This window comes from Pleurodeles waltl, chromosome 9 (genome assembly GCF_031143425.1).
Source record: "Pleurodeles waltl isolate 20211129_DDA chromosome 9, aPleWal1.hap1.20221129, whole genome shotgun sequence".
Taxonomy (NCBI): Eukaryota; Metazoa; Chordata; class Amphibia; order Caudata; family Salamandridae; genus Pleurodeles; species Pleurodeles waltl.
Window position 1 is genome coordinate 631,108,264 of NC_090448.1, and position 72,089 is coordinate 631,180,352.

Consider the following 72,089-nt stretch of genomic DNA (forward strand, 5'->3'; position numbering starts at 1 on the left):
CAACTATATATTGAGACTGATATTTTGTTGAGAGCTGGTAAATGTGTTCCACCAAAACATTTGAGATCTAAAATAATTGGGTTAGTACATTCCGAGCATTTGGGAACCACTGCTCCAAAAAAAATGTTAAGGCGTTGTTTCTGGTGTCCTTATATGGATAAATATGTGGAGGATTGTGTCAACACCAGGGCAGTGCGCGCTCTATTGGCGACTAGAATGCAAAAACCCAGCACTCTCAAAACAACGTAATTTATGCATTGTGCTGATATTTTGTTGTTTAACCTTTTGCATTGCAGAGTTTAATCCTGAAGACTTATTTTTTATGTGTTTACAAATACTCTTCATTTGCAATGTATTGCTGCAGGCTTTCAGAGTGTGTTAGGGTGTGGTCCCTTTCCAGGGCCTTCCAGAGACTCTCCCTGCAGCATGCCTGGGTGTGGTTGTGGGCTGGGCCAAGACTCTATAAAAGGGAGCCAGCCCAGCTCCAAGTGCTCACTATTCAGAGGTCCCGGTGCAGAGCAGCAGCTACTTCCAGAGCTCCTGTCCCGGTGGCCTATTTGATCTTCCAGGCCTCTGCCCTTCATTCTTCATTGGTGATCCTTGTTCTGGGCGGTAAGACGGTGGTTGGGCTGACCTGCCAACGCTGTTATCGAGAACTTTCATATTCTTGGCCTAATTTTTTAATGATTAACAGATTACTTTGCGCGCTACCATTTCTTGACATTTGCATGGTGGCTTGCGAATCGGCAAGACGCGTGATTCGTTTCATGATGATTTGACTTTGCTATTCATTGCGTGCTACCATTTCTTGACATTTACATGGTGGCTTAAGAATCGGCCAAAGGCGCGCAATTCGTTTCATGGTGCTTTAATCTTGTTATTCATTGCGCGCTGTTATTTTTTGGCATTTACATTGTGGCTTACGAATCGGCAAGACGCGTGATTCGTTTAATGGTGATTTAACCTTGATATTCCTTGCGTGCTACCATTTCCTGACATTTTACATGGTGGCACTCGAATCGGCAAGATGCACAATTCTCTCTTCAAGCTTAATTCATGTTGTTCATTGTATGCCATTTATTCTAAGACATTTATTAGGTAATATTCGAGTTGACAAGTTGTGTGATTTGTTTCCTGAATCCATATTGTGATATTCATGGTGCACAATCCTTTTATGGTGTTTACTATATATATGAAAATCTGCAATGTGCGCAATTCGTGTTGAAATATTTCAAGAGAACACAGAAGACCAGAGTTTCTAGATGCAATATTGCAAGATCCTCATATGCATTCTCAAAAAAGGATTCATATGACTGGTTTAGAACTCATTCAGAATGTTTTTTCCTGATTCTCATGTAAAGGAAAGTACTTGAATTTGAAAGTTTCATTTAATCCATCTTGATTCCCTTACAGGTATCCGGCCATCTTGAAGCTTAGTTATTTTAAGCCTAATTCTTAGGTTGTTCATGTTTTCAGAATGACTAGGCTTAGAGTCATAGTCTAGTATTAATTTCATGAGATGTAATTTTCATATTGTGTGTTTTAACCTTTTTCTTACTAGAGGTCTCCTTCCCAGCTGTTCCCTTCCTAATCCCCTCTTGAACTCTCTTAGCCTCTTTGATTTATCTATCAGAGTCTTGGAGCTGTTCAGTGGTGGACGTGTTGGGAACGTGCGCAGACCCCGAGGATCTGGTGACTCTGACAGATTGTGTTGATAAATGTGAAAAGTGTTTGTTATCCAACAAACACTGGAAATTAACAGGAACACCTTTAGTACCTACCCCTTTAACTGATGGTCCTTGGAGTAAAATTGTGCTTGACTTTTCTGGACCCATTTCTATTTTACCTGAAAATTTAAGATACATGATAGTACTTACGGAATACTCTTCCAAGTGGGTCTATTATAGGTTTGTACAAGAAATAAGCACACACATTGCTATTGATTTTTTTGCTAAATATTTGTCCAAGAAGGCTGCCCTCTAGAGTTAGTAACGGATACTAGTGTTCAATTTGTTTCTGAAAAAATGAAATATTTTCTTAAGAACAAAGGGATTAAACATTATACTGTTGCATTGTACAGTCCAAGTTTGAATGGAGCTATTGGAAGATTAAATAGATTACTTAAGGAAGGGATTCAAAAGGCTTTGACTTGTGGTACGAATGTTGAAGAATTTGTGAGGAACAAAATATGGGCATATCATAATACCTCTCATAGTGTAACGGGGGTGGTATCACCTTTTTCAATGTTGAGGCGTAGAAGTGCTCATTCTGGTTTAATGCCCGACTGGTTAAGTGAAAAATCACCTTCCAGAAATGCGCAGGAACAGATGGATTTGATGAAATTTAAATCTTAAGTAGAAAATTCACAGGAGAAAATGAAGAAATATTATGATCTAACTCACTCTGTGAAAAACAAAGAAATTGCTATTGGGACCTGGGTTATGTTGAAGAACATGAGATTTTTGAAAACTAAAGTTGAGTTTCACAATAATGATCCATTTACGGTTATTAAAGTTGCTCATACAGCTGTGCAATTGGAAGTTTGACCTTGTGGTTCCAAAAGGAATTTAATTCCTCTACATGAGTTTCAAAACATTGTGATAAAGAAAAAATTACAGGTACGTGGAAATGAATGACTTTCCTTTATTGTTTCTCAACATTAGGATATTGTAATAGAATTGCAACAAGACACGCATAATGTAAACTCATTATCTCACAAGGAGGGTGGTTCTTCAGTGTCTGATGAAGGGAATGTTAATTCTAAAAATGAGGACATCATCACCACCAGGTGTGGCCCTGTGTCCAGAAAACCTGGGTACGTACTTTTGTTTGAAACATAAACAACTGGACTGTAGTAACATATTATTAGATATTGTAGGCGCATATTCTTTAGTAATGGTTGCAATGTATAGTTTATCTACTGTATATTGCATGGTAATATAGTATTTACATTTTCATTTATTATTTATATATTAATGTTTATAGTTTTTTATTGTTTAGGAAGGGAGGTGTATCCTGCAACATGGCAGGTTTGTATTCTTAAATATTCTAAGCATACTTTATTGAGTGTTGGAATGTTCTGTCAGTGGCGTTCTACTTCCAGGGGAATACGTACATTGTTATTTCAGATTGCAAAGAGAGGGCAGCTGACAGTTTGAGCCGGTCTGCTTGGAAGTCAAATAAATGGTGTGCTTGCTTCTTTATCCATGAAACTACAAAATAAATATGGATTCAGAACTTACCAGGCGCTGGAGAATTATTCTTTTACTACTACACTGTCACACTCTTCTAGTCACTCACCAACATTCCACAACATCACACACTGGCTGAGCAGGGCAGAGAACAATGACGGTGTGCACAGAATGCATCACAAGCATAGAAGACTGTTGAAGCAGATATGCTAAATAGAAATTATTAATGAATGTTTATAGTTTTGATTAACAAAAAGTTCATTGCGCAATTAATTATAGAGAAAATAATGTGCACGTTTCAAAATGTGCCCACAGGGTATGTCAGCCACTTATACGGATTTATACTAAAATGACTAAAAATGTGTGAAATAATGAAAATGGGTAATAATAATGTAGTAATGTGCCATAATGAGATGTATAACCTATGTTCTGCATAATATTGTAGAAGCTAACTTAGCTGAAGTCGTGGCCCACTTGCCAGGCCTCATGCAGAACCAGAATTAATAAATGTACGATGTAGAAGTTACTGACCATGAACCGTGTGCTTAGCTAGAATGTTCTGCAATGTACGGACAGTAGCTGACAAAGTCAATTTGATACAATTATGTGTACAGTAGGCTGAATGTACTTTCCTAGGACTTGAACAATGAGAGCACTGACTAAAGAGGAACATGCAACATTTTCGATACCTGAAGAGCCGGATGATGAAGACATCGTACAGTGGACCAATCTATGAACTGAGAAAGACGAGAATTGAGAACTCATAGATATGTATAATAAAATGTATTGGGTAACTTCACATATGGAGGACTAATTGGCCAATTAGGAATTAGGGGAATGGACTGAAAAACTCTAATAAAAAGTCATGACAGGAGCAAAAACTTTAGATACGAGGGGTGAATGCTGATGACGTCAGAAGGCGTGGTTCGAGATTCTGTCATTGGGCTCATGCTCTTGAGAGCCTGATGCGTTGCTGATTTCTTGATGACCTGAAGACGAAGAATGACTTTATTGCTGATCCTTTCCGTGCATAAGTAGCTATGACAATGTGACTGACTAACTTTGTGCCTTTTCTTCTAGGTACCAACTGCGCTGTTTTATAGTTTTTCTTCTAGCTAATCTGGGTTAGGTAGGGTTATTTTGGGTGAAGTTGACAGTGACAAATGATTGACGAACTGTTTGCTGAACTCTGCTATTAATGTTGACATATTTTTCTTTGTTGGCTTATGCTGAAGCGTTCCTGTATTAAACCAGCAGGTTTGTTTTTTGGTTATTGGTTTTAGTTAAGTGCTCTCAATAATTTTGCATTAATTCCGTGTGAATTGAAGTTTAGGAGGACAGGCCACAAGACTTTGTAAGCCGCAGTGTGTGAGTGTGATGTCAGAGTGAGCCGCGCTGGGATAGGTTAGTTAGTAAGAAGAGTTGCGAGCGGATTGGCAGCCGTCCGTAAGAGGCAATTGGTTGAGCAAGCGGGTGAAGGGAATCTTCGGAGTAAAAGTCATTTCCTTATTGAATCAAATACACAAATGATAACAAAGATGACGTTTTTCAAAGCGTTCAAAAGTGCCATGAAGGGTGATTCCTACATTAAGGTGACAGTTGGGGAGCTTATCCCACCAGAGTAGTGAGGTGTCACGCCATGTCTTTGGTTGAAGCAGTGGTGCAAACTGACAGAGAAACAGGGAGCTTTAGTGTTTTCAGAGCATGGAACTTTTAATTTTTAAAATTTTGGATCAATTACGAATGACATTCTATGAGACATTGGGGGTGATTCTAATTCTGGCGGGCGGCGGAGGCCGCCCGCCAGAATTCCGCCCCCATAATACCGCTCCGCGGTCAGAAGACCGCGGAGGGTATTATGAGTTTTTCCCTGGGCTGGCGGGCGGTCTCCAAAAGACCGCCCGCCAGCCCAGGGAAAAACTCCCTTCCCACGAGGATGCCGGCTCGTAATCGAGCCGGCGGAGTGGGAAGGTGCGACGGGTGCAGTAGCACCCGTCGCGTATTTCAGTGTCTGCAAGGCAGACACTGAAATACCTTGCGGGCCCTCTTACGGGGGCCCCTGCCGTGCCCATGCCGTTGGCATGGGCACGGCAGGGGCCCCCAGGGGCCCCGCGACCCCCCCTACCGCCATCCTGTTCATGGCGGCTTTCCCGCCATGAACAGGATGGCGGTAGGGGGGGTCAGAATCCCCCATGGCGGCGCAGCAAGCTGCGCCGCCATGGGGGATTCTGAGGGCAGCGGTAAACCGGCGGGAGACCGCCGGTTTACCCTTTCTGACCGCGGCCAAAGCGCCGCGGTCAGAATGCCCTGCGGGGCACCGCCGGCCTGTCGGCGGTGCTCCCGCCGACCCTCGCCCCGGCGGTCGAAGACCGCCGGGGTTAGAATCAGCCCCATAGTCACTTCCGAGACCAGCACAGTGAGGCATTAACGGTTTGGGAGCTTGTAGCCAGACAGCAGCAAGAGATGAAATTCCAGAGGAGAATAAGTAAGGTAGAGAAGTCCTTGGCAGAGGCAAGATGGGATTGGGAACAGAAAAAGTGGAGAACGGAGACGTTACAGGGTGTTAAGTCATTTCCTGCTATCACAGAGGAAGATGAGTCAGAAAAACAAGATGCTGACAAGAGTGATAAGACTTCAGGGAGTAAGAATAAGAAAAATACCTATTTAGAAGAAGAAGATTCAGACGTTGAGGATCTTATTACACAATTGTTGAGGGACCGACCTCCACCATATGCGGCACATATAGGGGGCCCAGGTACTAGTTCTGCTCCAACTGCCCCAGCTCAAGTGTCGGGGACAGTGGGACCAGTGCAGACAGATAATAGACAAGTACAAGGGGTAGTACAGAGTACTCCTAATGCAGTGACTACTTTGGTGGTCCAAGCGCAGATACACCCGCCATTGATACAGAGAATTTATCCAGATGTACCAATTCTTGAGACAACTTGGAACTTAGTGGAGTCGTCGGAGCAAGTGCTCCTGAGGCCAATGCTAGTTCAGACTGAGCCGACTCCAATGTTGTTGCCTCAGGCGCAACAACAGGATTTGTCGAAGTTCACGCCAATGACAGGGACACAGTCAGATGTGACACCAGTGATGAATCAGAGTCCACAAAATGCAGGTGTTAGGAAAGCACCAGATGCAATATTGTTGCCAATTACAGTTGATCCAGCGGTACCATTGTTTGCGCAAAAGAAATCAAATGCAGGAGAACAGGGTGAAATGTCACAAAGCCTCGTGAGGAGGGGAGTAAGTGATCATGTACAGGTGATATTGTCTATGGTACAGACCTTTGATGGATCTAGACCGTTAATGGATCTTAGTCCACTTGTTGCGCTTCCAGATGCGGTAAGGGCCTGAGTGCAAGTCAGAGCTTGAAGCTCTTGACACCGCAGACTCTAGGTGCTGTGGTAGAGCAGGTACCATTGACGAATGCAAGTAACATCTTGTTACAAGTATTGACAGCGCAGCAATTGAGTGAATGGCTGGATAGTTTGAACACTCCTCGAAATACAGCAAAGGGTGAAGAGCAGATAAATCATATGAGATTAGCTACAGAAATAACGAAGCTAGTTGAGGGAACGATGGGAGTGAACAGGTTAGAGTCTTATACAGAAGAAGAGCTGAGGTACTTGTGTCCAAGGATTACCAGGGGAGTGAGCAAGATACATCAGAAATTGGCAGATTTGGCAGACAAACATGACATAGAGATTGAGAGAACCAAACATTTGAAAAGGAGTTACAGGTTAGATTTTGAGGCGAAGGATTTCGAGCACATGAGGTCAGCAGGGATGAAGGCGCATCTAAAAGAATTACTGCAGAGTGCTCAGATTTGGGGAGCATTAGAAAAGTGGGAAGGCAGATGGGCAAAGAAGAAGGATAAACGGAAACGAGATTCACAAGAAGGGTCTGAAAGTGTTCAGAAAGAAAAGGATCCAGTAAAGATTTTACCGATGAGGGAAATTCCAGAAGGGCAGTTTTTCATGTCCCATGGCATAGGAGTGATATACTGTCATTCACAAATGATTACCCAAAATTGAGAAACTGGTTGAGTGGTACCAGCAGACAGATAGATTTGTGAAACTTTCTAAATGTCTGTGGAAAGACTTGAATACCTTGTTGGAAATAGAGGTTCCAGCTGATTTGTGGGTTGAGTGCAAGAGAGCAGTGGACTGGGCGGCGAGTGAACCGGAAAAGGATAGAGTTACAGGTGCACCATCACCTGAAGTGATGAAACATTATTATAAGGTGATTGAGTTCCTGAAGATGAGAATTTCTCCTCAAAATACTGACTGGCAGAAAAATTGACACGACAGTGCAAGAGGCGAAAGAGTCGATACATACCTTTTATGAGAGATTGCTGAAAGCACTCAAGAAGTACAGTGGCAAGGAAGCAATTGAGCCGAAAGACATGTTGCACTTTGTGTTCAAGTTCGTCGAAGGATTGAGACCTGAAATAGGGCAGATAATTAAGAGTCATTTGATTTGTTGGCAAGCGATGCCGATTGATGAGGTGTTGCAGTATGCAAAATAATGTAGTGAGGAGATTGAGTTAAAGCAGAAGAAGTTGAAGGAGAAAGCAATGGTGATGCAGATTAAGGCAGCTTAGACTGGAGTGCAAGGAGCTTTAGTGCAACAGATGCCGCAGCAGCAGGGAAACGTTATGTTCCAACCTCAGATGAGAGGTAGGGGTTGTGGAGTCAATATGACTCGTGGTCCGGATTTGAGTACTGTGGTGGTTCCGAATGATATGCAGGGAATGAAAAAGATGTTACCGTGTCATCTGTGCGGAAACGTGGGACAGTGGAAGCGGGAGTGTCCGTTGATGGTGCAGGATGGTGTTGTTCAGCAAGGTGGTGATGTCAATATATTTCAAACTGTGAAAGTCCCTAGAATGAGAGGAGTTAATCCGAATGTTCAGAAGCAAGTGCAGAATTTTCAGCCCATGCAGCAGGTGCAAGTGCTGCGTGCACGAGTGACACAGTTACAACCAATGCAGCAGCAGCTTCCCATGGTACCTAGACAGAAAATGCAGATACCTCAAGCACCGATGGAACAGCAAAAGATTATGCTTACTCAACAGGTCACAGGTCAGAGACAAGACAGAAGTAACGACACAGTGCACCAATTCCCATTACATAGTGAGAATGAAATAAACGATGAATGGATGATTATTAGTTCGAATGAAGAGCCATATATGCTTGCAGCGTCCTTAGAGGTAGATCAGAGAGGACTATTTGTGAAGGGAAAGGTGATGGGTCACAGAGTTTCATTTCTAGTGGACACAGGAGCTATACGCTCTACAGTGAGAAGTGCAGAAGTTCCAAATTTACCTCTTTCAGGCAGAACAGTTCAGGTTGTGGGAGTAGCAAACAGACAGCTGACAAATCCGATCACAGATCCAGTATAAGTTTAGTATAAGTTGAGATTGGCAACTTCCAGTGACTACATAAGTTTGCAACTCAAGTCCAGTATCACTACTGGGAAGGGACTTGTTGTGTAAGACCAAATGTTCCATTAGTTGTTCGACTGCAGGAATAGAGGTTCAGACAAATAGTGATGATGAGGAAGAAAAGACACCTGAAACTGCAATTGAAAATGTTAACGAAGAGTACCCATTGATTGAGTTTTTCCCGATGAATACTGTAAAAGAACTGCATGCGGATTTGCAGGGAACAGTACAGGAGAACGTGTAGGACCTGACAGGTGAAGAAGTGGGCTTGATCAAGGGAGTAGAACCGATAAAGATCACTTTGAAGCCAATTGTAGTGTTTCCGCAGTTTCCACAGTATAACATGACACAAGATGTTCTGATGAAAGTGGCGCAAATAATTTGAGATTTTCTGAAAGAAGGGGTCTTGAAAGAAGTTTTGAGCAGTCCATGTAATTCACCGATAATGGGCTTAAAGAAGCCGTGTGGTAAAGTACGTATTGTGCAAGACTTGCGAAAAGTGAATGACATGGTGGTCAAGTGTTGTCCTCCCCAAATCCAGCAGTGATACTGTTTCAGATTCCATGCGATGCAGAGTGGTTCACAGTGGTTGATTTGTCACAAGCTTTCTTTTCTGTTCCTCTTCATGAGGATAGTCAGTTTCTTTTTAGTTTCAAATTCCTAGACAGAGTCTACAGCTGGTGCAGACTTCCACAAGGGTGTACTGAGTCACCGTCTGTGTTCAATCAGATCCTGAAAAATAATTTGGAGTCCTTGGAGTTACCGTACCAATCGACTCTAGTGCAGTACATTGATGATTTGCTGATTGCATCCAGGCCAAGGGACGAGTGTAACTATGACTCAATTGCCCTGTTGAATCATTTGGGAAAGTTTGGGCATAAAGTGTCACCTTTGAAATTGCAGTATTGTCAGAAGTCAGGGAAATACTTGGGACACCACTTTGAGAAAGGGTCGAGGAGAATTTCCTTTGACGGTAATGGTTCCACACTCTGTTGAGATTTTACTGACAAGAACGAAAACACGGTATTTGACTGGTGCGAGACTGACAAGGTATGAGACACGCATATTAGGTGCTCCAAATGTAACATTGAAAACATCCAGCAACATTACTTCCAAGTGATACTGTTGAAATTGAAAAGGAGGAAGACATTGAGCATGATTGTCTTGAGGTAACTGAATTGTGTACAAAACCAAGGCCTGATATCAGAGATACCCGATTGGAAGAAAATGATCAAATTGTCTTTGTTGATGGCTCGTGTCTCAGTCTCGCAGAAACATGGCATGCTCTAGTAAGAGCTACCAATTCTGCCACTTGTGCAGGATATACACCTCGAAGCCAGGAAGCTGTATGTACAATCACAGGTACATTAGAAGCTTCCTGGCTTCGAGGTGTATATCCTGCACAAGTGGCAGAATTGGTAGCTCTTACTAGAGCATGCCATGTTTCTGCGAGACTGAGAATCACAATCTATACTGACAGCCAATATGGTTTTGGAATTGTTCATGATTTTGGTCAATTGTGGTCGCAAAGGGGTTTCTTGGCCTCTACTGGTACACCAGTAAGAAATGGCAACAAGATGAAGGAGTTGTTGTATGCAATACAGTTACCTGAAGAAATTGCTGGGGTAAAATGTAGTGCACATCAAAAGGCCCAAGATTACATCTCACTGAGAAATGGATATGCAGATCAAGTCGCAAGATTTTGTGCATTGAACTGTATATCATTCAAAGACAAGTGGGAATTGATGACAGAAGAAGACAACACATGTACAAGTTTTGCACTGAAAGTGATCGATACTCTGGAAGAGTTGAAAACATTGCAAAGTAATGTTGACAAGGAAGAGAAACGTCTCTGGGCTAAGCTAAAATGTGTTCAATGTCCTGAAGAGATTTGGGTTTCTGAAGAGGGTCAGATGGTCCTGCCCAATAGTTTATTGTTGCAAATGACCCGTTATTATCATGGCCAGGCGCACATCGGAAGGGATACCATGGTTAGATTGTTCAAGATTGACTGGTTTAACCCTAAATTCAGACAGGCAGCAGAGGCAGTAGGTCATCGCTGTATAGTTTGTCAGCAACTAAATGTGGGAAAAGGGACAGTGGTAAATTTGAGCCACATTGGAAGAGCAGGAGGTCCATTCAGCAGAATGCAATTGGATTTCATTGAAATGCATGCGTGTGGAGGTTTGAAATACGTGTTGGTGATTGTGTGTGTTTTTAGTCACTGGATTGAAGCGTACCCTACAAGAAGAAATGACAGTCTCACAGTAGCAAAGCTGTTGCTTAGGGAGTTGATACCACGTTTCGGGTTTCCGATCTCTTTAGAATCAAATAGGGGAACTCACTTCAATAAAAAGGTGATTAAACTCTTATGTGCAGCATTGAACATCGAGCAGAAGTTGCATTGTAGCTATCGCCCTGAAGCATCAGGACTGATGGAACAGGTGAATGGTACCTTGAAATCAAGAATTGCAAAGATGTATGCAGCAACAAATCTGAAATGGCCAGATGCATTGCCTTTGGTGTTGATGTGGAGGAGAAACACACCTGACAGAAAGGCAGGGCTGTCACCCCATGAGATCCTCATGGGCAGAGCAATGAGGTTACCAGCAGTTCCAGCCAATGCACTTGTAAACATTACAGATGATATGGTGTTGGACTACTGCAAGGGTCTGGCTGATGTGGTTCACTCTTTCTCTCAGTAGGTGCAGGCCACCACCCTGCCACCCGTCCACGATCCAGGGCACAACTTAAGAGCCGGTGACTTGGTCGTTGTCAGAAAGCATGTTCGCAAGACTTGTTTGGAGCCGTGTTGGAGGGGCCCTTAACAGATGGTGTTAACAACTACAACAGCTGTGAAATGTGCAGGACTCCCGAAATGGATTCACGCAAGCCATACAAAGAGAGTGGTATGTCCACCAGATCGTGAAGAAGTGTTGTTGAAAGTACCAACAACAGCAAAACAGGTTACCGCACCTGAGTCAGAAAAAGAACCACTAGAGCCTGAAACTGAACCACAGCTTGTGGAAGATGGTTCCATTACCCCTGTAAGTGACAAGAGTGAAGAATTACAGGAGGGTGTGCAAGAACCAATCTCAATGGATACAGCAGGAGAGCCTAGCTCAGCAGAGGGTCTCCCAGAAGCAGACGGTGCTAAAAGAGTTAAGACGGATCAAAGTCAAAGTGATCAGACTCCTCCTGAGCCCCTTGCAGGTCCATCAAGAGAAAACACCATAGAGAAAGAGAAGGAGAAGAGTCCAATCCTGAGAAGAATATTGACAGAAGGAACAAGAAAATGAGATAATTGGCTTGAATCGCAGATTGGGAAGAAAAAGGAACTGGTCATAAATGAAACAATAGAGGACAAAGTGGACACTACGAGAAAGGAAGATTTAAGTGAAGGAGAACTAAGTGGTGATCGAAGGTTGAAAAGAAAGAGAATAGCAAGTCAGCGGTACGCAGGTCCTGAATGGGCGTATGTAACTACCAATGAATGGCAACATGAGTTTATGTCTTTTTGTTTTGATAGAGAAGTTCCGAGTCAGTATTTTGATGTAAACTGAAGGTGATCAAGAAGCTGAATTGTTGAGCTAATCTGGAAAACCTAGGAAAGAGACTGTTTTGAAAATAAAATTGAAAGAGACATTAATAACCTGATTTGACAATTGAAAAACCTGGATGTGACAAGCTGCTAATCAATTTTGACAAAAGAAAAGGGGTTCCTGGATGTGAAACTGAACTGTGAGAAAATAATGTTTCCTCATTTTTTATATTACTGCACTTTATCTAAGAGTTACTTCTGCTTTCTGATTCTTTACAGGTCATGGCTGAGCTAAATAATCAAAATAGAAATATTAGCCGTTGTAGATATATGAGTGTTGGATTGGCAATTATGTGTGGAATAATGTTTAAAGTGATGATTGTGGGAATGTCTGTTCATGATATGAAAAGAGCTAATATTACTTCTGCTCTTTAAACTACAACACTAACAGCTTTAGAGAGGTTTAAGTTAGATGAGAAATACTTGCATGACTATACTAATGCTCAAAGAGAGCTTTCTTCTAATGTTTTCTATTGATTGTTGAGTGAGTATGTTGAAACGGTGGATGCGAGAAATTGTCTTGTATGTACCCAAATTCCTTCATCAGTAGAAGAAGGGGTTACGTACCATAGTCTTCCGTTAACATAAGGAATAACCTGTAGCTTGCTACTAACAAAATTCTATAATCAAGAGTACATACAGTATTTTTATTCCAACTATGATGTTGTGTTTTCATTTGTTCCTATTATTAGATATTTGAGTAGAGTAGCTAAAGAACATGATATAGTGCTAGTTAGAGGATTCATTGAGCCAACACTAACATTTGGAACTGCATATGCGCATAAAAACAACATTACATGCTTACTTACACCTTTGGAAAAGAGCATTATAGGGCATACTGATGATAGGAGAAAGGCATTAAAAGAAAAATTAGAAAAAGGTTTTGAGAAGAGGACTTACAACAATGATTTTGCTAATACTGCTATTAAAACGCAAGGGAGATTAGCATTAGATGCATTGCATGTAGGAAAGCTTTGTATATATAGGCCAAAAGCATGCACTGACACTTTATTTATGGGAATGAGTGAATGTAGGCATGTGTTTTTGTTTCAGAGTAAATGAACTTTTATGCTGAATGGTCAGGACCCTGCAATTCCTGGAATTTATCATATCTGTGGGCTAAATGCTTATTACCGTCTACCAAGAGGATGATGTGGAACACGTTATTGGGGAATAGTTTTCCCTAAAATTTACTAGATAGATGACTTAAAGAAGTTTCCAAAATTGACTGAATTACATCATAAGCGACAGAGGAGGGAAACCTCTTCTGCAATTGTGGGAGATATCTTTGGTGCTGTGATTCCTTCAGTGGGAGTCATTCTGTATTCAATCAAGATACGAAAGTTGTCTACTATTGTGGATAACATGCTGACAAATGTTACAGGGGCAATACTCCTGTTAGATACTGAATTAGTTGCGGATAGAGCTATGAAGCTTCAAAATAGGTTTGCTTTAGACATTCTTTTAGCGAAAGACGGCAGAGTCTGTAGGATGATTAATGCTAGGCATTGTTGTTCGTATATTCCGAACACTGATAAGGAGATAAGAGACTTACTCACTAATCTGACTAACTCAAGTAAGGATTTGAAAGAATTGAAGGAACCAGGTGTTTTGGAAAAGGTTGGAAAAGGATCTGCTTCAGTGGAAAATTGGCTTAGTAACATTTGGAATGGGGTATTATTAAAAATCATACAGGGAATATTAATTGTGATTGCTTGCATATTAGGATTATGGGGATTATGTAAATTATGACAAAAGATAAAATTGAAAAGATCTAAAAATAATCAGAGGAGGGAAGAACGAAACAGGTAAAGAATTTATAGGGAAGATTTAAGAAGGAGGCAAAATACAGCTGAAACAGAATTATGAAATGTTGGAAAATGGAAGGTGTGATGACATATTTAGTCATCAGCGGAGGGTCTGTTGAAGCAGATATGCTAAATAGAAATTATTAAGGAATGTTTATGTGTTTTGATTAACAAAAAGTTAATTGAGAAATTAATTATAGAGAAAATAATGTGCACGTTTGAAAATGTGCCCACGGGGTATGTCAGACACTTATACGGATTTATACTAAAATGACAAAAAATGTGTGAAATAATGAAAATGTGTAATAATAATTTAGTAATGTGCCACAATGAGATGTATGACCTATGTTTTGCATTATATCGTAGAAGCTAACTTAGCTGAAGTTGTGGCCCACTTTCCAGGCCTCATGCACAAGCAGAATTAATAAACGTAAGATGTAGAAGTTACTGGTGCCTGCGAACTGACCATGAACCGTGTGCTTAGCTAGAATTTTCTGCAATGTACCGACGGACAGGAGATGATGAAGTCAATTTGATACAATTATGTGTAGAGTAGGCTGAATGTACTTTCCCAGGACTTGAACAATGAGAGCACTGACTGGAAAGGAACATGCAACATTTTTGATACCTGAAGAGCCGGATGATGAAGACATCGTACAGTGGGCCAATCCATTAACTGAGAAAGACGAGAATTGATAACTCATAGATATGTAGAATAAAATGTATTGGGTAACGTCACATATGGAGGACTAATTGACCAATTAGGAATTAGGGGATGGACTGAAAAACTCTAATAAAAAGTCAGGACAGGAGCTAAAACTTCAGATGGGAGGGGTGAATGCTGATGACGTCAGAAGACGAGATTCGAGATTCTGTCATTGGGCTCATGCTCTTGACAGCCTGATGCGTTGCTGATCTATTGATGACGTGAAGACGAATACTGACTGTTGCTGATCCATTCCGTGGATAGGTAGCTATGACAATGTGACTGACTAACTTTGTGCCTTTTCTTCTAGGTACCAACTGCGCAGTTTTATAGTTTTTCTTCTAGCTAGATGTTTTCCAAATTCATGTTTTCTAACTTGTTTTAGCATGAAGTCCCACATGCTAATGATAATCTGGGTTAGATAGGGTTATTTTGGGTGACGTGGACAGTGACAAATGATTGACGAACTGTTTGCTGAACTCTGCTATTAATGTCAACATATTTTTCTTTGTTGGCTTATGCTGAAGCATTAGAGCATATGTTTACTCAAGTTCTGATTAGATTGTATTATTGGTGGTTGCTAATAAACTAATTCTGAGCTGATTAAATAAGGTTTGAGTTAACCAAATGCATTAGAATTCTAATTAATAGGGAAATAAAAATTGTTAAACGCTTCATCGAGTTGTGGTTATTCATGAATTGTTGTTATATTTGTCTACTGACTAATGATTCTCTTAGTGGTTATTGATTGATTACATTGATTATTGATGTCACTGGTCATTACATTACTAGGATACTCCATGCGATCTAAAAGGTTCATTGGCCTATACGCGTCCCCTTGTAAGTTTACTTATTAAGGACCAGGCGCATTTGCAGTTTTGGTAGCAGCTTGATGGTTAGTTTCCTTGAAGAACTAGTTATGTGGAGATTAGTGGTTATGGTGGTAGTTTAAGTTAGGGTTAGTTGTTCATTTTTATAAGGTTTGAATTTAGTTTTTCTGAAATGGCAATTGTAGCAAAGATGATGTCCCCTTATGTCCAGAAATGACTTTCCCCGATCCTGGATCCAGCTAGTAAAGATGGGTATGTTCTCGGCGTTCTTGTGATAAGTATGAAAGTGGTAAATTGCGCTTGCAAAGGCTTAAGCAAATCGCAGGTGAATTGTGACATATGAGAGGTAAAGTGTTCACTGTAATTATTTCATGAATTACTATCTAGCTTCTACTCTACTTTAAAGACATTCCATAACTGCGGTTAGGAATTTAAGAATAAACACAATGCCCCCACATAAACACACACACAGGAGCGCCACATACAATGGTTTTATGTAGGGAAATAAATACTCATACCAAAAAGGTATTGCTACGCTGACTCAAAACTTTGTCATGGAAAATGAGATAACAATTTAACATTAAGATTTTGAAGTCATTGTCCACCACAGGTGCTCACTCCAGTCCCCTTTATTGGCGAGGCTGCTGCTTTTAGACACATCCCGCTATCCGCGCCTTCCTTTACTCGTAATGGCGTGGGCACTTCCCCATCCTTCCCGCCCAATTTGAGTCTAGGACAATTCCCCTCCCTTGACCACGCCTTCAATCCAGAGAGTTGTCCGGCTACCTCTAGTCAAGACTACCCCAGAGTTAGTATGTTCTCGATAGCGAGACTTGAAACGCTTCATTTGGCATTACTAATGGAGATTTTCTTAGCTTTAGTGAAGGAAAGTCTTGATTTTATTAAACACACGGAGGCGAGTATTATGCTAACTTCTCTTGCTTTAATTTGAACAGCAGGCAAGATAAACTACAAAGCCCAGCAAACCCAGCTGGGAAACTACAAAAAATATGTCATACAGTGTGTAACCAATCAGAGTCACAGATGAGTATAAACATATTGGCTGAGAGCAACAAGTCCTCTTTTCTTGCAGAGCAGTTAAGCCACTCTGAATAAAGGTACAATCAGGAGTAAAATAGCACATGCCAATAAAATTGAAAATAAAGCTTCAAAACGATATACAATATGAACAGTCTTTTGATCAAGATCCGGGGTGAAAAGATCTTGAAGTAGAGTCCTTCCCTGAATCCAGGAGGATGTGGCCATCGGAGTATCCTGGTAGGGTGAAGAAAGAGCCTTAGGATGTCTGGTTGGTAGCGGTAGCTGTACCTGCTGAGAATAAAGGGAGGGTTAAATAGAAGAACAATAGTGGTGGGATAATACTCGCCTCCGTGTGTTTAATAAAATCAAGACTTTCCTTCACTAAAGCTAAGAAAATCTCAATTTTATTACAAACACGGAGGCTCCTATTATGCTAGTTCAAAGCATAGAAATTACTGAATTAGCTACATGGGAAACAGGCTTGCAATAAAAGGTTCTAAAAGTTGAGACATTAGACCAATCAGCGGATTTGAGAATGTCCCCTAAACTCAATCCTGCCCAAAAGGCCTTGGAAGCCATAGCTCCTCTGGTGGAATGGGCCCCAAAAAGGGAGATATTGATACCGGCCAGGTCCATAATCCATTTTACCCAACGGGCTAGAGTAGTGGAAGTGACAGGATTATGAGGGGATCTGAATGAGACGAGGAGTTGAGTTTCAGAAGGCCTTCTCAAATCTCTAGTTCTTGAAATGTATTCTTTTAAACAAGTTCCTACACATATATTAGCATGATCAGGGAAATAAGGATAAAAAAACAGACATTAAGTTAGTTTTTGTTCTTCTTTGAACCTGAAAGAAAACACCTTGAGGAGTATACTGTACAGAAGTCACATCTAGTGCTCTAACGTCAGAAATACGTTTAAGGGAAACTAGACAGAGGAGAATGGTTAGTTTAGCAGAAAGAAATTTTAGGGATAAAAGGGAATTAGACGGTTGAGATAAGAGAAACTGTAAGATTACATTAACATCCCACATGGAATTGTACTTAGGTAAAGGGGGTTTGGTAAAACTAACTCCTTTTAACAGTCGACAAATCAGAGGATGTTCGCCAATGGGTTTATTATTTATTCTATCATGTTCCGCGGAAATTGCGGACCTGTACATGTTGACTGTTCTGTAGGCCTTGCCCTGGGCTGCCAGGGATGCTACAAAATTAACAACTAGGACTACATCTGCTGAAGTGGGATCGGCACCCCTGAGCAGACACCAATTATGCCAGACTGACCAGGCTGACTTGTAAGCTTTGGTTGTGCCGGGAGCCCAGCCTTGACGAATGAAGCTTGCAGCTTCCTGCGAAATTCCTGGGGTTCTCCAGGCAGACCCGAAACCATCCATGCGACTAACTGAAGAGATTGGTTGAGTATCAAGTCGTGAGGTTGTCCTTGGGGATTCAACAAAAGGGAGGGAAAGAGTGGAAGAAGAACAGGGAGGTCTATGAGTAATTCGAGAGCTGAAGGGAACCAAGGCTGACCCTGCCAGAGGGGGGTAATCAAAAGCACTTTGGTGGATTGACGACGGAGCTGCGCCAAAACTCTGGGAATCATTATGAAGGGAGGAATGGCATAGTTGGTTTGGTTGGACCAGTCCTGTTGAAAGGCGTTGGTGGCCAAAGCCTGGGGGTCTGGCCGCCAACTGTAGAATTGAGGGATTTGAGTGTTTAAACGAGAAGCAAAGAGAAGGGACCGAATTTGGAAGAGAGATTGTTGAAGATAGAAGGGTGAAGACGCCAATCGCTGGAGTCTTGGAGATATCCTGAGCACCAATCTGCGATTGTGTTAATATTTCCCGGAAGGTACTCTGCTCGTAGGGAAATCTGATTTTGAAGGCAAAATTCCCATACACTCTTTGCTAGTTCGGCGAGGGGTTTTGACCGAGTACCTCCGAGGTGATTTATATACCGTACTGCTGAAAGATTGTCCATCCGGAGGAGAATAGAACAGCTTACCCTGTCTTTGGCAATGGTTTGGATCGCAAAGGAACCTGCAAGAATCTCTAAACAGTTTATGTGCAGAGATGACTCCTCTCTTGACCATAAACCTCCAGTCGAGAACTGAGCGCATCTTGCGCCCCAACCAGTCCGACTTGCATCGGATTCTAAGACAAGATCTGGTGCTGTAGAGAATATTGCCCGGCCATTCCAAGCGTCTAGGTGATCGAGCCACCATTGGAGTTCGATCCGGGATTCGTGATCTAACAGGATTAGATCCTCGTAAGTAAAGCCTTTTCGGAGATGTCGAATTTTTAGTCGCTGAAGCGCTCGATAGTGAAGAGGACCTGGAAATATGGCTTGAATAGATGAGGCTAACAGACCGATTATATGGGCAAGACTTTTGATCATAAGTTGTGATTTGTTGAGAACCAAGTGTATTTCTTTTTTTATATGGGAAATCTTTTGAGCCGGAAGATGAAGTGTAGCTTCGGTAGAGTCTATGAGAAACCCCAAGAATTCTATGTGATGGGACGGAATGAGATTGGATTTGTCTTTGTTTATAAGAAACCCTAAATTCTGAAGGAGGGAAACAAACATGTCTAATTGTTGTATGAGTAAGGATCTGTCCTGGTGTAGAATTAGAAAATCGTCCAAATATACGATATTTCTGACCCCTTGTGCTCTTAAGTGAGTTATCACTGGCTTCAACACCTTGGTGAAGCACCAAGGAGCTGAAGAAAGGCCAAACGGAAGACACGTAAAGCGGTAAAATTGGTTCTTCCATTGGAATTGTAGAAATTTCCTGAAGGAGTGATGAACGGGAATGGAGAGATAAGCATCTTGTAAGTCTAAACGAACCATCCAATCGTTTGTCAATAACGAATCTCGAAGATGGAGAATAGTTTCCATCTTGAAGTGGTGATAAACCACAAATTTGTTGAAAAATTTGAGGTTTATGACAGGACGATATTTCCTGTTCTTTTTTTGAACCAAGAATAGCGTACTGATGAAGCCTGAAGGATGAGGGAAACATGGCTCTATCGCGTGCTTGAGAGTTAGAGAATGGATCTCTTGAGAAAGAAGAGTGTCTTGTTGTTTGGAAAAAATTAGGGGTTTTGGAACATGATGTTGAAAAGGAACTGAATAGAGTTCTATATGATAGCCTGAGACTGTCTGCAGGACCCATGGATCTGCGGTTAAAGACTGCCAGTTTGTCATGAATAGTGCCGTCCGGCCTCCCACCAACAATGAACCATAAGGAGGAGCGCTTACCTGAATTTTGGGAGCCTCTGGATCTGAAGCCACGTCTGAAGGAACGATACCTTTGTGGGTAAAACTGTGGCTTGTATTCCTGTTGATAGGAAGTGGAGCCTCTGGTCTGGTTGACCGCACCTCTCTGGGTGTATCGGCCGGCAAAGCGTCTCCTGCCTTTGCCGGCTCTTCCAAAAACACGAGAATGAAAAATCTTATGCATGGAAGATTGCGCCTTTTCCAAGGAAGTAAACGTTTGTACATATTTACTGAGTTCTTTAATGAAAGAATCTCCAAACAGCAAACCATTGGCTTCCGGACCCGTCTCCTTAGCTGCGAGAGTATTGAGTTTAGGATCGATTTTGAGTAGCAGGCTTTTGCGTCTTTCTTGCGCCATTGAGGCGTTTGTGTTGCCAAGTAGGCAAATCGCCCGTTGGGCCCAATTGGAAAGGATGACCGGGTCAACTTTCTTGCCTTCGATTCTGGCTTCTTCTGCCAGGTCCAAAATTCTGGTGAGGGGGCCAGAGAGGTCAAGCAACCTGTCCTGACAGTTGGTCCAGGCTCTGTCCACACCTTTTTTGGGATCTTTCCCAAATTTAGTAAAAAACATTATCATATTTGGGTCGATGACAGGGGTATTAGTGATGTTGTTGGGGAGGGAAGGTCTGGGGCACTCAGACTTAAGTCTATTGCGTACTAACTTATCTAACGGTTGACGCAGATTTTTTTAAACATATTCAGAGACATGGTCACAGGGAGTCCATTCAGTGGAATTAGGGTGACGGATAAGGGATGGATCAAACATCGGTTGACCCGCAAAATCTAATAAAGTACTTTTCGATTTAGTTTGAGATGACTCTCCCAATTTGTTTAGAGAAGTTTTACGCCTCTTCTCCACAGGCCCTGACCAGATCATTATGTCTGGATCATCCTTATCCGTGTCTTTATCCGTGTCGGAATCACCCATATCGTCATCTGTATCTCCTAGATTAGTGATTTGTATGGGAAAGGGAATACTAGAGGTGGAGGGTTGGTTGGGTACATTTTTTTACGGAGAGTCTGAATTAGCCTCAACATTGTCTGTCTTTCTCTTCTTGGCCTTGGAAGGGGAGGCAGTAGAAAGTAATCGTTTGATAGAGGCTTCAAATGTTTTAGAAAAACAGGAGATTGAGGAGGAAACCGCTTTCTGGACAGAGTCTTGAATAAAGGAATCTAAATCCTCTTTAAACTGCTGAGCGTCTTCGTCTTCAGAATAATTTTCCATAGCAACAGGGATAAATTGTAATGTTTTAGTCAATTATTTAAGGATTAAATTATGAGTGCCCCTCAAAATGGTTAATTAATTAATTAATTAGTTAATTCAGCCGTCTGAAAACAAACAAGAAAATATTTGTGGAGCGTCTGCTAGAAAAGCCTGAAAACGGCTTTGAAGTCTAATTAAAATGAGCCCCGGCAAAGAAACGGCTTAGGTAATAGTTATTGTTGAAGAAAGAGCTCACCAGGTTTGAAAGAGAGAGAGAGAGAGAGAGAGCAAGCGGTAGCGCTAATGAAGGTTAACCGCAATGCTGCGAGTTGAGAAGAAAACAGCTGATCTGACGCGCGTTGAATAAACACGCTGTCAGAAGCTGTGCCGGCTCACGTTCTGTAAACAAAACGCTGCCGAGCACAGCGCGCGCCCCAGGCGTTCAGTTTAGAACGTTGGGGACGCGATAAAGGAAAAACTATAAACAGCGCTAATACCAACAATAAAAACGAACCGAACAGAGAAAGGGTGTTAATAGGAAGCGCATAGCCATAGAAATGCTTAACTAAACTATATAAAGAAGAAAAAACACCAACTACACATACTAAGGAAATGTAAACACGAGTAGAAAGATAGTACTTATCTTGACTGCGAGCAGCAAGAAAAGAGGACTTGTTGCTCTCAGCCAATATGTTTATACTCATCTGTGACTCTGATTGGTTACACACTGTATGACATATTTTTGTAGTTTCCCAGCTGGGTTTGCTGGGATTTGTAGTTTATCTTGGCTGCTGTTCAAATTAAAGCAAGAGAAGTTAGCATAATAGGAGCCTCCATGTTTGTAATAAAATGCCAAGTTTAGCGACCATGGGCAGAAATAAAATAGAATTTCGCACAATGTTGAATTTTGTATATTTAAAACGACAAAACCCACAATCTAACTGAAATAATTAGTACTGGCCCAGGTCATATTTTAGAGCGACTTGAAAAAGCGGCCTCAATGTACTTTCGTGTTACAAGAGTATCGATACTTTCACCTCGTGATTCCCACGAGGAAACACTTGATCCAACATGCAGTGATGGACATGTGCGCTCGTTCGAAATATTCCAGCAGGACAAATACAACACGTGTCTCTTTTAGTACAAACGCCGCTAAAAAAAATAGTATACCATTTGCTGTCATGTCGCATATATAATTCTGTTATATAATTCAAAATATGTTAAAGCAAAAGAATAAAAACAAAAATAGTCTAAGATCAGGCGGTGCACGCTGTGCCCTTGTGTCTTCGCTCTAAGATGGCTGCTGTGGCTGAGCCACTCTCTCGGCGGTTTCAGGCTGCCCTCTCTTGCTCGGCTCAGGCTGCTGGGGGATGGCCGGGGCTGCTCGGAAGCCCGCCTGGAAGGGAGGAGAGGTTGTTTGAGCTTAAGATTCGCGTCCCTGCTCCCTCCACCACCCCGTCTACTATCAACTGTCATCTGCAGGAGGCGTGTCTGGGGGGACACCCTGCCTCTGCGCAGCCGCTGGCCACGTCCCTCCTCTAAGCCGGTCTTCAAGAGGCTTTAGCTGCCCAGGTGCGTTTCAGACTGCGAGGACAAGAGCTTCGAGGGTACAGATCCCGGAACCCTCAGAGCAGTGGAAGTCCAGGACACAGCACTACCGATCGCAAAGAAATGGCAGACACCATGAAGAGCGCCTCTAACGGGGATGTCGCTAACGGTGGTCCGGTGTCCCCTGTCCGCGAATCTCCCTCACCGGGCGGATGGCAGCGGATTCGCTGCTTTCTTGCGTCCAACGCCCTGGTGATTCTGACTGTCCTGGGTGTGCTCATTGGAGTAGCCTTGGGACTGGGGGTGCGCGCCGTGGGTCTGTCCCATGCCCAGCAGCTGGCATTTGGCTTCCCCGGGGAGCTGCTCCTGCGATTGCTCAAGATGATCATCCTGCCGCTGGTGGTATGCAGCTTGGTGGCGGGGGCAGCCTCACTAGACCCCGCCGCGCTGGGCAAGCTCGGGGGCTGGGCCATGCTCTTTTTCCTAATCACCACTCTGCTGGCATCAGCTCTGGGGGTTACTATGGCGTTCATCATCCAGCCAGGGGCCGGAGCCACCATCAGCAGCCCGTCCCTGGGGCTCAGCGACGATGGGATCCCGGACTCCAAGGATGTGGGAGATTCTTTCTTGGACCTGATCAGGTGAGTGTCAGAGGTTGGGGCACAGGTGGCATCATGTCATGTCCTAGGGGCTTGGTGACATTTGACTTACTGGGTATTTTAAGAGCACATATGGGGAGATGTTGCGGAATCTGAATCAACTCTAGCTGCACGATGTCAGCTACTTCTGAATAGCACAAACCGGCGTTGAGGCGATTGAATGCGGGCTTAGTAAAGGAAAGCTGGTTTATGATCTCGCCTGAAGGAACGTTAAAGTAGCCTACGGTTGTAGGTGGTTGCGGGGGAGGGCGAATGGCACCCAAGTAGCAGGGGAAGTATTGGTATCACAAGTTGTTTAAATGTCAAATGTGTGTTTTTATAATGTCCACACAACTCAAACTGTTCGAGAGTACCACATTATTTCGCCTACTGTGCCAGCTGTCGCTGCTTCCACTGATTGGAGCGGAATCCGTCTGCTATTCTGTGGGTCCTTTTGATATTTGCAAGGACACCTCATCTAAGCAGTGTCCTTCCTCTCGCTGGAGCGCAGCCAAAAATAAAGCTAACCTTTATTCTCCGCTCTGCGTGGCGCCCCTGACCTGGAATCCTGCGGCAGCTGTCAGATGGCGCTTATCTAGCCCGTACAAAGCCTACCCCGCTGCATTAGCATTGTGTGCATGTACTACTGCCAGCTGCCATGTGTCGCCCTCCCGGTTATGGCCCCTCCTATCTCCTGGTGTCTGATGCAATGCTAGCAGTCGATTGAGTGTCTGAAGAGCACATGGGTTTTCTTCGTCATCAGACTTGCGCGGGCGAGCCCAATCCGGTGCTTTGTGACACACACGCAGCCTGGCGTGGGCGGCGAGTTTGTTTGTGGTGTTCTGTAGTTAAGGGCACCACTTGGGGTGCTTTCAGTGCATACCGCAGCTTGTCATACAACCATCCCCTACCAGATGCACACACTTGATGTGACTTGCTGAGTCATGTTCAGATGGCACATTTTTGCCCTGCATCTAGCTCTGACACAGCAAATTTCTTAGCTTTCTTTGTAATTGAGAGATATCCTTTGTATGCTGAACAGCAATGGAGCTTTTGCCCTTCCTTCCTAGGATACACATTCCTTTTATTTATAGTTAGTCTGTTTGCCTTGTCTGAGGATACATTTTCTACAAAGTCATCATGATTTCAAATCCATCATTCACCCGAGGGAAATGTGTTAGTACTTGCTTGCCAGGCCAGTTCCTAATGCTCCTAAAGAGTCTCAGTAATGAAAAGTAACACGCCCAGGAAGGCAGTTTCAGTGCCAGATTTTCGACATAACTTCAGAATAAACGAGATGCACTTATATTCATTGAATGCAAATTAATTTTACCTGGATATTCTTAAATCTGGCATCCTGGACCTAAGCTGGATACACATGGATATCTCAAGATAGTAGACAACGTCCAATCCACCTCTTGTTACTGTAAAGTATCCTGTTGACAGGTTTATCCGTCTATCTCTTCTCTACTGAGACCATTGACACGATTGGAATTGTATTTATTTTTGGACTTTGTATCAGAGTTTTTGCACATTTTACACCAGAAGCTCATTTTATAGCTTTATCGTGTGGCTTGCAATTGCTTTGTGGGCTCCATTTGCACTGCAGTGTGTTTCATACCCCTTTATGCACAGTGTTTTAGCACCACCATGACTCCAGTGAAGTTTGAGGTCCCTTACTTCTTTGTGAAAGCAGCAGTACTCATCCATTTAGGGTCTTATCTTTTCAGTCTTTTGCATCTTACTGTGGAGATGTGTATGCTGGGTATTTGGTGCTGGTTATGTGCTGGCTCCAGACTGCTGAACGGTGTCCTGTTTGCTACAGAAGAGAACAATGACATATCACAACACCTGGATTAGTTTGATTCTTTACCTATTGGTAAGGAAAATTTGGTCAAGGTAGGCTGGAGTGCTTTGGACCCAATGGCATGATTCCATTCTTTGGCCTGATTGCGTCCTGCCTCTACTGCAAGGTTATCTGTGGGCCATTTTTCCCTGCGATAAAAGGAGGAGTTGGAAAGTGATTGTGTAACTGTTGGCACCTGAAGAGCTACTGGGTCTTATCTTAGGCGGCAGCTTTACACAGTGATAGGAGGGCCATATTTAGGAGGCTAGATATCATTGTCTGTTGCACTAATGATAAGAACAGTGATACCAGTGACCTGTTTGGAGTCTTGCCTTCCTGAGCCTTTGGCTTTTGTTCATTCGCTTCCTGCTTAATGTATGTAGATTAACAAACCTTCTGATTGTGAATTTAGCTTGGAACAATGCCGCATTAATATCACATGCCAATTGTCTCCTTACAACTTCGGTTTTAAGTTGTAAATATCTAGTTTGGAACCTAGAATAATTAATAGGGAGACACAAGTATTATTGATGTAAGTGCGAGGCTGCCAACCCCGTGCTTCAAGTAGTACATCATCTATTTTCACCATTAGATGATATGAAACTCTGTGTCCAAATCAGTGGACAGATGACCTCCATTAACCAGCAAAGGCCACCTCTGCATGTGTGGAGAGCTGCAAATGTGCTGTGACTTGACGACATGAGTGACCTCCAACAAATAGTCCCAGAACACAGAATCATCAGCAATAAGTCACCTCTTGCTCCATCACAGTTCACAAATGCACACTCTATAAAAATTTCAGGAACTCATTTTTGACGCACTACTATTGTTCCCAAAACCCATCCATAAATTTAAGGGACGAAGATTTGCAATCCCACAGCTCCTAAACAAATTGAGGCAAACTCTTCCCATGACTTGAGGTCCTCTGCCCAAACTCTTACTCTTTTCCAGCTAGAGTACTGAAACGCAGTAATCTAAGAACTCAATATGGTGACCTGAAGGCACTTCATTATGGTCAAATGTCAACGAGGCACACACGTTGTGCTTTAAACATTTTCACTTTATTACAGAGACGGTTTACCAGCTCCTCTGGATCAGCTTTAGTGTCAAATCAAAGTATCCTCGACGTACCCACATGAATCCATACATACTTTGCTTATTAGCTTGGATCACTCCGCAACTAGGGCCAAACCAGACCCTCAACTGCCATAGTAACCCAGCACAAAGGAACTTACTCTATTTTATGATCTTCATGGTGGCTGCCCTTACTCTGGAACACAGTTTGGAGCACATTTTTGATTCTTCAAAAATGTAGAGAGATTTCCAAGAGTTGTCTGGGAAATCAGTGACTTGTATACAATTCTTAAGTGCCTAATAATTGCCAAAATCAGAGGTGTGCAACGCCCCATACAGAAATAAAACACGTGCCGATTTACAGTAAACCTATGTTTCCGTTTGCTTCCTTGAAAAGAAATTGATGAATAGAAATAAACTTCCAAATTTGTGGGTGTTCACCAACTTTTTCGAGTTAAATATACCCATAAATATCCATATGTCCCCTTTCACTTGTCAATGTAGAAATTGCACCACCCCTTCAGAATTTCCATATCAGCAAGTCCTACTAGCAAAGAAGTCAATTTTAATTTGGCTTTAGCCTCATAATAATTTTTTTGTGCAAACGTAGATTGAAATGGGCGTGCTAAAACTTGAACAAAAAAACCTGTCTGTCGGAGGCATGAATGCGTACTCTTGGTGTATGTAAGCTGTGCCTTGCAGGGAAACCAGAAATTAACCTTTTTTTAAACTTATTTTTATGTTAGTGTTGCTGTTGTGATGGGGTGGATTTCGTTTTTTTGAGGCTTTGTATTTGTCAGTTTTTGAAAGTCTTGTTTTGTCTTGATTAGGAGGAGGGCGACAGGGTCAGACCTTGCTCTAGTCTGTAATGTCTGTGAAGAATTAGTTCTTGGTATGAGGGAGGAGTTGACGTCACTTGACGTCTTGACGGATTCCTGAAATTTTATTTTGGGAGCCTGGGCTGTGTCCACATGCTTTACTGGTTTGCTCAGCAGTGAATGGGATGTTTATTCGGTTGTAATTGAAACCAGTTTCCTAAATGTTTAGAACCAGTTTGAGCCGGAATGGTTGTGTGAAAGCCTGAGGCGCGTATGGTGGGTACTCTTTATTCAACAGTCTGGGCGGGTAGGGAGGTTGCGAGAGTAACGAGTTACTACTACCTCCACTATCACCCTACATCCGTTTTTTGCAAACTGGGGGTATTTTTGGTGGGTCACGAAAGTTCAAGCAGTAAACAAAAGTGCTTTTACATTCTGTATTTATCTGGTCACATGCTGCGCATCATAGACAGTGGTCAACGTCAGGCGATGTCTCCTGTGTTTTTTCCATGAGTACTGGTGTTTAAAAATTCTTTTAAGTATGTAGTCGAAATTTTTTTTTTTTTTTAAAGTTGTATTATCTGTCACATTCTTGCTCGGGTACATGAAGTGTGGAAGAAAAAGTTGTAGGATGTAATTTTTTCGTAACACAACAAAATGTAAATATCTGTGAATGAACTGCACGCATTCAGCAGTCAGGAATGCAAAACTAAAGCACTTTTTTTTTTTTTAAATAATCCTGAAATGTGATAGAAACAAAGATTGTAGGAACAAATCAAGACACTTTACGTGACGATACACAAATAATAACTATTCACTGAAACTATGGCCACACATTCTCATTTGTGTAACTATAGTGTTATGAGTAAAACTGTATGTCTTCTAATTTAGTGACTGTTGCAATGGAAAATGTGCTCTCTGTAAATGACAGTGCACTTCCACACGATGTTTTAGTTGCATTAGAAAATTGCCTGCCTCATCCATTAAAGCTAGATGAATTGGGAAAGTTTGTCCTACTAATGGTTGTAGATCAAAAAATGTTTAGGCAGCAATGCCCTCCAGTATTTTTTGACTCTAATAAGTTTGATGTATTGTTTTGGTTTTATTGGAAGGAGCTACTTAACAGATTCGTCTCGGCTTCTACTTCTAAATGAAACCGATGTATTGATTGGCACGCTCTGCCATACTCCTGACCAATCTGATTCGTTAGCTGATCTTTAAAGTTGCTTGTTCGCTAAAAAATTTGATACACCACTGTCACCTTCTTTCATTCCTCAGTTAAGGATACTAATATCTTAGCTTGAGCTGAGCTGTCAGGTGTATAACTTTCTTTTGTCTAAATCTCAAAGATTCAAAAGCCTAATTCTCCCCCCCCCCCCCCATTCGTTTCTAGATTTAGCATTGCTTTTCGATCTTGTTAAAATGCTACATTACTAATACCTTTTTTTTTTCTCTCTCCTCAGAAACATTTTCCCATCAAACCTTGTTTCTGCTGCGTTTCAGTCGGTGAGTTAGCCTTTCTTACAAACTGCTTCTAAGAGGGACACCATTTGTTCGAAATGGGGTCTCTAGTTGGCAGTCGGTGTACAACCTGTCCAAGTAGGGACCCTCACTCTAGTCAGGGTAAGGGAGATATACAGCTCAGATAACCCCTGCTCACTCCTTTGGTAGCTTGACACAAGGAGTCAGGCTTATCTCAGAGGCAATGTGTAAAGTATTTGTACAAACACACACAGTAACACAATGAAAACACCACAAGTGGACTCCACACTAGTTTATAAAAATAGCCAATATTTATCTAAATCAAACAAGACCAAAACGACAAAAATCCAACTTACACAAGCAAAAATATGAATTTTTAAAGTACGACAAATCTTAATCCATAGAAATCAATGGATGCATTGTTTTAGCACAGAGTACCTGGTATGCTTAAAAAAATAAAGCCGCCCGGGCAAGCGAGCATTGGAAAAGCAAGTGATGCATCGATTTTGTACTCAGAATTGAGGCCTTGTGTCAATTCTTTCCTACCAGGGAAGGGATGCGTCAATTTCAGGACAAGCAGCCTCAGGTCTGTGAGGTGCTGTTGAAGATGTTGACGCCCAGGGTTAATGTGTGGAAAATTCCGACTCTGTGCCAAGGGTCTGTGTTGAGTACAGGCGCTGTGTCGATGTTCTGACATGCACACAGCGGTGCATGGATTTTCCCTCGCAGGTTACCAGCTTCCACTTCTAAGGGCCCAGGGACTGGATTTGACACCACTTAGCAAGTCAGCCCAGAAGAAGAGCCCAGGCACTGGCAGATGAAGTCTCTGACACTTCAGAACGGGGCAAGCTTCGTCCAAGACCTTGGAGAAACTTCACAAGCAGGGTTTCAGAAAGAATCGTCCAGTCCTTTACCTCTTAAGGCAGAGGCAGCAGCAGGCCAGCACAGGAAAGCAATGGACAGAGTGGCATGTCCTCCTCAAGTATCAAGCTCTTCTCCTTGGCAGAGGTTCCTCTTGATCTAGAAGTAATCTAAAAGTGTGTTTTTTTTGCGTCCACTTGTTATACTCCTTTCTGCCTTTGAAGTAGGCAAACGTCAAAGAAAAGTCTCTGTTGTTGACAAGATCCTGCCTTGCCCAGGCTTGGCCCCAGACACACACTAGGGGGGCTTGAGTTTGCATTGTGTGAGGACAGGCACAGCCCTTTCAGGTGTGTCAGCTCCTCCCTCCCCCCTCTAGCCCAGGAGACTCAGCAGGATATGCAGGGCACTCATCAGCTCCCTTTGTGTCACTGACTAGAGGGAATTCACAAACATCCCAATTGTCAGTTTGACCCAGACATGGATTCCACAGGCAGGCAGAGGCACGGAATGGTTAAGCAAGAAAATGCCCACTTTCTAAAAGTGGCATTTTCAAACAGACAGTCTAAAAATCAACTCTACCAAAATATGTATTTTTAAATTGTGAGTACTGAGACCCCAAGCTCCATATCTCCATCTGCTCCCGATGGGAAACTGCACTTAAAAGAAATTTAACAGCAGTCCCCATGTTAATCTATGCAAAAGATAGGCCTTGCAATAGAGATAACCCAATTTGGAAGTGTTTCACTATTAGTACATGTAAAACACAACAGTACATGTCCCGCCTTTTAAATACACTGCACCCTGACTATGGGGCTAACTAGGGCCTACCTTACTGGTGAGTTACATGTAGTAAAAGGGAAGGTTTGGGCCTGGCAAGTGGGTATGTTTGCCAGGTCAACACTGCACACACTCATGTGGGTGGTACAATTTGTGCTGCAGGCCCACCAGTAGCTTTTGATTTACAGGCCCTGGGCACCTTTAGTGCACTTTACTAGGGACGTACCAGTAAATCAAATGAGCCAATCATGGTAAACTAATTACCAATATCTTTTAGACCAGGAGCACTTGTACTTTAGCACTGGTTAGCAGTGGTAAAGTGCCCAGAGGATCAAAACAGCAAAAACGAATTACAGCACAGGGTCTAAAAACAGGAGGTCAAAGCAAAAAGTACAGGAAAACCATGTCCAGAGCTGCCAGGTCTAACATGGTTCATGTTGAAATCAACACTGCCACCAGATCCTACCAATGCTCTGTGACGCTCTGTTGAACAGGCTTGGGGTGGCACTCATAGCAAATATGAGTGATAAAGCTTAAGATGAACAATTTTGTAGGTGGCAAGGTAGAATGGAATTAGTTTATTTCTTGGAGGAGGTTCTACACTAGTTTGTCAGGTACATGGAGCTGGGTTAGGGGACTTTATGCTGGTGTTCAGGTTTTTCAAAGTTTGTATGTGATTGGATTCATAATTGTACTGCCGTCTCCAATTTGAGCTGCGAGTAGAAGAAATTGTTACCTAGGGGGGTGCAGTAACCAAAAATATGTTTTCATGCTGATTGCCCCCATCTAGGCCTCATGGTTTTTCAGTTACGTTGTCGAAGAGGCAGTATATAGCCCTTAGCATCCCCAACCCCCTGGTTTCCTGTGAGTGAAAACAACAGAACAGAAGCCTGGTGGCAGCTACTGTCCAGCACAAGCCAGAGTGACATTGGAGGTAGATTTGGCGGGAAGAGTTGTGCACGCCCACCCACCCCCCACTTCACACTGACCTCATTTGTGGGTATTTCTTCTCCAAATTAGCTTTGGCTGGTGGGAATGGCTTCTGGGCAGCAGTATTTACGAAAACTTCTCAGCTCACCTTTACCTATTGAGGATTAGCACTTGTCATGGGGTGATTTGATTAGAGAGAAGGAGCCACATTCACAACAGTAGACGTTAAACATTGCTTGATCTAGTTATCCGAGTTAAATATTTGAGTGTGAAAACGATTGTGTTGTTTATCGTTCACCATAAGTATATTAATGCCGATTTTGCCATTTATCTTTTCAGTATAGCACCAGTTACAAATTCATCCGAATAAAGAAGAATATAACGGACGAGCTAGGTGGCCTTAACGAGACAATTACTGTTGAAAAGGTTTGTTTGCATCCGTGTTTGCCTGATGGATACTGGCTGCCTTAAGATAACCATATTGCATGTTTGTTTTGGCCTCGTTCAGTTTTGTTGTCCTCCTTCTCTCCCTGCATGTCTTTGTCACTCCAACCTCCCATAATTTGTTTTGCAATGATGCATAGGTTCTCAGTGCGGGCTTTGGGTGGTTCAGGTAATTACTATAGTATGTCACGTGTTTCTAAGACCAAGCAAAGATGGAAAGAAAATGGACCTTCTTGTTGGCTGGACAACCTGCAAACCATTATAAATAGAGAATATATATTGTTTGCTTCAAAAGGAAAGGTTCAGTCTGTTATCGCTTCATATTTATTCATGAATGAAGACTAGGGTGCAAGCCTCTAGTACCAATTTTTAGGATCTCAGTCCCTCCTTTGTGAAAAAATAGTAACGTCCTTGGATGTTGGCATCTTGGGCTCAAGCAGTAGCTCTCACACATGATTAAATTAGTAAACTGTAGTATTTTTTTTTTCCCAGGTTCCTTTTGGAATGGATGTCGATGGCATGAACATCTTGGGGCTTGTCGTGTTTGCCATTGTGTTTGGAATTGCTCTCCGAAAACTAGGGGAAGAGGGTGAAATCTTGATAAAGTTTTTCAACTCCTTTAATGAAGCGACTATGGTTCTCGTCTCCTGGATTATGTGGTACGTGTGCCACAGGCAAAATGTTTACTTGTTTGTTATACACATGTTTATGCATGCCTTGGTACTCAGCAGGCACATCCCTGTCCTTCGTGCATGCTGTCTAGTTTGTGTTTGTTAGTCTGCCTCCTAACTCTGGTATTTCATGTTTGCCTCTGTCTTTGTAGACAAAGCCTTATGATCAGCGCCATTGGAATTATGAGGCAGGGGAGCACCAAATTAGCGGCAGGGTTGACTAAATTATGTGGCAAAAATAGGAAAATAAGCATTTTTTTTGTAGTATTACTTAATTTGGCATTTTTGCACAATGGTATTACTGTCTGGGCAAAGAGATCACTCAGTACTAATATACCAACCATATACATAAATAAGCAACTTAAAGATGACTAGTTAACCTTTGCAAGGGGGTTTGCAATGCACTTAAACACATCACCACGTTTTTAGTAACTTTTGATCTGTTTGAGCTAGTAACCTTTTTTGGTTAAAATCTGCAGGTTATGCAGCAGATGATGGATTATGCAAAAAAGGCTGCGGTCGCCCAATCACATTTTTCCAGTGGCCCTGCTTATAATGCAGGACACTTAACTAAAAGCATTGCTTCTTAGTTCTGCAGAACAAACATTTCTCACAAAACTGCGGGAGATGCTACTTAATTTTGAATTATGTCCCTCTGATTGGAGGAAAGAGGCGTTTTTCACTGGAGCACAATTTTGAGAGACTGCTGCGTGAACATTAATTTTGAAATCCACTCTCGGTAGGCAATGCTGCCTGCTTAAAAAAAACACTGAGCACACAACCCAATCAACACAAGTTTGTCAGTGTTAGTTTCTTCCCCACTAACATCTAAAACAAGAATTTTGGATATCCAGTCGTTAAAACTTAAAATTAAGTCATGCCGCTTATCACCCCTCGGAAAATGCTGTGAGGCACAAAGGTATATCAAAATAGGCGACTTTGTTTTTCAGTACTCAGCTACTCATGTCTTTGACCTTCGTTCTATGCATCTGCCCCACACAGTGAAAGATGCGCGGAACGGCCTTGCTGGCTTGATCCCTCTGTGGTTCTAGACTTTTTGTTTATTAACATTTATATTCTGGTAGCTTAATATGATCATCAGGTGCTCAACTTGAAAAGGAGGGTAGCAATTGGGGGAAAGGGAACTGCGTATTCTGCCTGAAAATATTTTCAATTAAAAATAATCTGTGAAATGAGAGAATTGTTGCAAAACAAATAATAACATAACAGTACTGGAGTATGTTCACTTTATCTAGCCCTTTTGCTCTAGCTTTATTTGGGGACTGTATGTACTTTGTATTGTCTGCATTAAAGGTACGCCATCTGCCTTTTGTATGCACATTAGTGCTTTCTTTAACTTGGTGCCATTCTCGTACAGTTCTGCGGTATCGATTGATGGGTTGTGTATTGGTGTGGTTAGTAGAGATTAGTTTGTTAAGTATTTTAGATTACTAATGATTTGTGCTACATAATATGAATTCAGGAGATGTAAAGAAGGTAATCTGCAACAGGAAAGTGCAACAGAGATGTGAAATGACCGAGTCTCTGCCTCAAACACCCTATTCAGAGGACCCTCTCCACCATGAAAGACAAGTAACTATGTTAGTGCAAGAGGGGCAGTGGGAAGGAAAGAGTTGAGATTCCACTGGTCTCTGCTAAATTGATGCCCATAGCCACGTTTTCTAATAAAAGAATACGAATGATCCCAATTTGTTTGAAAAAGTACATATTTCTCCTCGAGAGGACAGTGTAACGAGACTATGCCTGTTAAGTGACCACCTTGAAAGCTGTGACCGGCTAAAGCGTAGCTCACTTCATTAGCTATTTATTGGTGAATGCTCACCTCATCAGTTGTTTGAGCTCATCTTGATTTTTGTCCTCCTCCGTGAGGCTGCTTGAATCTCCAGGTTTTGCTGTCATTGGTAGGGATGTTTTTTAAAAGTTGAGAGCTCAACTAGAAAGTTGAGTTTTGGTGCAAATCTCGTTTCTGCCTAGTCGAAGAGATGACCGTGGCTCCGGTGTCCTGACATACTGGGTCTTAGACCTCTACATGTGCTTTTTTTTATTGCTTTATCTTTATTTGTTGATCTAGATCATGGATACTCGCAAACATTTTCCCAGGGGCCAAAAAGTTTGGTCTGTGACGTGCCTGGGGGCCGCATTGATGCCAGGGTAGTGGCGGTCGGGTAGGGTGGCTAGGGGGATTGATGGCAAGGTAGGTGTAGGGGAAGCAAAGGATATACATCTAGTGGCTGAAATAAACAATAGGAAACCAGAAAACCTGGAATTAATCCCGGCTTACCCACTTTTCCAAATTGTGTGATCCTAGGCAATTGTTTAGTGTCACTTTCCCTCCTTTTACTGCATTATCACATTTAAGATGACCTCGAAATACATGATTCATGTATGATAGGAACCCAGGCCACCCATAAAGTGCACATACCAATTGACTTGCCTCTTTAATTTACTATTGGTGGTGTTCCCAGGGTAAGGGAAATAATTAATGTTTCCAAATTTGTTTCCAAATGTATGTTTGAAAACTATAACTTTTAAATGAATACATCTCAATGCACTGATAAAATAAATTGTACTAAGACGAAAAGGTTCTGCATGTTAACTAAATACACTTTTTAAATTTTGAAGCGACTGTCTTAGTTTTACACTTATGCTGCAAGATGTCTTTAAAAATGAAGGCGTTTCTAAAGTTAAGTGCAAGAGTCCCTAGTTACATCCTTTCTTTAACACCAATTAAGTTTGAAATAAATGATAAATAAATGATTGTGTGTGTATTTAATATTTTTGTTAATGTGGTCGAGCAAACAGCTGCCCAGTGCTCCTGTTGCCCCAGGGGCCGCATGTAAAGGTCAGAGGGGCCGCATGAGGCCCGCGGGCCGTACTTTGAGTATCCCTGATCTAGATGAAGCTAAAAATTAGGCAAATAAATTAAAAAAAGATACGGAAAAGCAGTTCCTTGTTTTCTTTAAAAGGCGCGAGCCATGCAGGAAAACGGCAGCTTGGTGACGCAGAAGACAGCAAGGAATGTGAAGATAGGTTCGGCAGACGCTGATTCCAGCTGTCGGCCAGGTGCATGCTGCTATTGACGTCTGAGAGGCTTTTCTTCTTAGAATTTTTATTTTCCTCTTGTTCGAATTTTAATGTTCCTTTAAGTCAGTTGGCGGCACTGAGCACAGTGCTTAATTTGTAAGTTAAAACGTGCCGGTGCCCAAAGCTCACGTCTGAGTCACGCGGCTGCTGCAATTAATTGTGAGAGGACTGAATATTGAGGCAGCGTTATCCTGAAGGCATCTAGGGCCTTTTTTAAATCCATTTACAGCCACTCCCTGCCCTTTCAGCTCACTCTTTTAGCTTTCTCCTCTTGTGACGTTTTTTTGTTTTGTAAGGGCGAGCGCAAATCGCTCCGTCCCTCTTCTAATCTCTCTTTAGAGGATTTTAATCATGTACCATGTTACGTCAGTCACATTTATTGGTTCGTGGGCTTACCTTTTAAAAATCCGCTTGTTTTCATTAGTGAGACATGCATACGTCATGCCTCTTCTGGTGTTTAGCCCTCCTCGAGAGCACCGGTAAACTACTGGAAACATACATGGCTCCATGTTTTCCGTATGGTTTCTGGACTACTTTTTCTCTTTGTTTCGCAGCGCAATCCTGCTCGTGTTTTTTTTTTTTTTTCCTTTTAATGTGGCAAGAAAAAGTCCTGTTAGGGGTTTACAACGCTAATAGCTCTAACTCAATGTAATGCAAGGCCCGTTGTATTGCAAATCCTTGTCTCTTCTTCCGACTTTCCCATATTGTCTTTTGCTCGCAGTAAAGGTTTGAGGCAGAAAAATAAGTGCCAGCCCTAAAAAATAAGTGTCAGTGTCCTGCACCAGAAACCACCGGCTCAAATTAAGCACGGGTAAAAACTTTGTTTTGACTACAGGAATCGTCTCTTGTCCCAACGTTGACCTGGGCTCAACTGAATGTTTACTTTGAGGCCTCCTCTTAAGGTGTCTGGTTTATTGTGTCTGGGTAATGTAATGATTTTATATATGTGTTGCCTACAGGTATGCCCCGGTGGGTATCATGTTCCTGGTTGCTGGGAAAATCGTGGAGATGGAAGATGTCGTAGCTCTCTTCTCCAGCCTTGGCAAGTACATCTGCTGTTGCATCGTGGGCCACGCCATCCATGGCTTTCTCGTCCTTCCGCTCATTTACTTCATCTTCACCCGAAGGAACCCGTACCGCTTCCTGTGGGGCATCTTCACTGCTCTGGCCACAGCATTCGGCACCTCTTCCAGGTAAGCGTCCAGAGTGTGGTGTGCTGCGTGTCCCAAGAGCGAATAATGCAGAACAGGTTCAGTGTGAGGTCTGCCAACAGCCTAATGGGGCTCTTTGCTACTGTTAGGTGAAATATTTTGGTACTATTGAGGGCCTTAGTAATTTATTTAAAAAAATAAATTAAAAAAAAAAAGCCCACTGTTTTGTTACCCATGTGCCCCAAAAAACAAACTGATACTTGTATAACTGCTCTGTCCTTTTGTGTCTAAGCATTCAAACACCATATCTCATTCACAACGCTGTCAACTACAAATGCCCAAAACCTGTGTGCGGTAAGGGATAACCGACAGAGTCAGATTGGCAGGGCTGGCAATCGGACACTGCCCGGGGGGCCAGTGGCGGAGGTCAGATGGTGGACTGTTTTTAGGGTCAAGCGTGCAACCGCTTTAGCCTGTTGAAATCTCTCTGTGGCTTTTTAACCACATCCCCTCTTGCTATTCATTCTTTGTTGTGCTCGTCTTAAATGCTTCATTTTTATCAGTGCATTTTGTGAAATAGCTCTCCTTTGTGTCCTGAGTTCCTTCCCCAGATGTTTTAACTAAGTGAACATTTTTGTTGGCCATCATACTACATCACGCTTTCTCCTATTACAGTGTCCTGGCCCATTCTCCGGTTTTGGTTTGCCTTTCATCCCAGCCAAGATCCTTTTTAAACATTCACGCAGGGAGCCAATAACTCACGCTCACGGTGGCGGTGGCGCTTTGAGTCAGCTTGTTTATTGATGTGCAGAGTGTTGGCAGATTTCAAAACTATTACATATAGCAATAAAGTGATGTGTACAGAAGCGTCGACATTTTTACGAACTAAGATTATAATTCGGGCCTCCGCGATCTCCAGCCAGTGACCCCTTCATTTGCATTTGCTTTCTTCTCTGAATGGAAAACGAATGCATTGATAGATAGGGACGGTCCGAAGTTGGAGTACAATGTCAATAGCTCTAACTCATGCAAACACTAGACCCACTGCATGGAAAATGCTTGCTTTTGTCTGTGTATAAAGCAGCACTTCATACCAGGGCTGATTTCTCTAACAAATAGACTGTTACAGCTAGAGGTGAGAGGTAGTTTGAGTAAGCTATATATTAGGCCCTTTAATTGTTATTTGCAGAATGACAATTGGGCAGCCGCAGGACGCACATCATGTGGTGCTTTCTTCCATTACCGGGATCTGAAGGTGACAGTGAGCTTTTGATTGGGGGGGGGGAGGGCATCTTTTGAGAAGCACAATTAACAGGTATTTGGTGTGGTGAGGAGGCTTCTAACGCTTCCCCCACAGAAGGTCATAACGATTGGCTAAACAAGCCACAGGTGCCTGCTGCTACTTTTCTCTGCTTGGGATTGGGAGGTTCATCCAAATAGTGTTCAATGGAATGAGAGAAAAAGCACACTGAGAACTGCAGATGTTTAAAATAACTTTGCAATTAAACAAAATCTGAATGGAAACAGATACAAATAAAACACAGTTTTGGCAGTGTTGCTGTTATAAAAAAACAAAAAAACGTATTCACCCTCCATCCTTAAGGGAAAGGGGCGAGATAAAAGAAAATGAGAGACAGGGAGCCAATCAGAGAGACAGAGTATGGAAGAGAAAAGATTGTGCGGAGGAATGCTATGAATGATGGGTTGGTATAGACAGAGAGTGAAGAATGGGAAACAAAAGTGAAGAGAAAAGGAGATGGCAAAGTGACAAAAAGAGTGAACAGTGAATGATGAAACAAAGGGTGGATGGAGACAGGGCATCCAGGTTTAGAGAGGCACACAAAGAGCTCACCTAATTATTATAATTATTATTTTTGTTATTTCCTTCGGCAGCTCCTGTTTATTTGCTATGTAAAACTTACCATTCTCTTCAGTTGTCTCCCTCCATTTCCTCCCCCCCCCCTTTCCTTTTCGCCCACTCCCAAAACTTCTCACCTTACATTTTGCATATAAACTGGTGACTCAGGCGAGAGTGGAGGATGGGAAGTGTGTGTTCAGAGGCTGGCCATGTGTGTTCAGAGGCTGGCCACTGCTAAGGTAATCAGCTAGGATTTGACTGACCAGTGAACACAAAAGCCCCATATTAGGATCATCTGCAGTAATAATGTTAAAGACAAGGCCAGGTGCTTTGAAGGTGGCAGGGCGTAGACTTTTCATCACTCACTAATGTTCCTTTTCCTACCCTTAGTCTTGGTCCAGAACATCCACTGCTAGGGATCTTTTGATAAAGGTAGTGTTAAATATACCACTAAGAAACAGTAGAAATTGAATTGTGAAGGGAGGGTGGAAATCGAGGAGGGAGGAATATAGGGGCCCCAAATTTGACTTCGTCCAGGGCGTGTTTTGAGCAAAGGCTGGTCTTGAAGAGCGACTGGTACTGGAATAACAGTGTTTCCAGTCTAGGATGATTCTACTGGCTTTTGGAACTTTAAAAAGAATAATTGATCACACATTTCTCCCCTAAATAATTCCCTGATGTTAATCACACACTGATTCGTGAAAGGTTGTGATCCACAAATTTGGGCAACTTTCTTTTGGGTGCTTGAGCCAGTTTTGAGTCCCAATCCAACCATGATAACCGAGGAGGAAATAATTTATGGTGGTACAAATAGAGGTGGACGAGACTGGAGAAAGTAGCCAGAAAAAGGGCTCCACACCAAACATCTGTGAAAGCCTAATATCACAGTAGGGGCAGGTTGGAGATGGGAGGGTGTGGCTCAGGCATGAAGACTCCATATCAAAAGTGTATTTTCTAGTGCTGTCAGAGTTGGAAAGTAAGAGGGGTAGATTTAGCCTAAAGATTCTGCACCCCAGGGACATATTTTTTACAGACCTTTCTTTACTTGTTTTATTGTATGTTGATATAGTGCATCTCTGCCAGTTGGTGCTAGGAGATATATATATATCTATGGGAGATATGATGTCTCATAGTCCCTCTCTTCAATCCTGTTGTCCCATGAATGTGCTTTTTCTTTAAACTTCTACCATGTCCGAGGACCCTACTAAAAAGTTGCTTTCTCTATACCAGATGGCTCGTAATTTTGTTTGTAACTGTCTTTTAATAATGCAGTGACGCTACTGCAGTGGCACTTGGTGCTATTACATTGCCATCCAAGTTTGAATGGAAAAGGTTTTGGTTGTTGTAACTCGGGGGTGTCCATAATTTGGCAACAAGGTCAGCATCTATGCCATATTTTACTCCTGCCCACTTTCCTGAAAATATGTAAGGGGTTAGCCATTGAGGTGTGTGGGGGGGTGCAAGGGGGGGGGGGGGGGGGGGCGGGGGGCTGGCTTGGGTGCTGTCTGAATGAAGTTGAGGAGGTCATGGCCACAGACTGAGCCCAGTGGGGGACATTTGTTTGGGAAGATGGCTAGAGGTGGGAACTCTGTAGGTGCTGTGCATGAGGGCCAGAACTGTGTAACATAGACGATGTAAGGCAGAACCAATTTTCCAAAGAGATCTCACTCTGCCCCTCATTGTGTTGTGTTTGTTTTTGTGACCGTCAAGACTAACGTTCTCCTTATGTGTAAAATATATTTTACGTCCATGGTCAGTTTTGATAGGTGAGAACTGACGCGTTGCCTTCTCTCTGCAGCTCAGCCACCCTGCCCCTGATGATGAAGTGCGTGGAGGAGAACAACGGTGTTTCGAAGCATATCAGCCGCTTCATCTTGCCCATCGGCGCCACAGTGAACATGGACGGCGCAGCTCTCTTCCAATGTGTCGCTGCAGTCTTTATAGCTCAGCTCAACAACATGTCGCTCAACTTCATCCAGGTCATCACTATTCTGTGAGTAATGGCACATCCTTTTCTACCCTCAAATGTTAATGGGTTACAGCAGAGGTCGAAGTGGGCGGGATCTGAAAGGCATTTAAGGAGTTTTATTTTACATGCTTACTCTAAAGGTGAAACACCAACAAAATACTTACAGAACATTGTGTTGTTTTTAGCCAGAGACTTTCTATTTGCTTGCTCTATTGTTGCTGTCCTCACCTTTGTGCCTGTTTGTCCATGGCATGCATGGTCATGCCTTTTCTTGAGTTTAGCAAAGACGCCCCCATAGAGGGTCAGCGCCATAACGACTGCCTTGAACCCGCAAGGACTGAATTGACAGGTTTAAAGAAAAGGCCGCTGCTGGGCCCCAGCAAACGGACCACATACACCCCCACCCCCAGGGTACGCTGGGGGCAAGATGTGAGGCGCTTAATGCCAGGGACCAATGGGAGCAAGGAGTTTTTCCAAACCCCTCCCAATAGGTTACGGGGGCACTTGGTGACTGTGGGAGGAAGAAAGGAAGATGTAAGGAGCGTGCTGTCCCCTTAACTGAAAATTAAACGAATGGAGTGATTATTTCACCATTAGGCTTAGTCCCCAAGAAAAAGGCGGGCCAATACAGGCTTATACACTTTTTTTTTTCCTTCCCAGAAGGATCATCAGTCAACGATGGGATCCGCACGGATGAGTGTTCCGTGGGCTACGCCACAGTAGAAAATGCTATTGACATGATTAAGCCAACAGGCAGGGGAGCATTGATGGCAAAGGCTGACATTGAGTCAGCTTTCCGACTCCTACCAGTAAATCCAGGGAGCTTCCGCTTGCTGGGTTTTCAGCACGAGGGAGGTGTATTTTGACAAGGCCTTGCCAGTGGGTTGCTCCATTTACTGTGCATATTTTGAGCAGTTTAGTACATTCCTAGAATGAGCATAGGAGACACCCTCAAGGGGGAAAGATGCACTATTTGGACGATTTCCCGTTTGTGGGGAAATTGGGGACAAGCGAATGCTCCAGCTCACAGAGGGCTTTCCAAGCACTAACAAAATAACTTGTGGTTCCACTAGCAGAAGGGAAGACAGTGGGTCCAGCAACTGCCCTCGTGTTCTTGGGCATTGAACTGGATTCAGTGGCGGAAATCAAGGCAATGTAGAGCAGAGAATAGGCAACCCTTAGGGAACTGCAGAGATTGGTTGGGAAATTAAAGTTTGCAGCCAGGGTAATACAAGCGGGGAGGGTGTTTGCCAGGCATTTGAGCAGATTGACCTCAGGCCTACGCAAGAAACATCACCATGTTAGGCTAGGGTCTGGGGTCAAGCATGACCTGGCCATGTAGGAGACCTTCCTGAGTAAGTTTAATGGACTCCTGATTTGGAGAGAAGGATGGGTAACGGCCAAATAGATAGCATTATTCACAGATACTACAGGTTTGGTGCTATCCTGGGCAAAGAATGGTGCACAGAGAAATGGCCAGGCAGGTGGCGGGAGCTAGGTATCACCACCAACATTTCTAGAGCTCTTCCCCATAGTGGTCGCCTTCACAGTCAAGGGGAATAAATTGTGCAATATGAAAATCACGCTGTGGTCAGATAACCAGAACGTGGCCATGGCCTTTAACAAAGGATCAGCCACGTGCCTAGATACATTGAGATTGATGAGGCGACTTTTGTAGCTACAGGGAAACCTTGACATTAGGGCAAGACATGTCCAAGGCATTAAAAACTCACTGGCTGACGCATTCTCTCATTCTCAGATGGACAAGTTCAGGAAGCTAGCCCTGGAGGCGCAACAGGCAATGACACCGTTCCCAAAAGAGCTCTGGGAACTTGTGGAGTGGACCTGTCGTTATTGAATGATAATGCACTCAAGCCGGAGACCCACAAGTGCTACAGGAAGTATGTAAGGTCTCTAATGCAGATGGGGGAGCTAGAGTCTCTGGGGGAACCTGAAGTCATGGCACAGGCAGTGGAACGCTTCATAAAACTTGCATACCAACAAAAAAAGTCCTGGGCACAGGGCCACTTGGCAGCATTAGCTCATTTCTAAAAAATACAGACCTGCTTGGACCCCACTGCGTCACACTACATCAGGGCGGCAATGAAAGGCTGGAAGCGACTGGAGGGGAAGAAACAAAACGAGGCGACCCATAGACTTTACAAAGTTAGCAGTGCTAATAGATGCGCTGAGGAAGGTAGCAACCAACCTATATGAGTATGTCCTATCCAAGGCAGCATTCATAACAGCGTTTTTTGGGGCATTTTGCATCAGCAAGCTAGTGGTACCAAAAAGAAGTGGGGCAGGGAGTTCCTGCCTTCAGGTGGAGGACACCAAGCTAGACCACAAATAAGTACGCCTGCTGCTGAAAAAATCAAAAACAGACCAAAAAGGCAGGGGCTCATGGGTCCAGTTCAACTGCATAGAAGTTAGAAAGCTCTGCCCAGTTTGCAGTTTGAGGGCCTGCATGGGAATCCTCCCTGATGTGAAGGGCCCTCTCTTAATGCACAGCAATGGTGAGTGGCTGAGCAAGTACCAGTTCAATGCGGTAATGCGCAGATCTTTGAGCCAGGGGATCTTTGCACTAGTGGAGTTTGGTGCACACTCTTTTAGAATAGGGGCAGCCACAACAGAGGCACAGCGTGGTTTGCAGGATGAAGCTATCAAAGCAGTAGGCAGGTAGCGCTCCAGCGCGTTCAAAAGTTACAACAAGGCCACAACTGTTATGAGCGGGACATGGGTGGATGCTGTCTGGTGACACTGTTGTAATTATTTTGTCAGGCATGCAAAACAGAGCAGTGTGGGTAGTGGGACACTCACTTATCTGGAGAATACAAGCATAGTGGAATCACAACGGCAGAACACAGAGGAGAGGTCCGGTGGCCACCAGCATCAGATGGTGGGGCTACCCCGGCATGAGATGGGGCCAACTGGCACAGACCCTCCGTGGGATTCAAGAAGCCCAGCAACAGCGGTCCTGAATAATCATTCATCTAAGGGGCAACAACCTAGCACAGCTAGGGCGGAAAGATCTCCTGAACAGCATCCGGTGGTCTTGGCAAGGGCTTTAGACAACGCCACTATCATTTGGTCAGAAATCATCCCCAAACTCACATGGTCCAGGGCCATGTCGGATAGCGTGGTGGACAATTCCAGGAGAAAACTGAACATCGCGGTCAGCAGATATTGCAAAGCAAATGGGCTGGAAAGCATCCACCATGGGCTGATGCACCCTAGGCGGCAGTAGTTATATGGCCCAGACGGCGTACACCCTTCCAGCTTAGGAATGGCGTACACCCTTCCAGCGTAGGGATGGAAGTGTTCTGGGCGAATTTATGGGCAGCAATGACACAAGTAGGTTGCTGGTAAATAAAAACAAAACAGTACCTTGGGATGTGGGGGAGCTGCCAGGAGACGTGAAGCTCGCAGGCAGCGTGGCGGACTATGAATGAGGTTTTATCTGGTAAGGTGGTGTGCTAATGAAAGGCCACTCATCTGGGGGATGCCTTACGGCAGGGTGTAAAGGGGCCTGCAAAGGGGAGTAGGTGGAACATGGCACTGGCAGCCCAGACCCGCCGTGAGGGATGTCAGGGCACAGAAACACGCAAGGTAGCGAGTTGAGCATAAAAAGAATATAAGAGGCTACCCCCCCCCCCCCCCCCCCCCCCCCACACAGAAAAACGTTGTGAAACAAACCGGACTTGAGAAATCCTCTCCAAAGCGGCATGTAGGATTGCCTACAAAAGAAAATGTTAGAAAGAAGTGACAAGCAGAGGCCTGGACTGAAAAGCATTGTAACAGCGTGGTGTGATGGCCAAAGGCTGGTCCATCACAATTGATTTATGACCAGTGTTTTATATTTGAGATCTGGATATGTGCTTAAATACTATGTTTATTGACAATCTTATCATGCATGTTATGTACAAAATAAAAGCGCCCAAAGTTAATCCACAAGAAGAAGTGTGGGTTGGTTTAATTATGAAAGGTTGTTGGTAAGCAAAGGTACGGGTGAAGCAAATGTATGGGTGTATTGGAAAGGGACTGGAGTGGGACAAGTGCGTGAGTTATAGCAAAGGCCGCCCCATAGGGGGCATAGAGAGCCGGCACCAAAACGGCTGCCTTGATCCCGCAAGCATCGGTTTGACCGTTTTAAAGAAAGGGCCCGCTGCTCGGCCCCAGCAAATGGACCACACACACATCATCCCCACCCCCAGGGTACGCTGGGGCGGGGTTCGCGCTCAAAGTGTGAGGCGCTTAACGCCAGGGACCGATGGGAGCAAGGAATTTTTCAAACCCCTCCAATAGGTTACGGGAGTAACTGGTGAGTGGGGGAAGAAGAAAGGGAGATTTAAAGAGCGCGCTGTCCCCTCAACGGAAAACTAAACGAATGGGGACATCACGTGTGAAGCAGCCGGCTACAGCGAAATCCCACTCACCCATACCGAGAGCTCCGCGTTTAGTCGCGACGCAAGGAGAAAGAGGGGCACGAGCGGACTGCGAATGAGATTTCACCAAATTTTGAAGGCAAACACACCTAGTAAGGTGGTGTGCTAAAGAAAGGCCACTCACGTGGGGATACCTTACGGCATGGTGTAAAGGGGCCGGCAAGGGGAGTAAGCGGAATACAGCACTCGCAGCCCAGACCCGCCGTGACTGATGGGAGGGCACAGAAACACACAAGGTAGCAAGTTGGGCCTATAAAGAAAATAAAAGGCTACCCCCTCAGAAAAACATGGTTGGACTTGGTAGGACTTGGTGAACCTCTGCCAAAGCGGCATGTAGGGTTGCCTACAAAAGAAAATGTCAGAAAGACTTGACCAGCAGAGGCCAGGACTGAAAAGAATTGTAACAGTGAGGTATGATGGCCAAAGGCTGGTCCATCACAATTAATTTATGACTGTGTGATTGATTTATGACCCGTGTTTTATAATTGAGACCTGTATATATGCTTAAGAAATACGATATTTATTGGCAATCTAATCATGCATGTTGTGTACAAAATAAAAGCAGCAAAGTTAATCCACAAGAAGAAGTGTGGGTTGGTTTAACTATGACAGGTTGCTGGTAAGCAAGGGTACAGGTGAAGCAAATGTATGGGTGTATTGGAAAGGGACTGGAGTGGCACAAGTGCAGGAGTTATTAGTCCTGCCCCAGAGATTGCTCCGTCATTGTGTCCTTCCAACTCTCCCAACTTAGCAGGTACTTTTTTCTTTGTGTTTGGGCACTCAACACAAGTGATCCTGTCTTTGCAAGCTCCCTCCGACTCACCCCCAGCTCCGTTCCTTCTTTTCCTTCATTCGATCTTATTAATCACCTCCTCATGGTGTTTCTGTTCCATTCTGTAACTTTCTTATGGCGTTTTATTAGAAAATAAATTTAAAAAAGCTAGAATAGATAACGACATTCTGCTTCAGGAGATTGATTTAGTTGCAGAGCTCTCTCCCTGCAGCTTTCCGGCTGCCTCTTGCGTCCTCCCAGTCCTTCCTCCTCTCCTTCACTTTTCGTCCCCCAGCAGCTTGTTATTTGATGCTGTGATAGTGCCCCTGCTCCTCCATCACCAGGGTCGGATTGGTATGGCGGGCATTGGGCGATGCCTCACGGTGGCCTGTGGGCCGTTTTTTTAGGGCCTCTGTTAACTAGCCCATGGCATGCTATTTGCTTTATTCCTCCCCTGCCAGGCGATCATCACCCTTCAAAATATGATGGGCGAGGGAGGGGTTAGGCAGAGATTGTCACGGTTGGGGCCAGGTGTTACTCTTGCCCTTGGCCCATTCTCACCTCGGCCCCCTGCAGGACAGCCATGCCCTTTTTTTTTTTTTTTTCCTCTGACCCCTCCATCCCCACTGGGCCATTACATTTAGAGCATCTCTATATGCAGGGCCTCCCTGGGGGGAGGGGTGGGCAGGTGATTTTGTCAGCATTGGGTCATTTTCACCTCAGCCCCGTAGAAAAGCAGCAATGGGTTTTTCTTAACCCCTCCCTTTTCCAGGTGATCGCCCTGTGATTATGGTGGGCTAAAAAGAGGTGACTGGGTGCGGTGATTTTGTGGCCTTTGGCCTCCACCTTTCCTTTGCTAGAGCAATAGCAGCAGTGTGCTTCACCTGACCCCTGCCCCTATCACATTTCTCTGTAAATTAGTGCTAACAGTATTTCATGAAAGGGCGCTGTCCAGGAATGTGGGCCACTTTTTTGGGACTGCCCGAGCCTAAATATGATCCCAATCCGACCCTGTCCTCCGGGTCTCTGGAAGTCCATCATCTTGCTGTCCTTCAGGGAGTATCTGGTCACCCTAGTGCATTCACATGATGTGTCAATTTTGTGTTAATGGTGAGTTTCATCTCACCAGCACATCACGCCACTCGTTTTCAAAAAGTCAAAGACCTGTTGACTTTGCTAATGCAGACAACACAAGCAAGCCTACAAAAGTGACTGGGTCATCATGCCTATTTTTTAGGGGTGAGCGCAGAGCTCTCCTAATCTCTCTTTAGGGGGATTTTAACCACGCCCCTGTTACATCAGTCACTTTCATTGGTTCGTGGGTTTGTCTTTTAAAATCTACTTGTTTTCATTTGTGAAAGGCATGCATACGTCATGCCTCTTCTGGTGTTTAGCCCTCCTCGAGAGCACGGGTAAACTACTGGAAACATACAAGGCTCCATGTTTTCCATATGGTTTCTAGACTACTTTTTCTCTTTATTTCACAGTGCGACCGCACTCGTTTTTTTTATTCAATGTCGCAGAAAAGTCCGGTTAGGAGTTTACAACGCTAATCGCTCTAACTCGACGTAATGCGAGACCGTTGCATTGGAAATGATTGTTTTATTTACCTATCCGAGTTAGATAGGTGTGTGTGTGTGTATCTATATATATATTATTATTATTTTTTTTTTTTTTTTTTTTTATTATTATTTTTTTAAGTTGCGCAAAAGCACAATGTAAAAAAAGCCACTGAAAAACGGGAAGGGTTTAAACAACAATAGAGGTTGTGTTTTATTGCACTTTTTATGTGGCGCGAACCTGACTTGAAGGAAATGAAGCGCTTTTCACGAGCACCAGTTACATTACACATTGATGTTTTTGGTAGATGGGGAAAATTAAGTGATTTGCCCAGAATCACAAGATGTTCGCCAGATGTCGAGACTCTGACTTCATTCCCCAGTTCTAAAGTCCGTAGCGCTGGCCGTTACATGACATCTGGAGGGCCGTTGACTTTTTTCCAGTCTCGATACCCATGTGCCCCTTACTTCCCGCCCAGCCTCCCATCTGTTATCTGTGTTTACACCACGAACCAGCGCTGTGACTCCGTCAGCAGTGGCCGCTTTATAGCGCTTTCATTCTCACACAATAGCCATGCTCTACAGCAGCCATGCTGTTGTACAACATGGCTAAAAGGCATTGGCAAAGTCAATATTTCTCCCTTAGGCGAGACCTATTGGGTTTGCCAGTGCTCGTTTTCTAATGCCCTCCGACTGCTGGTTTACAGCCGGCTAATCTGTACGGCGCTGTACTTGGCCCCTTACGAAGATAAATATAACCAGGGTTAGTATGCGTTTGTTTAAACATCTGATGATACCCAATGGAGTAGCCATTCATTACAATGAGCCAAACCGGCATAACCGATACAAATACAGGGCACAAAAAAGTAACACGTTTTGCAGCGTGACACTTTTGTAGACGCTCAGTCCTATTTTGCAACCTTCATTAAGCATGGTAACTACTCTTCCAGAATTATGCAGTGTTGTGTTTTTTTTTTTTTTTTTTATATGTACCTTGGCTATCATTGCGGGCAAGAACAAACCTATTCCTCTGATAAAACATTGTGTTCCCTGTGAGGGTATTTCTTCTATTCCACTTTAAAGCCTGGAGACCTTGCCAGCGTTCTGAGGAGAGTCGGATTAAGCAGCGCTTTTTACCGAGGAGTCTGCCCGGAGTTGCTGGCAGGGACGCGTACCTGTCATAATCGTTGCTTCAGGCAGACCTCTCTTATAGGCACTGCTGGAAGCCCGCCATTGGGGCTGGCCTAGTGTAGCCTCGATCATGCATGCTCGCTAAAGCACACGTGCTATGCATGTGAAATGCAGAGCGGTGGGCAGGGAACACAAAGATCTCCCTGTGAGCAGCATATGAAAGGGAACTCTGCTGGGAGCATCCGACATTGTCAGAGCCCCGATCCAAATTAGGAGCTATGCTTCTCTCCTTAACCGAATAAGGTGGCTGGGGCCCCATCTAATATGCTCACTGGAACTGGCATTGTTCCTGGCAGCCGAGGATTTCTCATTTTCCAGGCGAAGACTCGAAAACTGGGAGCATCAAGTGCGTGCCCCGCCTACTCCTTGGAGGCGAATTCTTTCATGTAAAACCGGTTCTGCTGGCTGCACGTAGATGTTACCACATGTTTGAGGCTGAAGTATGCCACGTGCTTCTATTGATGACCCTTGTATAACCCCCGCACTCCAAAATCGTAACATACCGATGACCAGAAATACTTAAACATTAGGCCTGGGTTGTGCGTTTGCGAATTCTTGTAAACAGTTTTATCATGTGTCAGTACTGCTTATACGTTGTTAACCAAGGCATAAATTCCTTTGATTGGTTTCATAAATCATTTTTGACAGGGTAATAAATCATTTTCTGATGGGTTCATAAATTACTTTTGACATGTCATAGCTCAAACCCCGTTGTCAATCAAACCCGTCCAGTCATAAACCTTGGCATAAATCATACGTTTCAATCATTACTCCTTTCTCATAGATGTCGGTTTTGTGAGGTAAGTAGAGTTTCTGTGTTGGACTTACTCTCTGAAGGAGAGGAGGGGGTAGGCTCTGGTTGGTGTAAGGCTCAAGTCGCTTCCCTTTTGTCCCTTTGTGCCCGCTGTCCGGTAGGTCTGGACTGCGAGTGCCATGCTCCGCGTACTTCCCCCTGTCAGCCCACTTACCCTGCTGTAAGGCATCTCCAGGTAAGTGACCTTCATCCAGTACACCGCATTGCCGGTGTGCCTCCTTGTTCCAACACTTGCTCCTAGTTTTTCCATCTTATGTGACATTGCTTTTCTTCAGGTGAGGGTGGATTTCAGTTTCTATAGCTGACTGCCCCTGTTCCACAAATAAAACCTACTCTGGATCATAGACTCGTATAACCCTCTTTGCCCCCTGGCCTGTGGTGGGTTGAGCCTCATAGGTAGGTTCAAACGATAACAGCCTTCTGATTGTCCAGACTTCACACCTCCTTGCTCCTTTTTTGGCACTCTTTCCGCCCCACCTTCTGTTTCCTGGAGGTGGGGGAGTAGGTCACAGCCTCACTTGGCATGTTACTGTGCCCAAAACTATCTTTTCCCTGGGGTGCTGGTGGTTGGTATTGCGCCGGCCCTCTATGCTGCCTTTGTGGTCAGAGGTGCAATGTGTTGTTCACAATATTTGTAAGAAACAAGGGAAACTCATGGGTAACAAGGAACCAGGGGTTTAACTTTTTTTGAAGTAACAAAGGTCCATTGAGAGTAAAAAAAAAAAAAATTGATACACAATGAAAACTAAAATTAAAAAAATCCAAATGGACAAATGTATACATTTATTGGATCAAGATAAAAAAAACATTGCAGTGGGGATATATTTACAAGGAAGATTATGAAAGAATTCCTTACTCAGGCATTTAACAAGTGACTTAAATGAGACAATGGTAAAGTCACTAACATGCTGTACCCATGCTCATGTAAACAGATATGACAGATTTAGTCAAGGTACTCTTTTTCTCTCCTCCAGGAGCCCTCTTCTTTCCGGGGCTGAAAAATTTCCCAAACCAAAAAGAGAGAAATAAGGCAGCACCGCCAGAAATGAGATTCAAATCCTTATATCTCCATTTATTGTAAAGTGCTCAGTGCTTGTAAAAATGGCAACGCGTTTCAGCCTTAGCCTTAGCCTACCAGAGGCTATATATTATATCCACTCTGTAAATAAGGTGGAAGTCTAAGTATACAAGTATTCGAATAGTATAAACGGCACGTGAAGAAGCACACACTGAGGGGAAAAAGGAGGGAAGTAACAGCCCTGTGTGAGATAGATATTGTGAAGAGGAGGGAATTCAGCCTCGGCGTTAAAGAATTTAAACATGTAATAAGCGGGGGGAAAAAAAAGATAAGGGCCACATACGTATTAATAATTAAATAGGAACTAACTAAGGGGACCAATGATAGTCCTACATATCGAGAGATGCGTCAAGCGCAGGGTGAGGTGCAGTAGCAATGAACTTTAAAGCGGACTCTGAAGGCACAATACTGTAATTAATATGAACAAAATAACCAAAAAAGCATGCGGTCCCCCAATGGAAAATCCGTGGCGGGAGCAAATAAGGAAGGTGGGGCGGGGGTAACCACAAACCTGGTGGTACAGTTTATATCAATGAAAAGGGGTAACCCTCAACTGTAAAGGTAGAGAACCTGGTATAAATACACTAAAGTGCGACCTGTAGGTGAAAAATATATATGGAATTACTGTTAGCAAGACATACCAGAAATCAGGGGAATACTGGGTCTGTAAACTCCCGCGTGCCGGAGTGTCAACGCGCGCGAGGACTGTCAGAAACCCGAATTGAAAGGGGTCTGTGTGCCTGCGCGTTGAAGAATGCTAGCGGCCATAGCGAGGAACTAGAAGTCCTAAGCGTGGGTGCAGTAGAGGTGCAGCCATATTGACGTGTCCATAGCTGAGAAAAATGAATGAAAAAAACAAAGTTAATAATTCATGCTTAAAACAGGAGGCTAGCCAGTGAAACACTAAATGTTTAGCAAATCGTGTAGTAGGTGTCCTAAGAAGAGGGAAATAATTAAATGGAAAACACACAGAGTGACGAAATAAGAGCAAGTAAATAGTATTAGGAATTATAAATATCTCAGGATAATGCAATAACACAATAAAAAAAAATTCCAAAGCACATAACATGTCACATAATGAATAGTAAAATCAGCACAATGTAAACGAAATGGTGACGGCCATACAGAACAGTGACTATTGCATAATAAACTATATATGAATACAGAAATAACTTAAAAACAAAAGCTTAGTGGAATTAAGCAAAATCGATAGCGGGGGAAGTTCATAAGAGCCTTCAGATATCCCCATACTGAGATGGGGAACAATATCTTACATTCGAGAGACACAGAGTGTGGTTCATTGAGTTAAACCCCGGTCACAAGAATTTGAACCTCAGAAAGGAAGGCTTTCCTTCCATTTTCTCAAGGTCAGCAAGTTGAGTACCATTCAAATGTCGAAATAATTTATTTTAAGCACTTTAAAAAAGTGCCTAGTATGAATTTGTATATACTTCTTTTTCTTGTTAATGCAGTGCGTAAGAGGTCAACCCCCTGTTCCTTGCTACACCTATAATAGAGTATTAATGAAAGTGTGGCGGCTGGTGACCTATGTGGGTCTTTTTTGCCTTGTGTCAGTATCCTGTTTGTGGGACAAGATCTTGACTGGCTCTGATTTTTCTACCTGACTGTGTTCTTGCAGTGTCACTGCCACGGCATCTAGTGTAGGGGCTGCTGGAATCCCTGCCGGAGGAGTCCTCACACTCGCCATTATCCTGGAAGCTGTTGGACTGCCCACTAATGACATCTCCCTCATACTCGCTGTCGATTGGCTTGTGTAAGTATAGCCGATTGCTTTCTGTTCTCTGTCTATACTGTTCTTACTTGTGAGATTGACTTGAAAATGTCTGACGACGTCACTGGTGTACCTTTGTCATTACTCCTTTCTTATTGCCGATTGGTTGGTGTGAGTGTAAGGCAAGACTGTCAGTCTAATTTTCTAGTGGCGACGAGAAGGGACAGCACTAAAACCAGCATCGTTTTGTAAGGCCTTGGCTGGGATTGGTGCCGGAGGAATTCCTGCTTCATTTGATACTGGTTGTGTTTGTGTTGTAACAGGGACCGAACTTGCACTGTCCTGAACGTTGAGGGTGATGCCTTTGGAGCTGGCCTTCTGCAAGTGTACACGGAGCGAACCGCTGGAAAAGGTGCCGCCGACGACGAACTCAAGGAAGTCAAGACCGAGACAACAGAGCCTAACAGAGCATTGCACGAAGAAGAGGTGTCTCCCCTCATGAAGAAGGAGCTGCAGGTCTCGCTGGAGGGAGCGAGTAACCTCGAGAAGGAGTCCATCATGTAATGCTGACAGTTCTCATGAACTTTGTCAAGCGCCACAAGAAGGAAAAAAAAACTCAAAAACTTGAAGTATCTCTGTAAATTTCCAGACTTGACCTAGCCCGACAAGAACCATGGCATTCGCGTACATGTGCTGGAGCCCATGCCCTGCTCTCCTGTATCTGGGGAGTGGGGAACAATCTGATTGGTTCCCTGCTGGGAAAGGGGTACGCAGATTGAACACTAGTTCTTCAACTTTTTTTAATTTTTTTAAGGAAAGTGGGTGATTGGGGACTAAAGTTTCCCCTGCTGTCTTTAACACGTGATTTCTTCTGAAGCTCTGACTGCTGCCAGGGTTAGTTGCACTTTGTCAGGAGTTGCAGCTCTCTTCTGCCAACCAACACAGCATGGAATTGAGGGTTGCTTGGTTGTCAGATAGTCTTGTCCGCTGTGGCCCACACATCACTTGCTAGACATTAGAAGCTCCAGTTATCATTATAGACTGGCAAGGGTGTGAGTTTCTTTGAGATCCTATGAGAAGCAAAGCCAAGTAACAAAGGATGAGGAAAGAAATACACATTTCTAACTCTAAATCCTACCTGGGGATGCAGGTCTATATGTGGTTTCCCTTCTGCTAGTTTCTGCCCAGATTTCAGCTGGCAGTTAGATATGTCTTAATTTGAAATTGTCTATTTATTTAAGTTTTAATTTATAGTGTCTTACCCCCTTCTGGGAAACTTTTATTCCAAAAATATGTAGAGTGGAGGGCATAGAGTGCTTTTAATCTATCCAAAGTTGTTACAAAATGTAATAGTCTGTTTGTCAAAGTAATTTTCTCAGTAAAACAGGCAGATTGTTGAACTTAAGTTTTCTTTGTCTGGTATAGCCGATAGTGGCTGTCAAATATGCCAACCTGTTATTTGGACAGGAGCACCCTGTGATTAATTTGTAGATAGTTTTGCATCTTCATCGGTGGTTTCTAGGTGCTCTAGGTTCATAAGACATTGATTTTTCTAATGAATGTAGAACTATTTGTTGGCTTTGAAGAATTTTGGATGAGGTGAGTGTTTCTAATTGAAACCTATTAATAAGCACATCCGTGCTCACAGCACCTCTCCACTGACTAATGATATGTATTTTCCTGTTAAAATCATATTTTTATAAGTCACAAAATGAGGTAGTCTGGGACAAAATCATACCGACTATGTAAATGTTTGTTTTTAATTATGATATGTCTACTTGCTATTAGTTGGTGCAAAAAAGTCTTTTGACATGTAACTATATCTTGTTGAGGTGGTCGTCTTATTCCCAGTGACTAGGAGCCCTATCACTGGTACTTCTGAGCCCAGGACCTGGGTCAGAAGAGGTGCTGTCCCCAGCATGGAGGGTGGGACTCTTTGACATGGTCTTACCTTTGCGGAGCGCGTCACGGACTCAGTGTAATGGTGATGTACAATCTTGTCAGGATTGGACGAAACTAGGCATTCCCCTTATGTTGAGCGGTCTACCTTAGCTATGCTGGATCAATAATGTACTCTGGTATTGTATTGAGTAGTGTCAACCACGTGTTTTAATGTCTGCCATAGTGTCTCCTTATGGGTGTTTATCATGTATTTACATGGACATAGGGAACATATCTGGGCTGCTTGCCGAGTTGTAGTCCTTTATTAATATTTTTTTTGTCGTGGATATCAAAGAAACGATCCGCCACTTTCATAGCTTTTTGTTCTGTTCTGGGTAAACTCTACAGCAAACTGATATGGTACCACCTTTTTCATTGTTCATCAAAGTTTTCCTTTTTAAGTTATGTAATTGTGCTAGACTGATATTTTCTCTGTAAAAAGTACAGACGTCACTCACTTCCATCTGTGTCCAAGATGCTGGAAATGGTTGCCCCACTCCTCTGATGTTTCATACTTGTACTCATCTGTGTGTGTGTGTGTGTGTGTGTGTGTGTGTGTGTGTGTGTGTGTGTGTGTGTGTGTGTGTGTGTGTGTGTGTGTGTGTGTGTGTGTGTGGCACGAGAGAGGCAAAGTAATAAAGGAGAAAGATTTGTCACAAAGACTGAAGTACTACAAGAATAAGTCGCATCTACCCCCAGCAAAAATATTTGTGAATCTTGCCCAAAGTGGATAATCCTGGTTTCCTTTGCCTGCATCTATTACATTCAACTTTTAGTAGGATTTCTATACAGAAGAGCTTCTCTCCCAACTGCCATGCGTACCTGAACCTCTCCTTTCGTTTGTGGTGTGTTCTTTGTTTGATACACCCTGTTCCTTATTTACGGATGTATGCTCGTCTGTTGGAGCTGAACACCGCAACCGCTGTACTCTTGGCATTTGACTAGTCAATGTTGCTCTTCCGATCATTCCCGTTTTTTAATAATTTTGTATCTGCTGCGGTCTCTGGCAGATCTGTTGGCTCTATATGTTTATTTAAGATCCAGGCTAGGGAGCTCTGAGAAAACTACTGTACACAAGCAGAGTGTGGCCGTTGCTTTACAGTTCTCCTACGAAAAGAGCTGTAAAGGAACATGTCCGCAGGGCAGTGAAAATGCAAAACCCTTAAAACCTTGTGCCAGACCTTCCCCAAACACCTGTTATAGTGAGGGTGCAGAACCGCCGGCCTGGTTGATGCTTTGCCAGTCACCTTAACATGTAGAGAAGCTGCTCATCCTGTCTCTCCCTTGACATTGTGCAGTCACTGTCAGTTCTAGTCACCCTGTGCCTGGTGTTGTTGCCAGCACATTGCCTGGTGTTTAGAATCTTGCACTGCTGGTTTTGAAGAGCTGAGTGGTTGGAATGGGACACAGTGTACTCTGTTCTCAGTATAAAGAGCTTTTTCTGCGAGGAAGGGAATATTCTGCCAAGCAGAACAAAAGCCCAATATTGTGTTTCCCTCCTTTTCAAAGAAACCAACTTACAAAATAAAAAGCTCGCATGTTCCCTTTGTAGCAGGTGCTGGCCTTGTACCCGGCACTCCTTGGGCCCCGTTGGAGAAAGAGAATCAAGAATGTGTGCGTGTGGGTGACGTCTCTTACTTTGTTTTTTGTGATTATTATTCCTATAGTACTTTCCCATTTAGGTGCCCAGACCCGGTGGAAACAACTCTGCTTCTGTTGGCGGTCGTGGTTGTTCCTGATGTAATTTAAACTGTACAGTATGAATCATTTTGTAAGATAATAAAGTAGAGTGAGTTCTCTCAGATTTTGTGTGTCTGCCTCTTCTCCTCAAAGTGCACTGCCTTATGGTAAAGCTCCCGAGTCAAGTGTCCTCGTTCTTTCTCTCTTGAGGTGGGCATGCAGTTATGTGGAAGTTTATAACGCAGTTGCGCCAGTAGCACCGAAAATGTCAGATTCATCAAATGTCTCTGAAAATATAGTTTATTATCAAGTTAAATCGAAAATAGTAAGCCCTATGTCATTTATTACAGAAGGTAAATTGCTGGTGCTTTCAATGCTGCACAGAGTTCTAAAACGCTCATATGTCCGGGGAAACGACTGCCTAGTTGTAGAGCCCCTCTCTGAAGAAAAGTAAACGCTTCTGATGTTTTGAGTAACCTTTGCAATGCTTAGCAAGAGGCTGTGATCTATGGTTAACTCGTGTGCCTGTTCAGTATTCATCCACTAGTGTAGTTGTGACCATCTTCACACATCTTTGAACTAAGTGTAGAGAAATGATTGAGTTTTGGGTGCTCTATCATTGCATATCCTCATTGTGGTCAGCGGCAAGGTCTGAATAATGACCACCGATGTGAATTTGTAGTATGGTACCTGCACAGCACTTAAGGGAGTGTCCATCACTATCTTGCAAATAAATTCTCCTGACTCGTCACCGTTTCGATCCTTTGAGTTGAAAGATATAAGTTTAGCAATGATTTGCCTGCCGTGCTTACACCTGGTTTGCTCTGAAGTGCTTAAAAACAAGTTTTCAATTTTTTTTTTTTTTTTAAGTGGATACTCTTGGACCATTTTGGGATTTACCCAGACCTTTCTGTATCATAAATAAAATCGCCATACTGAGACCCAGCTCTTCAGCACAAATATCTTACTTTCCACAAGATGGTTCAAAGACTGTGATGCCTAGATACACTGATTAGGATGTGGGATGGCTTAGGAAAAAACAAAACCTTGCCAGCTCTTCTTATTATTACTATAAACTGTTCTAGTTCTGCAGATGGTGTGGTGTATTTGCAAATGGCAGAGGACTTCTTGTTGATACACTGTTTTGACTAATGCCTGTGTGTCCCATCTAGTTACCCTTGTATAATTGGAATTGAGAACTATCCCACCGTTAAATTTACTGTGGTGGATTGTCACACATAAGCAGATTAAAAACATGGATCTGGAATAATGTGTAAACTCTGGCAGGCACAGAGTGAATAACAGTCGCATCCACGTACAATGATTGTTTCAATAACGAACCACAGTGGATTACAAAGGTATTTGCACCAGGGATGTCATGGATTTATTAAAAGTACTGAGTGCGTGAATTATTTAAATGTAGATCAGTTGTAAGTATACCTAGCAGATGTGGATAGTCTGAATTTTTTTATACAGTGACCATCCTGTATTAAGTTGGACATACCTGTACTATATACCGCCGATTTTTTTTTTATACAGTGACCATCCTGTATTAAGTTGGACATACCTGTACTATATACCACTGACCTGCAGATGTGCAGGTCAGAAGATAGTTTGCACATGAAACCTGGCCCTTTAGCTGCCTCTGGCTGCATAGTAGCGGTTCTTACACGTTTTCCCCCCACTTAGTAGCATCTAGCTGCCCATTAATTTTAATTTGCTTTTCTTGTAGACTGGTGCTAGCTTGCATTTGGATTTGCTTTTTTTCCCTTTTATTTCCTTGTGAGACTACATTGAATGGACGGTTGTCTGCTCTTAGATCGGCTTCAGTGGTATTCTGATTCTAGAAGACAAACCTGACCGGCATGCGTGCTGACTTTGAAGCAAGTTCATTCTGTGAGCGCGCCACTGGCGGCTCTGTCTGCACCAAGGTCCTAAGGTCGGCAGGCTAGTCGGCTCATCTCGATTCTCCTGCTTCACAGGCAAGGTGTCCTGTCGACTCTGAAGCCACTTGACAACAAAGTTTGCCATCGTCCCCTTTCAGACAGTTTTATTTCAGATTGTTGACACAGAGAAACCCTAGCCATATTTTAGTCACAAGAGACTAGATAGTGGATTTCATAGACTAGATGGATCAACTGAATCTACTTTAAGAATAATGTAATTTGAAATACATCATAGTTGTTAACGCGTCCCTTTATGATAATTTATCACCCATCAGGACTCGTTTTAGGCCAATTAATCTTTTCACCCAGTTGAGAGACACCTTAGGACGAGATAGCTAATCAATATATCAATCAATATATCAATAATGTCATCAATATTTATCACGACAATGCCTTTCACTTTAGTCAAAGTCATTAATCAATTCAAAGACGCTTCCATGACCTTTCAGCCATGAATGACCACACCTTGTTTAGTAGAATTTTCATGAGTTTTATTCCCTATTAATTACAGTCTAATAGCAAATGCGTTAATCTCAATACCAAGAAACATAATAACATAGTCACGATATGGCAACTTTGGTAAGCTTTCATTAAAGCGAAAATCACAAACATCAGAACATAACACGGCGTGAACATAGATCAATTTAGCAGACTGTCAATAACGCGTCAGTTCAACAAAGCATAATCTCGGTCATTTGTCTATTTGCGTCAGTTTGGTGAACACCTGCCCTCACCACTGATTAGCATTTGCATGTTGGGCTTCATGCAAAACAATTTAGAACACCAATTTGGAAAACATCTAGCTAAGGACTCTGTCAAAACCAGCAGTTGGTACCTAGAAAGGAAAAGCAAACCGACAAATTACAATTGCATTGTCATAATTACCCTCCAAAGTTTGGGTCAGCGCACAGGTTCAGTCTTCGTCCTCAGGACACCAGTCAAATCGCCATCAGTCAGGACTCCGCTCCGGGGCAAGAGGGCACTTCCCTCATAAGGAGGAAAAGTGTAAATGGGCAAAACTAAGGGTGAGGATGGTTTTAATAAAATATCAAGTCACCAAACAGAGTGACAGAGTTTCTGGATAAAATCAATAGCATTCCCTGCCTAATTCTAAATGACTCCCCGTGACATGGGTTTTTATCCCTTTTTCATTGTACATTCCCCCAAAATTCTTTTGGACGTTTGCTATACCCCACTATCTTTAACCTATCATAAAACACATTAGGTAATCTAACTCTTCACCCCATATTATTTTACAAGTTTTGATTGGTCTTTGTAATTGACGTCTTCAGAGGTGGTACGTCCGGTATGATTTCATCCTTCTGTAATTCTTTGGATATCTTTTTGGTCAGCAGTTCCATTGTCTTCAACGGTTTGAATGACCTTGTACATTACATTCATCTACATTGTTTCAATTCACTTTTAACATTTATTTTACAAACGTGAAGAAGCGGTGGGAAACGGATCTAACATGGTTACATTCATCTTCCAAGTTGAAGAAAAAGAATAAGCAGGGTCATGGCCCCTTGTGAGTCAGCACACCGGAAAACAGAAAAATGCATTTAATATGAGAGCCAGGGCAGCTTAGCTTCAGCTCATGCTAACTTAAGGCCTATGAGGATTTCAATACAGATTTAATAAGCGAATATTAGCATAAACTTATTTAAACATAATATAAAACATTTTGGTCATTGTTATTAGTCTATGTATACATTGGTGGCCACTCATCGGGGTCACTATTCAAACGCACGTCTAAGCAAATTTACTATTATTATAGTTTCTATGCGGCATCATCACACACTGATTCATAAATATTTAATGTTAATATAAATTATATAAGCTACGCTCTCTCAATCCCTCCTCTAATGACGTTCGTCATCACACCTTTCCTTTAAACTTTCACTTTAATTTTTGACTTTATGCATAATGCGCATTTCAACATCTTGTCCCTTGTGTGAGCTCTCCCAGATTTAATTAAACATTTTCTCCCTTTCACTTTCTGTGAGAAGGTAGCCTCTTTCTAGCCTTGTTACCCCCACTTTTGGCCTGTTTGTGAGTGTATGTCAGGGTGTTTGTCACTGTTTTCACTGTCTCACTGGGATCCTGATAGCCAGGCCTCAGTGCTCATAGTGAAAACACTATGTTTTCAGTATGTTTGTTATGTGTCACTGGGATCCTGCTTGTCAGGATCCCAGTGCTCATAGGTTTGTGGCCTATATGTATGTGTCACTGGGACCCTGTCACACAGGGCCCCAGTGCTCATAGGCGTGCATGTATATGTTCCCTGTGTGGTGCCTAACTGTCTCACTGAGGCTCTGCTAACCAGAACCTCAGTGGTTATGCTCTCTCATTACTTTCAAATTGTCACTAACAGGCTAGTGACCAATTTTACCAATTTACATTGGCTTACTGGAACACCCTTATAATTCCCTAGTATATGGTACTGAGGTACCCAGGGTATTGGGGTTCCAGGAGATCCCTATGGGCTGCAGCATTTCTTTTGCCACCCATAGGGAGCTCTGACAATTCTTACACAGGCCTGCCACTGCAGCCTGAGTGAAATAACGTCCACGTTATTTCACAGCCATTTTACACTGCACTTAAGTAACTTATAAGTCACCTATATGTCTAACCTTTACCTGGTAAAGGTTAGGTGCAAAGTTACTTAGTGTGTGGGCACCCTGGCACTAGCCAAGGTGCCCCCACATTGTTCAGAGCCAATTCACTGAACTTTGTGAGTGCGGGGACACCATTACACGCGTGCACTACATATAGGTCACTACCTATATGTAGCTTCACCATGGTAACTCCGAATATGGCCATGTAACATGTCTATGATCATGGAATTGCCCCCTCTATGCCATCCTGGCATTGTTGGTACAATTCCATGATCCCAGTGGTCTGTAGCACAGACCCTGGTACTGCCAGACTGCCCTTCCTGGGGTTTCTCTGCAGCTGCTGCTGCTGCCAACCCCTCAGACAGGCAGCTGCCCTCCTGGGGTCCAGCCAGGCCTGGCCCAGGATGGCAGAACAAAGAACTTCCTCTGAGAGAGGGTGTGACACCCTCTCCCTTTGGAAAATGGTGTGAAGGCAGGGGAGGAGTAGCCTCCCCCAGCCTCTGGAAATGCTTTGTTGGGCACAGATGTGCCCAATTCTGCATAAGCCAGTCTACACCGGTTCAGGGACCCCTTAGCCCCTGCTCTGGCGCGAAACTGGACAAAGGAAAGGGGAGTGACCACTCCCCTGACCTGCACCTCCCCTGGGAGGTGTCCAGAGCTCCTCCAGTGTGCTCCAGACCTCTGCCATCTTGGAAACAGAGGTGCTGCTGGCACACTGGACTGCTCTGAGTGGCCAGTGCCACCAGGTGACGTCAGAGACTCCTTGTGATAGGCTCCTTCAGGTGTTAGTAGCCTCTCCTCTCTCCTAGGTAGCCAAACCCTCTTTTCTGGCTATTTAGGGTCTCTGTCTCTGGGGAAACTTTAGATAACGAATGCATGAGCTCAGCCGAGTTCCTCTGCATCTCCCTCTTCACCTTCTGATAAGGAATCGACCGCTGACCGCGCTGGAAGCCTGCAAACCTGCAACATAGTAGCAAAGACGACTACTGCAACTCTGTAACGCTGATCCTGCCGCCTTCTCGACTGTTTTCCTGCTTGTGCATGCTGTGGGGGTAGTCTGCCTCCTCTCTGCACCAGAAGCTCCGAAGAAATCTCCCGTGGGTCGACGGAATCTTCCCCCTGCAACCGCAGGCACCAAAAAGCTGCATCTCCGGTCCCTTGGGTCTCCTCTCAGCACGACGAGCGAGGTCCCTCGAATCCAGCGACACCGTCCAAGTGACCCCCACAGTCCAGTGACTCTTCAGCCCAAGTTTGGTGGAGGTAAGTCCTTGCCTCACCTCGCTGGGCTGCATTGCTGGGAACCGCGACTTTGCAAGCTTCTCCGGCCCCGGTGCACTTCCGGCGGAAATCCTTCGTGCACAGCCAAGCCTGGGTCCACGGCACTCTAACCTGCATTGCACGACTTTCTAAGTTGGTCTCCGGCGACGTGGGACTCCTTTGTGCAACTTCGGCGAGCACCGTTTCACGCATCCTCGTAGTGCCTGTTTCTGGCACTTCTCCGGGTGCTACCTGCTTCAGTGAGGGCTCCTTGTCTTGCTCGACGTCCCCTCTCTCTGCAGGTCCAATTTGCGACCTCCTGGTCCCTTCTGGGCCCCAGCAGCGTCCAAAAACGCCAAACGCACGATTTGCGTGTAGCAAGGCTTGTTGGCGTCCATCCGGCGGGAAAACACTTCTGCACGACTCTCCAAGGCGTGGGGGATCCATCCTCCAAAGGGGAAGTCTCTAGCCCTTGTCGTTCCTGCAGTATTCACAGTTCTTCAGCCTAGTAAGAGCTTCTTTGCACCAACCGCTGGCATTTCTTGGGCATCTGCCCATCTCCGAGCTGCTTGTGACTTTTGGACTTGGTCCCCTTGTTCCACAGGTACCTTCAGACAGGAATCCATCGTTGTTGCATTGCTGATTTGTGTTTTCCTTGCATTCTCCCTCTAACACGACTATTTTGTCCTTAGGGGAACTTTGGTGCACTTTGCACTCACTTTTCAGGGTCTTGGGGAGGGTTATTTTTCTAACTCTCACTATTTTCTAATAGTCCCAGCGACCCTCTACAAGGTCACATAGGTTTGGGGTCCATTCGTGGTTCACATTCCACTTTTGGAGTATATGGTTTGTGTTGCCCCTATCCCTATGTTTCCCCATTGCATCCTATTGTAATTATACATTGTTTGCACTGTTTTCTAAGACTATACTGCATATTTTTGCTATTGTGTATATATATCTTGTGTATATTTCCTATCCTCTTACTGGGGGTACACTCTAAGATACTTTGGCATATTGTCATAAAAATAAAGTACCTTTATTTTTAGTATAACTGTGTATTGTGTTTTCTTATGATATTGTGCATATGACACTAAGTGGTACTGTAGTAGCTTCACACGTCTCCTAGTTCAGCCTGAGCTGCTTTGCTAAGCTACCATTATCTATCAGCCTAAGCTGCTAGACACCCTATACACTAATAAGGGATAACTGGGCCTGGTGCAAGGTGCAAGTACCCCTTGGTACTCACTACAAGCCAGTCCAGCCTCCTACATTGGTTGTGCAGTGGTGGGATAAGTGCTTGAGACTACTTACCACTCTTGTCATTGTACTTTTCATAAGAGAAAAATATACAAAACAAGGTCAGTGTATATACACATAGCCAAAAAGTTTTGCATTTCCTCTTTTCACTCTTTTCTAAGTGCTGAAAAGTACTTCTAAACTTTCAAAAAGTTCTTAAAAGTTTAAAAAGTTTTTTTCTGTCTTTCCAAAAAGTTCTGAAAACTTTTTTCTCTTTGTCTATCACTTTAACTCTCTCTAAAAAATGTCTGGCACAGGCCAAAAAGTTGAACTGTCCAAACTTGCATATGATCACCTTAGCTGGAAAGGAGCAAGGAGTCTCTGCATAGAGAGAGGTTTGAGTGTAGGGAAGAATCCTTCCTTAGAACTGTTAATTAATATGCTTAGAGTACAGGATAAGGCCATAAGTGCCCAATCTGTAGAAAAAGTAGCTAATGGTTCTCAATCTGATCCAGGGACTCCCCCAGGAAAAGGTTCAGGAAAGAAACTTCTCAGCCTGCCCATTACTAGACAGTCTAGCATAGTTGGTACAGAGGTTGAATCACATCATACTGATGATGTGCTCTCACATTATACTGGTAGCCAAGCTGTTAGGGTGCCCTCTGTAAGGGACAGGTCTCCTTCTGTTCATTCCCATCACACCTCTGTATCTAGAAATGTCCCTCCCACCCACCCTGATGACAGATTGTTGGAAAGGGAGCTCAATAGATTGAGAGTGGAGCAAACCAGACTGAAGCTCAAGAAGCAACAGCTGGATTTGGATAGACAGTCTTTAGAAATAGAGAGGGAAAGACAGAAAATGGGTTTAGATACCCATGGTGGCAGCAGCAGTATTCCCCATAGTCATCCTGCAAAAGAGCATGATTCCAGGAATCTGCATAAGATAGTTCCCCCTTACAAGGAGGGGGATGACATTAACAAGTGGTTTGCTGCACTTGAGAGGGCCTGTGCTGTACAGGATGTCCCTCAAAAGCAGTGGGCTGCTATCCTATGGCTATCATTTAGTGGAAAAGGTAGGGATAGGCTCCTTACAGTGAAAGAAAATGATGCCAATAATTTTACAGTTCTTAAGGATGCACTCCTGGATGGTTATGGCTTAACCACTGAACAGTACAGGATAAAGTTCAGAGAGACCAAAAAGGAGTCTTCACAAGACTGGGTTGATTTCATTGACCATTCAGTGAAGGCCTTGGAGGGGTGGTTACATGGCAGTAAAGTTACTGATTATGAAAGCCTGTATAACACAATCCTGAGAGAGCATATACTTAATAATTGTGTGTCTGATTTGTTGCACCAGTACCTGGTAGACTCTGATCTGACCTCTCCCCAAGAATTGGGAAAGAAGGCAGACAAATGGGTCAGAACAAGGGTGAACAGAAAAGTTCATACAGGGGGTGACAAAGATGGCAATAAGAAGAAAGATGGTGAAAAATCTCAAGATAAGCATGGGGATAAGGGTAAAACCAAAGATCCCACTTCAAATCTTAAACACTCTTCAGAGGGTGGGGATAAAACAAATTCTTCCTCTTCTTCCCAACCTGCACACATTAAAAAGCCTTGGTGCTTTGTGTGTAAAAACAGAGGCCATAGGCCAGGGGATAAGTCCTGTCCAGGTAAACCCCCTGAGCCTACCACCACTAATACATCAAGCTCTAGTGCCCCTAGCAGTAGTGGTACTAGTGGTGGGACTGCTGGCAACAGTCAAGCAAAGGGTGTAGTTGGGTTCACTTATGGGTCCATAGTGGAAACTGATGTAATCAGTCCCAAGACAGTTTCTGTCACACCTAGTGGCATTGGCCTTGCCACACTGGCTGCTTGTCCCCTTACAATGGATAAGTACAGGCAGACAGTTTCAATAAATGGTGTTGAGGCGTTGGCCTACAGGGACACAGGTGCCAGTTTCACTTTGGTGACTGAAAACCTAGTGCCTCCTGAACAACACATCATTGGACAACAGTATAAGATTATTGATGTCCATAACTCCACTAAGTTTCTTCCCTTAGCTATAATTCAGTTTAGTTGGGGTGGAGTTACTGGCCCAAAGCAGGTGGTGGTATCACCTAGCTTACCTGTAGACTGTCTCTTAGGTAATGACCTAGAGGCCTCAGGTTGGGCTGATGTAGAGTTTTATGCCCATGCAGCCATGCTGGGCATCCCTGAGGAATTGTTCCCTCTCATTTCAAGTGAAATGAAAAAGCAAAGGAGAGAAGGCCTGAAAACTCAGGATCCCTCTCCATCAACAGGTAAAAAGGGTATCACAGTATCCCCTAACCACCCTACCATTCAGGATACTATTCCTGTGGTGGGAGAAACCTCTCCTGGGGTGGCACCTGTTCCAAGGGAATCATCAGCTGGCATAGCTGGACTCCCTGAGGTAGAAGTACCTCTCTGTGGGATAACTAACATTGGTGACAAAAAGAGCACCATTTTAGTTAACATGGAGCATCCCTCCAACCCTCCCAGAGAAACTTTAGTGCAGAAACCCTGTACTGCCTCACAACACTTAGGACAGCATCCCTGCCCTAGTGTGGAGCTCATAGGACAGCATCCCTGCCCTGCTCCAACTCAAGAGAAACAGCATCCCTGTTCCCTCTTCCAGCCAAATGGACAAAGTTTTTGCCCAGCTATGGCTTTACTGAGACAGCATCCCTGTCTGGCATTTCCATCATTACAAATAGGTTCAGTGGATAATTCCCACTGCTCTAAACTAAAACTTACTGATAGAAACTCTGAAAATACATCTTCACATTGTTGGTTAGCTAAAAAACTTCAAACAGGGTGGTTTACATCCCCACAGGGAAGTAACCATATAGTGGATGATAAAGGGAGTAACCAGTCTATTGCAGAGCTACTCTCTACTTATCACCACTTAGACAATAAAGTCTCAACTGGCCAAGGTTAGCCTTATTGTCCTTCGTTTGGGGGGGGGTTGTGTGAGAAGGTAGCCTCTTTCTAGCCTTGTTACCCCCACTTTTGGCCTGTTTGTGAGTGTATGTCAGGGTGTTTGTCACTGTTTTCACTGTCTCACTGGGATCCTGATAGCCAGGCCTCAGTGCTCATAGTGAAAACACTATGTTTTCAGTATGTTTGTTATGTGTCACTGGGATCCTGCTTGTCAGGATCCCAGTGCTCATAGGTTTGTGGCCTATATGTATGTGTCACTGGGACCCTGTCACACAGGGCCCCAGTGCTCATAGGCGTGCATGTATATGTTCCCTGTGTGGTGCCTAACTGTCTCACTGAGGCTCTGCTAACCAGAACCTCAGTGGTTATGCTCTCTCATTACTTTCAAATTGTCACTAACAGGCTAGTGACCAATTTTACCAATTTACATTGGCTTACTGGAACACCCTTATAATTCCCTAGTATATGGTACTGAGGTACCCAGGGTATTGGGGTTCCAGGAGATCCCTATGGGCTGCAGCATTTCTTTTGCCACCCATAGGGAGCTCTGACAATTCTTACACAGGCCTGCCACTGCAGCCTGAGTGAAATAACGTCCACGTTATTTCACAGCCATTTTACACTGCACTTAAGTAACTTATAAGTCACCTATATGTCTAACCTTTACCTGGTAAAGGTTAGGTGCAAAGTTACTTAGTGTGTGGGCACCCTGGCACTAGCCAAGGTGCCCCCACATTGTTCAGAGCCAATTCACTGAACTTTGTGAGTGCGGGGACACCATTACACGCGTGCACTACATATAGGTCACTACCTATATGTAGCTTCACCATGGTAACTCCGAATATGGCCATGTAACATGTCTATGATCATGGAATTGCCCCCTCTATGCCATCCTGGCATTGTTGGTACAATTCCATGATCCCAGTGGTCTGTAGCACAGACCCTGGTACTGCCAGACTGCCCTTCCTGGGGTTTCTCTGCAGCTGCTGCTGCTGCCAACCCCTCAGACAGGCAGCTGCCCTCCTGGGGTCCAGCCAGGCCTGGCCCAGGATGGCAGAACAAAGAACTTCCTCTGAGAGAGGGTGTGACACCCTCTCCCTTTGGAAAATGGTGTGAAGGCAGGGGAGGAGTAGCCTCCCCCAGCCTCTGGAAATGCTTTGTTGGGCACAGATGTGCCCAATTCTGCATAAGCCAGTCTACACCGGTTCAGGGACCCCTTAGCCCCTGCTCTGGCGCGAAACTGGACAAAGGAAAGGGGAGTGACCACTCCCCTGACCTGCACCTCCCCTGGGAGGTGTCCAGAGCTCCTCCAGTGTGCTCCAGACCTCTGCCATCTTGGAAACAGAGGTGCTGCTGGCACACTGGACTGCTCTGAGTGGCCAGTGCCACCAGGTGACGTCAGAGACTCCTTGTGATAGGCTCCTTCAGGTGTTAGTAGCCTCTCCTCTCTCCTAGGTAGCCAAACCCTCTTTTCTGGCTATTTAGGGTCTCTGTCTCTGGGGAAACTTTAGATAACGAATGCATGAGCTCAGCCGAGTTCCTCTGCATCTCCCTCTTCACCTTCTGATAAGGAATCGACCGCTGACCGCGCTGGAAGCCTGCAAACCTGCAACATAGTAGCAAAGACGACTACTGCAACTCTGTAACGCTGATCCTGCCGCCTTCTCGACTGTTTTCCTGCTTGTGCATGCTGTGGGGGTAGTCTGCCTCCTCTCTGCACCAGAAGCTCCGAAGAAATCTCCCGTGGGTCGACGGAATCTTCCCCCTGCAACCGCAGGCACCAAAAAGCTGCATCTCCGGTCCCTTGGGTCTCCTCTCAGCACGACGAGCGAGGTCCCTCGAATCCAGCGACACCGTCCAAGTGACCCCCACAGTCCAGTGACTCTTCAGCCCAAGTTTGGTGGAGGTAAGTCCTTGCCTCACCTCGCTGGGCTGCATTGCTGGGAACCGCGACTTTGCAAGCTTCTCCGGCCCCGGTGCACTTCCGGCGGAAATCCTTCGTGCACAGCCAAGCCTGGGTCCACGGCACTCTAACCTGCATTGCACGACTTTCTAAGTTGGTCTCCGGCGACGTGGGACTCCTTTGTGCAACTTCGGCGAGCACCGTTTCACGCATCCTCGTAGTGCCTGTTTCTGGCACTTCTCCGGGTGCTACCTGCTTCAGTGAGGGCTCCTTGTCTTGCTCGACGTCCCCTCTCTCTGCAGGTCCAATTTGCGACCTCCTGGTCCCTTCTGGGCCCCAGCAGCGTCCAAAAACGCCAAACGCACGATTTGCGTGTAGCAAGGCTTGTTGGCGTCCATCCGGCGGGAAAACACTTCTGCACGACTCTCCAAGGCGTGGGGGATCCATCCTCCAAAGGGGAAGTCTCTAGCCCTTGTCGTTCCTGCAGTATTCACAGTTCTTCAGCCTAGTAAGAGCTTCTTTGCACCAACCGCTGGCATTTCTTGGGCATCTGCCCATCTCCGAGCTGCTTGTGACTTTTGGACTTGGTCCCCTTGTTCCACAGGTACCTTCAGACAGGAATCCATCGTTGTTGCATTGCTGATTTGTGTTTTCCTTGCATTCTCCCTCTAACACGACTATTTTGTCCTTAGGGGAACTTTGGTGCACTTTGCACTCACTTTTCAGGGTCTTGGGGAGGGTTATTTTTCTAACTCTCACTATTTTCTAATAGTCCCAGCGACCCTCTACAAGGTCACATAGGTTTGGGGTCCATTCGTGGTTCACATTCCACTTTTGGAGTATATGGTTTGTGTTGCCCCTATCCCTATGTTTCCCCATTGCATCCTATTGTAATTATACATTGTTTGCACTGTTTTCTAAGACTATACTGCATATTTTTGCTATTGTGTATATATATCTTGTGTATATTTCCTATCCTCTTACTGGGGGTACACTCTAAGATACTTTGGCATATTGTCATAAAAATAAAGTACCTTTATTTTTAGTATAACTGTGTATTGTGTTTTCTTATGATATTGTGCATATGACACTAAGTGGTACTGTAGTAGCTTCACACGTCTCCTAGTTCAGCCTGAGCTGCTTTGCTAAGCTACCATTATCTATCAGCCTAAGCTGCTAGACACCCTATACACTAATAAGGGATAACTGGGCCTGGTGCAAGGTGCAAGTACCCCTTGGTACTCACTACAAGCCAGTCCAGCCTCCTACACTTTCCTCATTCCTTTTGCTTCTCTTTGTCCAATTTCTTTTGATTTTATCATTTATTTTGCATGCTCCCCATAATCCTAATCGACAGGCCAGAACAATTAATAGACCCCCTAATATTTTTGCAAGTACCCCATTCCAAATATTGCTAAACCAGCTCCCTACTCTGGCAATTCCCTTTCCAAATTTCTCCCACACTCCAGGTTCCTCCAAATCCTTCAGATCTGCACTATCCTTAGTTAAGTTAGTAAGCATACCTCTAATCTTTTTACTATTATCTGCAACAATGACGTTCGTTGAGCATCTTGCAGACCCCCCACTCTTTGCTAAAAGAATGTCTAAAGCAAGCCGATTTTGAAGAGTCATAGCTCTTTCCGCAGCAAGTTCAGTATCCATCAGGAGTATAGCCCCTGTAAAATTTGTCAGCATGTTATCCACAATAGTAGACAACTTTTGAATCTTTATGGAGTTTAAGATAACCCCTACTGAAGGAATTATTGCTCCAAATATGTCTCCAACGACAGCAGCCGCTGTCTCTCGTTTTTGTCTAGCATGTTGTAATTCAGACGTTTTAGGTATTTGCCTTAAGTCATCAATCTGGTAGATCTTTGGGAAAACTATTCCCAAATAACATGTCCCATACCATCCCTTAGGGAGACGGTAATAAGCATCAAGTCCACAGATTTAATAAATCCCAGGGATCGCTGGATCCTGTCCATTTAACATGAATGTCCATTTACTCTGAAACAAAAACACATGTCTGCGTTCACTCGTTCCCACAAATAAAGTGTCATGCTCAGATTTTGGCCTATATATACAAAGCCTTCCTTCATGTAATGCATCTATAACTAGTTTGCCTTGCGTCTTTATTGCAGTGTAAGCCTAATCATTTGCATATGTGCGTTTTTCTAGCCCCTTTTCTAATCTTTCTTACAATGCTTTGCGTCTGTCATCAGTGTGATTTAAGAAGCATTTCTCTACAGGTGTCAATAAGCAGGTCAGATTGTTGTGGTGTGCATAAGCTGTCCCAAATGTAAGTGTTGGTTCAAAGAAACCTCTCACTAATTTTATACTATGCTCCTTAGCTAGTTTGTTCAGAAACTCAATCACAGGCACAAAAGAAAACACAACATCCAGATTTGAATAAAAATATTGCACATGCTCCTGATTATAGAATCTTGTTAATAGCAAGCTACAACTTATCCCGTAAGTTAGTGGAAGGCTATGGTAAGTGACCCCTTCTGGCACTGATGAAGGAATCTTTGTGCACACATGACATTTTTTCGCATCCATGGTCTCAACATACTCATTCAGCAAGCGATAGAAGACATTATTGGAAAGTTCCCCCTTTGAGTTAGTTCCCTCATGCAAGTGTTTTGCATCCTGCTCAAACCTTTCCCACGGTGTTAATGTTGTAGTTTCAGGTTTTGAAGCATGGTTAGTCACTTTCTTATCCAACCACGGCATTCCCACAATCACTCCCACAATTATTATTGCACACACAATACCTAATATAAGACTCAACCAACCACACACCTTACCCTTCTTGTTACTACCTCTATTATAAGCCATGTCTGTAAAGAATCAGATAGCAGAACAATAATCAACTTGAGGACTATATAAAACTCTTTTCTTTTCTCTTTTTTTTTTTTCTTTTTCTTTTCTTGATGCAAAAGTCTCTTTCTCTCTCTACGTGTACTTACAGCATTTCACTCACTCCAGGACCCCTTTGTCAAATCAGGTTAGCAGCTTGTCATAATCAAGTTCTCAAAGTCAAATCAGGTTATCAGTGTCGCATCCGGTAACTTATAAGTCTCTTTTCTTTAGTTTTTCAGTTTTCGATTTTTAACAAAGTATTTTCTTTGAGTTACTTCAGGTACCGTAGTATTGGCCTGGTACTTCTTGATCAAAACAGAATGCTAAGAATTCTTGTTGCCATTCAGATGTTGTTGCATATGCCCACTCAGGACCTGCGTACCTTCTATTTGCGATTCTTTTTCTTTTCAGTCTGTGTTCACCTTGCAATTCTCCTTCACTCAGATCCTCTATTCGGGATGTATCTGTTTCTTCTGTTATTGTTTCACCTGCTACGCTTCTTTCTTTTGCAGTCTGTTTCTCTGGCCAGTTATCTCCTTTATGCGTCTTCTTCCTGCTTGTCCTTTCAGGACGCCGAACAGCACCCTCCTCTTGTAGTATGGTGTTTTCTCTTGATGGACCTGCAACTGGCTCAGGGGATGCTGGTGTACTTTGATCTCTTTCTAATATTTCGCCTTCTTCTTCTTCTGGATCTGTAACAGATTCAAGTTCCAACCCGTATCCGTCTGCTTCTGGGAGAACCTCTCCTTGATTTAGTCCTCATGCTGCCTCTACTGAGATAGGCACACTGTCACCTCGCTCGAACTCGTTTACTGTTTGAGGGACAAGGCTGTTCTCAGTGGGCTCTCCTGCAGTCTCAGTTCTTGTCAGAGTCACCAGATCCTCGGGGTCTGTGCACGTTCCCAACACTTCCACCACAAGACAGCTCCAATACTTAGATTAGATTTATCACAGAGTCTAAGAGAGTCCAAGTGGGGAAAAGGGGATTAGGACGGGAACAGCTAGGAAGGAGACCTGTAGGAAGCAAAAGGTTAAAACACAACATCAAAATTACATCTCATGAAATCAGTACCATGCTACAACTCTAAGCTTCGTCTTTTCCGAAAAAACATGAACAACCCTAGAATAGTCCTAAAACTGACTAGGCTTTAGATGACCGAATGCCTGAGGAGGAAACAGGAAAAGATAAATAGGACTTTCAGATTTGAGTACTTTCTTTAGCATGAGAATCAGGAAACACTCTGAGCAATTTCTAAACAACCATATGAATCTCCTTTTACGAATATATATCAGGAACACACAGCATTACATCTAGAACTCTGGTATTGTTGTGTTCATCTCAGAAAAAACATTGGGAAGTGAATTGCGCACATTGCAGATTTTTATATGAGTATTAAACACCATAAAGGATTGCGCACCATGAAATCACACAACGTAGATTCAAGGAATAAATCACGCAACGTGTCAACTTGAAATGCTACCAAGAAAATGTCTTAGAATAGTAGCGCACAGTAATTTACATTATTTATACACGAGGAAAGAATTGCGCGTCTTGCCGATTCAAATGCCACCACACAAATGCCAAGAAATGGTAGCGCACAATGAAAAACATGAAAAGCACTCAGGCAAAGAATCGCGCGTCTTGTCGATTCAAATGCCAAGAAATGGTAGCGCACAATGAATAACATGAAAAAAACACTCAAGGAAAGAATCGCGCGTGTTGCCGATTCGAATGCCACCATGTAAATGCCAGAAAATGGTAGCGCACAACGAACAGCATGAATTACACACGAGAAGTGAATCGCGCG

At 43.7% G+C, this 72,089-nt stretch overlaps 1 protein-coding gene across 1 annotated transcript; it reads left to right on the forward strand.

Annotated features, from left to right (window-relative positions):
* Nucleotides 1-22,153: 22,153 nt before the first annotated feature.
* SLC1A5 (solute carrier family 1 member 5) lies at nucleotides 22,154-55,619 on the forward strand. Its single transcript, XM_069207661.1, has 8 exons — nucleotides 22,154-23,300; nucleotides 28,499-28,541; nucleotides 31,425-31,511; nucleotides 32,022-32,188; nucleotides 36,265-36,498; nucleotides 40,113-40,307; nucleotides 51,782-51,916; nucleotides 52,198-55,619. Exons 1-8 carry the CDS (start codon nucleotides 22,783-22,785, stop codon nucleotides 52,436-52,438), a joined length of 1,620 nt encoding a protein of 539 aa, XP_069063762.1. The 5' UTR covers nucleotides 22,154-22,782; the 3' UTR covers nucleotides 52,439-55,619.
* The last annotated feature ends 16,470 nt before the right edge of the window (nucleotides 55,620-72,089 follow it).

Excerpts from the sequence above, each read along its gene's own strand:
- SLC1A5 (XM_069207661.1), top strand. The coding sequence starts at position 22,783 with ATGGCAGACACCATGAAGAGCGCCTCTAACGGGGATGTCGCTAACGGT. Across the intron at positions 31,512-32,021 it reads AGACAATTACTGTTGAAAAG|GTTCCTTTTGGAATGGATGT; the intron begins GTTTGTTTGCAT and ends TTTTTTTCCCAG. Across the intron at positions 36,499-40,112 it reads GCATTCGGCACCTCTTCCAG|CTCAGCCACCCTGCCCCTGA; the intron begins GTAAGCGTCCAG and ends TTCTCTCTGCAG.